Below are 72,089 nucleotides of genomic sequence, written 5' to 3'. Positions count from 1 at the left end.
TCTCTGGTTTAGCTTCTGCCTCAGAGAACTTCTCTGCCTCAGCATTTTCATCATCCAATGTCTATATCTCTGCAGCTTCAGAGGACCTTTCATAGGGTTTCACCTCAGTCTCAGCTCCAGAGGACTTCTCATATGGCTTTCGCTCATGGTCTTCAGACCATTGCTCAGACTCCTCCACTTTTAGAGAAAGCATCTCAGTCTCCAGTAGCTTTAAATGTTTCTGCAGCTTACTCTTGAGCTTAGCAGAGTTCACTGTCAGGATCCAGACTGGTATGCAGAGAGGACACTGGAGGTGGATCCTCTGTGTCAGTGAGGTGATAGCGTGGGCCGTACTAGGGGAACGGAATCTAAGAGGTTGCTGGTTTTCACCAGAGCCCGCCGCAAAGCGGGATGGACTTGCAGCGGCAGGTAGCCCCCAGGTCATTCCACCCGATAGCGACTCAACCTCACTGACAGCTGAGACAGGCGCGGTACACAAGGACAAGGTAAGAGCAAGGTCAGACGCAGCGGAAGGTCTGGGCAGGCAGCAATGGTTCATAGTCAGGGGCAATGGTCTGGATACACAGGCTTGGGATACACAAAACGCTTTCTCAGGGCACTAGGGCAACAAGATCCGTCAAGGACGGGAATGGGAAGTGGGTTTTTATATGTTTAGAACTGATTGGGCCAGGCACCAATTAGTGGTGCACTGGCCCTTTAAATCTCATAGAGCCGGCGTGCGCACGCCCTATAGAGCGGGGCCGCGCGCTGGGAGGGCAGTGAAGGAGGACGTGGTGGGTGAGAGACACGGGGCGCGATCCGAGAGTGGGCACGTCCCGCACCTCGGATCGCGTCCCCTCCGGGAACATGGAAGCAGCGCTCGCGGTCAGCGGTGCCGACCGGAGTGCTGCATACAGAAGCATGCCGCGAGTGCTCCAGGGAAGCAGCGGGACCCGGAGCGTGACATTCACCTTCTCACTTTCCAGCAATTCTGTCAAGTTTTTGACAGTATCCTCTAGGGACAGCAGTTGTTCTATCATCTGCTCATTGTCTTTATTCAGCTGTGCCATCTTAGACATAGACTTTTAGCTGAGCCTCTTGTTCAGAGAGCTGTGTTCCCAGTGAATCCAAGGTAGCTGCATGAGACTTAAGGTGCCAAATTTGAGTAGTGGAGCAAGGAGATGAAGGGGAGGGCACTACTGCATATATATCACTAGGGCAAAGGTTACGGTGCAGAGTTATATGTAGCTTCAGTGAAGTATATGACACCTGGGGGTGCACGCAATACAGCTGCAGAAAATGATAACAACACATAAAGAACGATAGCATGCACTCACCGCTGAGACTGTGTCTAGGCGTCCGCAGGTCCAGGATCCCAGGGGAGCATCGGAAGGATTACTGAAGCACTCAGACACTTAAGGTGCGTTTCATTCTGCGCCTCCAGGCTCTTCACCTTATGAGCCATTATTACTTTCTCCTTCTCCAGCTCTTCCATGGATACCAACCTAGCCTTGTGATCAGATGTAGAGCCAGATATGCCTCACACAGGACATTCACTTCTTCATCCTTGAATGAGACCTGCTTGGCCACTCTCAAATTCTCTCTCCTTGCTGGACACAAGATCCTGGGAGTGGGACAGTTCATCCTGCATAGCCACAAACTCATTTTTCTGCAGCTGAAGCTTTTGTTCCTGCTCTTTCAAGCCAACTCGTTCCAACTCTTCTCCTCCTTTAGGGGTTGTCGCCCCCTTTGCAAGGATCTTGGCCCCTTGGGCCTCAGGGTAGTCCTTGGACAGTCTCTCTGGACTGTTTCTCTGCTCTCTAGCAGGCTTCTCTTTCACTTCACCACCGTCTCTCCGCTCACTCGCCAAAACGTCAAGAGTTCTTGGGTCTGCAACAACAACATCTGGTCCAGTGGTTCGACCTTACTGGTCACTATCCATCTCTGGTCCAGACATCACATCTCCTTCACTCAGGACTCTGTCTCTTTGACAGTAAGCGCAGCACCCAGCTCCTCATGTACTCTCTTCAGTACTTCTGTATTATCCACAGACATCTCTGTAGTTCCTTTTCCGGTCACTTCTTCCAGATGACCACGCAATTCTAGTCCCACCTTGGGCTCATCTTCAGCTATTGGATGGAACCCATGTTCCTGTACCTGATCCGTTTTTGGTTTTACTGAAGATTCTGTTTCAGACAGAGACACACTTGTCACTTGAGTATCTGGATCATCCTGGACTTGACTCACGGTCTGTTCTTCAGCTCCCCTAGCAGCCTGGCAGACCCCTACCTGACATATATCTAGTGACTGCTGACAATCCCTATCCTCAGCCTCTGTTGAGTAACTCTCAACTAGTGTATGTTGCAAGTCAAGTGTTGTGGGCCTATCAGGTGTACCCACTCTAGTTACCTGACAGTCATCCCATAATTGCTGAAGCAATGGAAAATCTGTCCCCAGTACTACATCATACTCCAAGGAGGGCTCTATTGCAACCTTGTGACTCACAGTACCATAGGGGGTAGAAAAACAGACATTAACAATTTTACAACCCCAAATAACTGCCTGTATAGACACTATGACAGGGTCCGGCTTCACCAGACTTATTATACCTCTAGGCTCTAATAAAGCAATCATCTTTTTACCACCTACTACTAGCTCACACGGGTTTTCTTTTGTCCTGTCAGAGTTGGCAGCAGTATACATTACTTCAGAACACATAGGCATAAATTTTTGACAAAAAACATTATCACACTGCATAGGTTAAAAATTTACAGGACAGTTCACACAGCCAAGCAGTGACACACCACCCACCATTACCCCAGGACCCTTTGTGTTCGATTTATCTGGCACACTCTGCCCATTCCACAACTGCCAAAAATATGGGAAGTTTCTGCCCAGTATAATCTCAAGCTCGGCACACACCCCCATAACATGGCTCACTGTCCCATAAAAGGGTTCAAAGTCAATTAAAACAGTCTTACCAGATTCTGGTTGAATCTTCACAAACTGTATTATGTCTGGCATGACTCTGGATACAGCCTGGTGATAGTCCAGTTCCGCGTACAGCGGGATACCACCCACCATCAACTCACGGGTCCTCAAGTCCATCTTTTCTGACCTCCTGACCAGAGGACAATCAGGCATGAAGACGTCTTCTCGCTGAGCTACAGCCAATTTCATCAAGGTGCTTACCATGCATCCATCTTGGCGACAACCGGTTGCTGTCCACGTTGGTTGCTCCTAGCAACAGCATTTCAAAGTCGACCCATCTTTGCAAAACAAATAATCCCACATGGATTACTGCTGTTGCGCTGCGTAGGTGGCCCGTCCTCCTGTCTCCTTAGCTGAGAGAGCGCTCACTCCCTTGACGCGATCAGTTGCCCCTTGCAATGCTTTCCCCACAGGCTCAGTCCTGCTCTTATTCTCCAAAGCTGGGCTTGTCAGACTTGCAACATGCAGGGTGGGTTGCTCCTGGCAACAACTTTACTGCAATTCGACCATTGGTTGCTCTTAGAAAAGTGCTGCCCGCATCCTCCACCAATTATAAGGATTTTATCCTGGGGATAGCTCTGGGATCATCCTTGACACCACCACAGGATCCATTTGCACTTCAATCAGCAGGCAAACAACAGTATTTATGCAAGTCTGGCCCCTCGCCAGCTTTATTAGACAGGTTGCAGGATAAATAAAAACATAAGACAGGAACAAACTAAAACCCTAGACCGTCTAGTCACTAACTAAACAATCCAGCATGCCTTGACTATCAACTGGTGGGCTTTTCCCGGCCAGTTAAACTTATGCCTCCTGCAACCTTTTACTCACTGTTCACACACAGCATTTGCAACCTCTTGCTGTGTATCTCGTCCACACTTGGGGCTACTCACAGCTCGAGCTGTGTGTTCCTCACCAGGACCCCTGCCTCCCCCCCTACAGCCACCTTGCTATCTTCTGGGAAAAGCACCAACTATTCTGTCTGACTTCCTTTTAAACACACTTCCCTTTTCTGCTACCTCATTAATTAGGCCACAGGTGGAGGTTTCTCCAGGGTTAGCTAGGGAAATACACCCTTCCCCTGCCACAATGTCACCATAGATATATATATATATATATATATATATATATATATATATATATATATATATATCAAAGAACAGGAAGAAGCAGCACAACCACAAAAAATGCACGGATGATGGGTGCAAGCAGACAAAGGCCCTGGTCATGGGTCAACAAGGATATCCAGCAGAAAGAAGTCCAGCAGCACACCAATAATAGTGAAAAGCTCAATGTGGATTATTCACCAAGTGTCTTAGCAATTTTTCGGCTGCCCACTTGCAGCCTTTCTCAAGCATAGCAAATGTGATACAGACATAATGTTATGGTTGTTATGTTATGTGGTTCCAATTAATGAAACAAGCTAGCTTAATTATGAAGCAAAAGTCCAGCTCACCCTCTAACCTCGAAGCCGTCTGAGCGCATGGAAACCATGGTGCAGTGGAAAGCAGAATACATACAAGAAGAAATCAAGCGCTTGACAGGTGGAATAAAATCACAAATTTTAATAGATTATTTAAAAGGCACAGCTTACAGACAGGTACAGATGAAGCATAGCTCAGGCTTGGTGCGTTTTGTGGTGTCCCACTTTATCAAAAGCACGATTTGATAAAATGGGACACCACGAAACACGTCAATCCTGAGCTATGCTTTATCTGCACATGTCTGTAAGCTGTGCCTTTTAAAGAATCTAATAAAGTTTGTGATTTTATTCCACCTGCCAAGCACTGAAGATAGCTTAATTGGTGCATACAAAAAAAAAAAGATAAATTTATGTTCCATAAAGTGGTTTACATGGTTTAAATACAGTGCTTAATTAAATATTACTAAATTGTAACCAATATCAAGATCCACTGTGTAGTGGGTCTAAAAAATGTGTAAAACATAAGGGGACAAAGTGTCTGTGAAAATTGTGCAGTCAAATCATAACGAACATACATATACAAAGAGGGGCAGAGCATACATACTTGTACCCATATTGTTAATCTGCAGGATATTAAGCAATAATGGCGCCGGATGCCACTGTTGCATTCGTACAGATCGCGCCGACCAGTGTGTCATTGCCCTTGCATGCGCATGACTCACTCGAAGCCGGGACCAATCTCTGTTGAGCGTCATTGGTGTCATGGCAACAAACTCTCTAGTAGGCTTGCATCTGCGCAGAGAGAGGCTGGGAGTCCCAAACAGCAATATTAAGGATTGAAAACTAATTGGGCATGGCAAATATGAATAAGATGAGCTCCTAAGTCTCCGCTGCAGCAGAAGTAGCGGGCAACAGTATCACCCTCCCGCATGAACACGCAGGGGGGAACACCACTCAGGCCCCGCTGACTCTGTCAAAGATGTGGGACTGCGGGAAGCCAGATGAAACCTGCTAACAATCTGCCAGAACCAGACCGCAGAGATAACACATTAAAGGCAAAGGCATGCTACCGACAATAAAGAATATAAGTAAGTAAAGTAAGAAAGTAAATACTGCAGACATCTGTTCAGGTTTTCAGAATTGTACTATGCCACCTCCTCTTGTTCTTATTCTCTAAAAACAATTAGAACAGTATAAGCTTGTGAACAAAAGAAGAATATATACATATTGTAGAGAACAGCTTACATGGTGGGTTCGGCAATGACAGTATTCACACAAGCAGTTGGTTTCAAATGTCCAAGAGGATGTTTATTTAAGTGATTTTCAGCACAAAGAATAGTGCAAACAAAACAACAAAAAATGACCACATTGTCCAGATTAGATCCATCAGCCTCTGAAATTTAGCAGGGGCCCCATGTAACCCAAATGGCATCACAACATACTGAAACAGGCCTTCTGGAGTGGAGAATGAAGTCTTCTCTTTAGCCTCCTTAGATAACAGTATCTGCCAAAAACCCTTTGTAAGGTCAAGTGTTGTGCTGTACCTTGCTCTCCCAAGCCTCTGAATAAGTTAATTTACCCGGGGCATGGGGTATGCATCGAATTTTGAGAGCTCATTTAATTTTCTGAAATCATTACAGAATCTCCTTGTCCCATTGGGCTTTGAGATTAGCACAATGGGACTTGACCATTCACTGGTAGACTCCTCAATAACACCTAATTCTAGCATGCGCTTGACCTCAGAGGACACTGCCTCTCTACATCCTTCTGGAATCCTGTATGGCTTTAGGTTCATTTTACTGTGAAGCTCAGTTTTAATATGTTGTTTTATTAGGTGAGTGTTGTTTTTTGTAGGTTTTATTAGGTAAGTGTTGTTTTTTGTAGGTGAGAAAATTTGCATCTGTTTCCCTGCAGAAATTTCCTCACCTCCTGCTTCTGGTGCACTGGCAATGTCTCACCTATTGTTACTTGGGGGAATTGGTTGCACTACATTTTAAACCTTAATCTGGGAGGCCAACAAAGCCTCGCAATCTTTCCATGGCTTGATCAGGTTTATGAGGGTTTTCTCCTGTCTGGTTGATGGACCTTGTAGTTTATCTAACTCATCTTTTCTCCAATCTCATAGGGACCCTGCCACTTGGCTAGAAACTTACTTTTAATGGTGGGCACTAAAACGAGGACCCTGTTCCCAGGAATTGAAGGCCCTCATCCTGGCAGATCTGTGATAAATTTTGCTCTGGGCCTCTTGAGCTCTCTGCAGATGTTCTTTGACTATTGGCATCACCGTTGCTATCTGGTCCTACATCTGGGCCACATTATCAATAACACACTTATATGGGGTGGCCTCGGTCTCCCAGGTTACTTTGGCAACATCTAATAAGCCCCTTGGATGCCGGCCATAAACTAAATCAAAGGGTGAAAACCCTGTAGACGCCTGGGGGCTTGATAGAGAACATGAGGTAGGGTAATAGACAGTCCCAGTCCCGGCCATCCCTTTCTACTACCTTTTTCAGCATATGTTTTAGGGTTTTGTTGAACCTCTCTACTAACCTGTCCGTTTGAGGGTGGTACACTGATGTGAGTGATTTTAACCCCTTAAGGACTCAGCATTTTTCCGTTTTTGCATTTTCATTTTTTCCTCATCACCTTCTAAAAATCATAACGCTTTCAATTTTGCACATAAAATTCCATATGATGGCTTATTTTTTGCACCACTAATTCTACTTTGCAGTGACATTAGTAATTTTACCCAAAAATCCACGGCAAAAACGGAAAAAAATTCATTGTGCAACAAAATTGAAGAAAATATGTAATTTTGTAAATTTTGGAGGCTTCCGTTTCTACGCAGTGCATTTTTCGGCAAAAATGACACCTTATCTTTATTCTGTAGGTCCATATGGTTAAAATGATACCCTACTTATATAGGTTTGATTTTGTCATACTTCTGAAAAAAATCATATCTACATGGAGGAAAATGTATACGTTTAAAATTGTCATCTTCTGACCCCTATAACTTTTTTTATTTTTCCGCATACGGGGCAGTATGAGGGCTAATTTTTTGTGCTGTGTTCTGTTTTTATTGGTACAATTTTTGCATTGATCTGACTTTTTGATCGCTTTTGATTAATTTTTTTATGATATAAAAAGTGAGCAAAAATACGCTATTTTGGACTTTTTTGCGCAGACGCCATTGACCGTGCGGTTTAATTAACGATATATTTTTATAGTTTGGATATTTACGCACGCGGCGATACCATATTTGTTTATTTTTATTCACACTTTTTTTTATAGGAAAAGGGGGGTGGTTCAAACTTTTATTAGGGAAGGGGTTAAATGACCTTTATTAACTTTTTTTTCACTTTTTTTTTTTTGCAGTGTTATAGTTCCCATTGGGGCTATAACACTGCACACACTGAATGTTTACCCTGATCCCTGCAAAGCCACAGCTTTGCATGGATCAGTGTAATAGGGGGTTGATTGCTCAAGCCTGTAGCTCAGGCTTGGAGCAATCAAACGCCGATCGGATGCAACAGAGCAAGGTTAGGGGGCCTCCGTTCGCGTCCTAGCTGATCGGGACATCGCGATTTTATCGAGATAGTCCCGATCAGCCCGAATGAGCTGCCGGGAAGCTTTCACTTTCATTTTCGACGCGGCGATCAACTTTGATGGGTTAATAGCGCGAGGCACAACGATCTGTGCCGCGCGCTATAAGCCCAGGGTCCCGGCTATCGTTAGCAGCCTGGACCGACCCGGCGTGACCCCGTTTTAAACACCGGGACCAGGTGCAGTGCAGGTACAGGTACGCCCTGCGTCCTTAAGAGGTTAAACAACTTGCATAGTTTTTTCATGACCTTTGACATAAAGGGCATACCCTGGTCAGTAAGGATTTCTATTTTTAGTTTGGCATAGTCCCAGACATCCTGCTCCCTGAGGTCATAGTAGGCCTTTTGCAGTTCATCTGTCAGCGCTATTAACCCTTTAGACGCGGCATTCAAAGTTGAACACCGCGTCTAAAGTGAAACCAAAAGCATGCCGGTTAGCTCAGTGGGCATCCCAAACAGCTTGCAGGACAGCGGGAGGGCCCCTACCTGCCTCCTCACTGTCCGATCGCCGAATGACTGCTCAGTGCCTGAGATCCAGGCATGAGCAGTCAAGCGGCAGAATCATCGATCACTGGTTTCTTATGAGAAACCACTGATCAATGTAAAAGATTAGAGTGTGCAGTGTTATAGGTCCCTATGGGAGCTATAACACTGCAAAAAAAAGTGCAAAACAAAAGTGAATAAACATCATTTAACACGTCACACGGAGCTTCAGCCTATCACTGGCCGAGGCGGGACATCGCTGCGGCCAGTGATAGGCTGAAGCTCCGTGTGACGTGCCGGGCTAACCGGAAGTAAGAAGAATACAGCCCGGGGACCGAACACCTGTACCGGAGCTCCGGGGGCTCGTTGGCAGGTAAGATAAAGTGTGTTTTCTTTTATTTTGCAGCCCGGACGGGATAACATGAGAAAAGTGTGCACCAGAGTACTCCTTTAAAAGTTTGAATCCCCCCCTTTTCCCATAAAAAAAAAAAACATAGTGTAAATAAAAATAAACATATATGGTATCGCCGCGTGCAGAAATGTCCGAATTATAAAAATATATCGTTAATTAAACCGCACGGTCAATAGCGTGCGCGCAAAAAAATTCTATAAATTCAATAAGTCCTATCAATGCAAAAATGGCACCGTTAAAAACTTCAGATCACGGCACAAAAAATGAGCGCTCATACCGCCCCATACATGGAAAAATAAAAAAGTTACAGGGGTCAGAAGATGACAATTTTAAACGTATAAATTTTCCTGCATGAAGTTATGATTTTTTCCAGAAGTATGACAAAATCAAACCTATATAAGTAGGGTATCATTTTAACCGTATGGACCTACAGAATAAATATCAGGTGTCATTTTTACCGAAAAATGTACTACGTAGAAACGGAAGCCCTCAAGTTACAAAATGGCGTTTTGTTTTCAATTTTGTCTCACAATGATTTTTTTTTCCGTTTCACCGTAGATTTTTGGGCACAATGACTGACGTCATTACAAATTAGAATTGGTGGCACAAAAAATAAGCCATAATATGGATTTTTAGGTGCAAAATCGAAAGGTTTATGATTTTGATCATGGCCATATCGAGTAAAATCTCAGATGAATGTTTCCAGCACCTTGTAGAAGGTATGCCATGAAGCATAAAGATAGTTCTAAAGGCAAAAGGGGGTACAACTCAGTACTAGCAAGGTGTACCTAATAAAAAAAAATATGCAGGGCTTTCAGTGGTTCTAAAAATGCAATATGGCCAAAGCCATCTGTCCTTTTACAAATTAGATATATGACCCAGGAGTGCAGTATAAGATCTAGTTAGCAAGTTTACTGTACATCAGTTTTAGTGTAAATCCACAATAGATTGGGGGAATGGAGTGATCTGAGTGACTTTGGTCAGTAACAAAAAACGTGGTCTCAAAAGGCTCGAGGTGCTCAACCCCAAATGCAGTTGTGCATATATACTGGGGGAGCAGATCCTGCCCTTGTAGTCCGTTGCTAGGGGCGATCCTCAGCATAAAAATGCATACAATGGAGGATGCCTGCAGCGGACTACAAGTGCCACAATAGAATCCTACACCAGATAAACAGTGTGGATGTGTAACAATTAGAATAATACAATACAGGAATATGGGTGCACTACTGTGGTAGATGTATACAATGACATTGACTATCCCTCAACACTGATGTTAAAATTGAGACATTCGCCAGTGTATCCACACCAGAGCCCGCACACCAACGCCAAGGTTTCTCAGATGGCACGGGACCTAACACTAACCTACCTGTGCATGAAAAGCAAAAACCAGGGGCCAGTGGGCAATTACAGCAGCACTAGGCCGACATGCAGCCTGCTCCCAGTTCCCTCCAGCGTGACTGGGCACACATACAATGGGAGGAGGGAGAGAGGCTACAAGCCCCACCCAAGTTGGCTGATATAGGTGCATGGCCTCACAGGTGCAACCCTAATGCTGCCTGGAAAATGTTCAAGGTGCATTAGCATAGGGAGTTTACACACCTCCACGTATAAATTTTTGGTCAGTAGATCAAAAATATATCGAGATGTGACAGTCATGGATTGGTTCCAGAAACAGGATAGCGTATTTTTCTTATTTTCACGACCTACACATTTATGGGATCTTAAAGGGGTACTCCATTGAAAAATGTGGCTAATGAGCACGGTGGCAGTTTTGGAGTGGTGAGGAAGTCGCTCTGCTGATTCACTGGCACTAACCCGGCACTTAACGGCTGTTTTAGAACTAACTCTACAGCTAAAAGGAACCATTACCATGACCAACAGCAAAACTGAAAAAAACAGCCCAGCGAAATTAACATCCTTTTACTCACCGGCGAAGCAGAGCGGGCTCGCCAGAAAGAGACGCTTGGAAGGTCTGAACAGAGGATTTTATTTATTTATTTATTTTTTTAAATAGAAGTAATTTACAAATTTGTTTAACTTTCTGGCACCAGATGATTTAAAAAAAAAAAAAAAAAAAGTTTTTTGGGGAGTACCCCTTTAACTTACTGTTCAAGTCACCACCCCCTATACAACCAGAAGAATCCCAATTAATGTAGGATTAATCACCATCATCTGGACACTACATCATTAAGTTCCCAAGTGAAGTTAATACCTGTAACTGAAACTACTATTAGACAAATGCTGCTGGAATTACAAACTTCCTTTACAAATGTGGTAAGTCTGGGGTTATAGGGTAATAGGGGTGTTGCGGTTCTATATCATAAAGGGCGCTGTTAATCCCTTGTCACTCATGATGCCAGGTTAAGGGTTAAAACTCTGTATTGATGCTGGGCCTATCGCCACCCTTCCCAAGAGCGATAGGTGAGTGTGAATAAATAGATTGTCCACAGCAGTGCTGAACTTAAAACTTGCAGGAATCTTTACTGAAGATTTTTTGTATTTGCAGTAACGATAACAGTCCAGATAACAGAGTCTGTTTAAACAGCACAGCAGTGATTGACAGATGCTTAGGACCGGAAAGTTCCTTTTAGACTTAGAGGATTGTATTTGCATAGATCTGCCGGATTTATGGGTTGGATTAGGTCTGGAGCTACATGAGGTCTAGCATTGTCTTGCATTAGGAAGAACCCAGGGCCAACTGCACCAGCATATGGTCTCAAAGGGGGTCTGAGGATCTCATCTCGGTACCTAATGGCAGTCAGGCTACCTCTGGCAAGCACATGGAGGGCTGTGTGGCCCCCCCAAAGAAATACCACCCCACACCATTACTGACCCATCACCAAACCGGTCATGCTGGAGGATGTTGCAGGCAGCAGAACGTTCTCCACGGCATCTCCAGACTCTGTCACATCTGTCACTTGTGCTCAGTGTGAACCTGCATTAATCTGTGAAGAGCACAGGGCACCAGTGGCGAATTTGCCAATCTTGATGTTCTCTGGCAAATGCCAAACGTCCTGTAAGCTGTAAGCACAACCCCCACCTGTGGACGTCAAATCAACTGGTGCCAGAAAGTTAAACAGATTTGTAAATTCTTCATAAATTCTTGTAAAATCTTAATTCTTCCAGTACTTATTAGCTGCTTTATACTACAGAGGAAGTTGAGTTGTTCTTTCCAGTCTGACCACAGTGCTCTCTGCTGACACCTCTGTCAGGAACTGTCCAAAGCAGGAGAGGTTTGCTATGGAGATTTGCTCCTATTCTGGACAGTTCCTGACATGGACAGAGGTGTCAGCAGAGAGCACTGTGGTCAGACAGAAAAGAACAACTCAACTTCCTCTGTAGTATACAGCAGCTGATAAGTACCGTGAGGGTTAAGATTTTTAAATAGAAGTAATTTACAAATCTGTTTAATTTTCTGAAACCAGTTGATATGAAAAAAAAAATTGTTTTCCACCAGAGTACCCCTTTAATCATATAGGTCATCTCTGTGACAATGTATAACGGGCTGTTCTGAGTGCTTTTATCTCATTTGTGAAATCTGTAAGAAGCGATCCTGTCCGTAAGGGTCAATATTTCTGCTGAATGATTTCAGCACTAGACTATATGTCACAATGAATTGTTCTATTCTTCTGAGTGATAGGTTCATTTATCACATCAACTTCAGAATCTGTAGCCACATGTCAATTCATCATATAAAAGGGATAGGTCAGAGAAAGCAATAGCAATAATTTATTGATAGACTACGGTCTTATCTATGTACAAGCGCATGTGTAGATAACTGATTTAATCATCAGGCTTTCAACAAATAGAAAATATCCCAAATTTATAGATATTGCATTCTAAGGTCATTCTATGATTAAAGTATCCAGTTCATTGTCAAGGTAATCCAAGCTGAATAACAGTTATGGGCTGTCCAGATACTGCTACAGATCATAGCCAATGGTTTGTAGATTTATTACCCATTAATACTGATATAGGGTTTAATGTACTGTAACTCGGCCACACTGATCCTTACTGCTTCCCTGATGTAATCAACTTGTGTTACCGAATGAGGCACCTGGAATTATAAAGAAGTAGGGTGTGAAAGAGCTTTAAAACTGAATAAACAGTCATTTTACCTGATACACTGACAGAGGATATAGATTTTTACCAGCATTCTCCAATTACAGAGGTAATTATTATCACTCAAAATATTACATTAATTCCTTATTGTAATGTATTCTTGTTTGTGTAGCTTATGTAACATTAGACAATGAAACTTTTAAATCTTCCTATGTTCATCAATATTTGAAATGGCAAAGCCGTAGAACATACAATGCTGGTTTAACTTTTTCATGTTTTCAGTGTGTACTATAATCGTTATGCACAATAACCAGACCAATTCCCGTGCAAGGGTTATTCCTAGTATCAAACATTTTATCGTATGGTAAATTATATACCACTGGAACAAATAGCAATAGGGAAAATAACATTATTTAACCCCTTCCCGACCCATGACATACATATACGTCATGACCGGGAAGGTTTTCCCGACCTATGACATACATGTACGTCATGCAGATACTAGCCGCTACTCGCGGCATCCCGCTGTGCCCGGTAAGAGGGTGGCTATCACTGATAGCCAGCCATCTTGCCTCGGGACCTAGTGGGGGTTTTATCCCCCCCCCCCCCCCCCTCACAGCGATCGCTCCTATCAGCTAGTCAAATGTGACTTTTGCACAGAAAAATCATGAGCAGCGCACACACACTGCTCTGCTAAGAGACCCCAGTGTTCCTTACCTGTCCCCCCTTACCCGTCCCGAGCTGCCGACGCTGTGTCCACCGGCATGCTTTAGTTTCACTTTCACTTTTTTTTTTTTTTTTGTAAAGGAGCTGGTTTGTTGTACAAAAAAAAAAAAATATATGTTACGCCGAGCGCTCCGGGTCCCTGCTCCTCCCCGGAGCGCTCACAGAGTTTCTCTCTCTGCAGCGCCCCGGTCAGACCCGCTGACCGGGAGCTCTGCACTAACATTGCCGGCGGGGATGCGATTCGCATAGCGAGACGCGACCCCTCGCGAATCGCATCCCAAGTCACTCACCTGTCCCGGTCCCCGGGTGTCACGTCCTGGCGCGCACGCCAGCTCTCTAAGATTTAAAGGGCCAGTGCACCAATGATTGGTGCCTGGCCCAATCAGCCTAATTAGCTTCCACCTGCTCCCTGTCCATATTACCTCACTTCCCCTGCACTTCCTTGCCGGATCTTGTTGCCTTGTGCCAGTGAAAGCGTTTAATGTTGTCCAAAGCCTGTGTTCCAGATCTCCTGCTATCCTCATTGACTATGAACCTTGCCGCCTGCCCCGACCTTCTGCTACGTCTGACCTTGCCTCTGCCTAGTCCTTCTGTCCCACGCCTTCTCAGCAGTCAGCGAGGTTGAGCCGTTGCCGGTGGATACGACCTGGTTGCTACCGCCGCAGCAAGACCATCCCGCTTTGCGGCGGGCTCTGGTGAAAACCAGTGGCACCCCTAGAACCGGTCCACCCACACGGTCCACGCCAATCCCTCGCTGACACAGAGGATCCACATCCAGCTAGCCGAATCCTAACAATATATATATATATATATATATATATATATATATACATACATATATACCCACACAAACTTATATATACACATGTATATATACATATATATATATATGTGTATATATATGAATATTTATATATATATATATATATATATATATATACACACACACACGCACATATATATTCAAAATGTTTAAAAAAATGCTCATAATAATATAAGCCTTCTAATGTCGTAAAAAAGTAAAAGAATGTTTAACAAATGATGTGATTGAACAAAACATAAAGTAGACATGTTGTGGATGTGAATTAATAACTAAATTTATTTGGCCTGACTATTTATCTTACAAGTAGAGAGTTTCAAACATAGAGAAATGAAAATGTTTTCAATATTTTAGAGATTTTCACAAAATTTGCTTTGTGTATCAACCAAAATTTACCGCTAATATAAAGTACAATATGTCTCGAAAAAACTCTCTCTGAATCACTTTGCCGGTTAAAAGCAGTTCAAAGTTATTACCACTTAAAGAGACACATATCAGATTAGAAAAAACGGACTGGGTCATGAAGGCCAAAACTAGCTGGTCATGAAGGGGTTAAACCACGTTTTTTAACTGTCGATATACACTGCTCAAAAAAATAAAGGGAACACTAAGATAACACCCTAGATCTGAATGAATGAACTAATCGTATGAAATACTTTCGTCTTTACATAGTTGAATGTGCTGACAGCAAAATCACACAAACATGATCAATGGGAATCAAATTTATCAACCCATGGAGGTCTGGATATGGAGTCACACTGAAAAATCAAAGTGGAAAACCACACTTCAGGCTGATCCAACTGATATAATGGCCCTCATTTACTATTGCAAACCCGACATATTTTGTCGGGTTGTGCGTCAGATTCTGTCGCAGTGCTCCAGAAATTATCTGTGCCAGATTTTGCGTCAGAATTTGCGCCAGAATTTAAAAAACCCAGAATAACTCTCCATTTTGCTAAGAAAACCCGGAAAAAGAGGCGTGGCTGCCGGGAAAAGGGGAGTGTTCCCGACATTTTCACCAAAACCCAACATATTTATTAAGGTTTCCACATAAAATGTGGTGGATTTTAGCTGAGGAAAACCAGACAGATCAGAGCATGTGTAAAAAAAAGCAGAGTAGGAAAAGTGGAAAATGTAGGGAAAATACTGTGGAAAATAAATTGTAGGGAAATAAAACCCACAAAGAAACCTACACTTCACTCTTAGTAAATAAGGGCCAATGTCCTTAAAACAAGTCAAAATGAGGCTCAGTAGTGTGTGTGGCCTCCACGTGCCCGTATAACCTCCCTACAATGCCTGGGCATGCACCTGGACAGTCTGTGGTGCAACATGGCGTTGGTGGATGGAGCGATATATGATGTCCCCGATGTGCTCAATCGGATTCAGGTCTGGGGAACGGGCGGGCCAGTCCATAGCATCAAAGCCTTCAACTAGCAGGAACTGCGGACACACTCCAGCCCCATTGTCTTGCATTAGGAGGAACCCAGGGCCAACCGCATCAGCATATGGTCTCACAAGGGGTCTGAGGATCTCATCTCGGTACCTAATGGCAGTCAGGCGACCTCTGGCAAGCACATGGAGGGCTGTACAGCCCCCCCCAAAGAAATGCCACCCCACACTATTAATGACCCACCGCCAAACTGGTCATGCCAGACTCTGTCACGTCTGTCACGTGCTCAGTGTGAGGTCATTTTACAGGGCTCTGGCAGTGCTCCTCCAGTTCCTCCTTGCACAAAGGCAGAGGTAGCGGTCCTGCTGCTGGGTTACTGCCTTCCTACAGCCTCCTCCACGTCTCCCGATGTACTGGCCTGTGTCCTGGTAGCGCCTCCATGCTCTGGACACTATGCTGACAGACACAGCAAACCTTCTTGCCACAGATCGCATTGATGTGCAATTCTGGATGAGCTGCACTACCTGAGCCACTTGTGTGGGTTGTAGACTCCGTCTCATGCTACCACTAGAGTGAAGGCACTGCCAGCATTCAAAGGTAACCAAAACATCAGCCAGGAAGTATAGGAACTGAGAAGTGGTCGGTGGTCACCACCTGCAGAACAACTCCTTTATTGGGGGTGTCTTGCTAATTGCCTATAATTTCCACCTGTTTTCTGTTCCATTTGCACAACAGCATGTGTAATTGATTGTCAATCAGTGTTGCTTCCTGAGTGGACAATGTGATTTCACAGAAGTGGGATTGACTTGGAGTTACATTGTGTTGTTTAAGTGTTCCCTTTATTTATTTTTGAGCAGTGTATGTCAACCATATGACTCAGGACACCCACAGGCTAACAACCTCCTTTCTTTTCTAAAGTGTTTTATTTCTAGAAATTTCTGGGCATTTTGAACCTTTGATAGCCAGTAAAATGAAAAAAACCTACCATTATTCATACTTTATATTCTGAAGCTTCCCAACTAGAGCTTCCTAAAGAATTGAACATTTATATGGACCAAAGAAAAAAAAAAAGAAGGGTTCTCTTGTGATGGGCCACTCAACTTGCTGTATTGTGCATAAGCCACAACAACCATACAAGCCTTGTTTTGGATCAATATCTTACGAGGTACTGTCTCAAGGAACCTTACCTCCGATGTCAAGATATGTGTGCAATGGAAAAATAAGTCTGAATCAATGGTGTAACCTCCTAAACAAAAACACACTGCAATAGAGATAAGTGAACTAGATTAACCCCTTAAGGACGCAGGGTTTTTCCGTTTTTGCATTTTCCTTTTTTCCTCATCACCTTCTAAAAATCATAACGCTTTCAATTTTGCACATAAAATTCCATATGATGGCTTATTTTTTGCGACACCAATTCTAATTTACAGTGACATGAGTCATTTTACCAAAACATCCATGGCGAAACGGAAAAAATATTAATTGTGCGACAAAATTGAAGAAAAAATTTCATTTTGTAAATTTTGGGGGCTTCCGCTTCTACGCAGTGCATTTTTCGGTACAAATAACACCTTATCTTTATTCTATAGGTCCATATGGTTAAAATGATCCCCTACTTATATAGGTTGGATATTGTTGTACTTCGGAAAAAATCAGAACTACATGCAGGAAAATTTATACTTTAAATATTCTCATCTTCTAACCCCTATAACTTTTACATTTTTCCGCGTTCGGGCCGGTATGAGGACTCATTTTTTGCGCCGTGTTCTGAAGTTTTTATCGGTTTCATTTTTGTGTTAATCAGACTTTTTGATCGCTTTTCATAAATTTTTTCATGATATAAAAAGTTATCAAAAATACGCTATTTTGGAATTTGGAATTTTTTTGCGTGTACGCCATTGACCGTGCGGTTTAATTAATGATATATTTTTATAGTTCGGACATTTCCACACGCGGTGATACCACATTTGTTTATTTTTATTTACACAGTTTTTTTTATGGGAAAAGGGGGGTGATTCAAACTTTTATTAGGGAAGGGGTTAAATGACCTTTGTTAACTTTTTTTTTCACTTTTTTTTTGCAGTGTTATAGTTCCCATAGGGGGGCTATAACACTGCACACACTGATCTTTTACCCTGATCCCTGCAAAGCCATGGCTTTGCATGGATCAGCGAGATAGGGGCTCGATTGCTCAAGCCTCTAGCTCAGGCTTGGAGCAATCAAACGCCGATCGGACGCGACGGAGCAAGGTAAGGGGGTCTCCGCTCGCATCCTATCTGATCGGGATATCGCGATTTTATCACGATAGTCCTGATCAGCCCGACTGAGCTGCCGGGAAGCGTTTACTTTCATTTTTAGACGCAGCGACCAACTTTGATTGCCGTGTCTAAAAGGTTAATAGGGTTCCAAACGCTATTAGCCCAGGGTCCCGGCTATCGTTAGCAGCCGGGACCGACCCGGTGTGATGCGGGGTCACAGTGTTTTAAACACCTGGATCGGGCGAGGGGCGTACAGGTACGTCCTTCGTCCTGAAGGAGTTAATCACCTATAACCACCAACCTGAAGCCAAAGTTGCTTTTTTACTCAATCTATAAAAGAGGACACTATCTAACTACTTTCCTTGATTGAATAGCAAATGATTTTACTGTTATGATTACATAGAAGAAGCCTTCAAAATTATGTGCAATGATCATCACTAGGAATCCATAAGAAAAGATCCTACAGAAATTTATCAGGAAGCCCTTGTGTGGTGTACTGACACAAAAGAGCAAGATTTTCGTTTAACTTCATTATGCCAACAATTTATAATTTGCACGAAGATCATAAGAGTCTTGTTGATCCACCTGAAAGGCCAATATTATCTGGCACATATTCTATAAAGTGATATAGTAATTTGTTTCAATACATAGAACGTCACTTACATTGATAAGGAATTAAGTGAGTTTGAGTGTAATACGAATTCCAACATCCCTCATGACATGGACATTAAAGTCATATCCAAAGTACTAGAGAAGGATTCCATAATGCCACAGGAGCTAAATTATGTTATCATGGGAGGTGTAAGATTTATTTATTGCACATTTTTGGTAGTTATATTCCTAAATTATTTATTCAAACAATGGGTACAGCGATGGGGATGCAATTCACCCCGGAATCTCCAATTTATACATAGGAGCCTATAAACAGTCATTTATATACAGCGACCATCCCTGTAAAAACCTAAATCAAATTATAAAAACGGCAATCACTATTTTTATAGTAATGATAAGAAGAAGAATTCAAAGCTTTTGTTTTTAACCTCAATTCTAATGCATGGAATTTGATATTCTCCAGAAAATCATCTGAAATATCATTATTTGGATTTAGCGCCTGCTTCTGAAGATGGTAGAATTACTAAAACCTTCTTCCGTCAACTGTATTAGTCTACTCAATTAGAAGAGCAGTCATTATGCTCAGTGAAAAAGAATATCCCTAATGGGTAATTTCATAGAATAAGAAGAAAGGGTACAAATATAGAAGACTGCAAAGCCCAGAGTTTTATTATCAATTGGAGACTATGCAAGATAGGTTATCCTGAAGAAATTATTGAAGCAGCATACAAAAAAAGTCCTGGTCAATACCAAAGGGTGCATACCAAAAGAATTCAATGTACATTTTATTACAGGTTGTGCATGGAAAATTAAGAACATTTTCAAAGACCATTAGAACATCTTAATGAATGACCCTTTTCTGAAGGAAATAATTCCTATCGATCCACAAGTGACGTATCAAGGGGCACAAACTCTGAAAGGCATTTTAGCCCAGAGAAAACACCTGAAAAAATATGTAATAGATGTAAAGTTAAGTTGTGTAAATGTTGTGTTAATATTAGACACAAGTGATGTCAATTTACAGTTGTCTAAGGGAGTCCTTTAAAAAAAAAAAAAAGGTAACTTGCACCTCCACATATGTAATATGTTGTCTGAAGCCATATCCCTATCCACAGGATAAAAAAAAGCTATAAGAAGATAGCAAAACATTTTCAGATGTCAATATCCTCTGTTCAGAATGTAATTAAGAAATGGCAGTCTTCAGGAACAGTGGAAGTTAAAGCAAGATCTGGAAGAGTATCAGACAGAACAGCTCGCAGAATTGTGAGAAAAACAATTCAAAACCCACGTCTGACTGCACTATCCCTTCAGAAAGATCTGGCAGACACTGGAGTTGTGGTACACTATTCAACTATAAAAAGAGATACTTGTACAAATATGGTCTTCATGGAAGAGTCATCAGAAGAAAACCTCTTCTATGTCCTCAGCACAAAAATCAGTGTTTGAACTTTGCAAATGAACATATAGACAAGCCTGATTCATTTTGGAAACAAGTTCTGTGGACTGATGAGGTTTAAATTGAACTTTTTGGCTGGAATGAGCAAAGGTACGTTTGGAGAAGAAGGGGAACAGAATTTAATGAAAAGAACCTCTGTCCAACTATTAAGCATGGGGGTGGATCAATCATGCTTTGGGGTTGTATTGCAGCCAGTGGCACAGGGAACATCTCACGAGTAGAAGGAAAAATTGATTCAATAAAATTTCAGCAAATTTTGGATGCTAACTTGATGCCATCTGTGAAAAAGCTGAAGTTAAAGAGAAGATGGCTTCTACAAATGTATAATGATCCTAAACACACCTCGAAATCCATGGGGGATTACATCAAGAGGCATAAACTGAAGGTTTTGCCATGGCCTTCACAATTTCCTGACCTCAACATAATTTAAAATCTATGGATAGACCTTAAAAGAGCAGTGCGTGACAGACAGCCTAGAAATCTCAAAGAACTGGAAGACTTTTGTAAGGAAGAATGGGCAAAGAATTGAAAGAGTCAAACAAGAATTGAAAGAGTCTTGACTGGCTACAAAAAGCGTTTACAAGCTGTGATACTTGCCAAAGGGGGCAGTACAAGATATTAACTCTGCAGGGTGGCCAAACTTTTGCAGACGCCTTTTTTTTGTTTTCTGTTATTTTGAAATGATGTGTAAGTGTAAGTGTAAATGATGGAAATAAAATCTAACTTTTGTTGACATATTATAAGAATGTCTAATCTGTAATTTGATGCCTTTTGGAGATTTTTCCATCTTTCCTTGGCTTCTTCATGCACATTAATACAAATTTTTAACTGGGGTGCCCAAACTTTTGATCCTCACTGTAGTTCCCTCACATTAGGTGCAGTATAGTTCTTCCACATTAGGTGCAGTATAGTTCCCCCACATTAGGTGCAGTATAGCTCCCCCACATTAGGTGCAGTATAGTTCCCCCCCATAGACATTCAGCCTTCAGCCATATACAGTGTATGGCTGGAGGCTGTATGTCTGTGTACTGCCCCATTTCAGTGATCTGTCCACTGCTCTTCCGGTCAGGGGTCAAGATCTACTACTGTGGCCTATAGGCCTCCGAGGACCGGAGGAGTGGTGGTTGGAGCACCGAAGTAACATGCTGGTAACTTACCATGCCAGCATGCATCCTCCTCGATGCTCTGCTCCTCCGTTCCTATGGGCGCACGCCTGGGATGTCAGTGACGTCCCTGCGTATTCTACTTCCCGGCTGCCCCTGATTTTTTAAAGTTAACACAGGGCCGCAGAAAGGTGGGACATCCTTGTGTTCTGAAAAGATCTTTCAGGACACAGGGATGTCCCCAATGCAACGGGGCCCCCTGCGGGCTGCTCATTGGCAGATCCCCCCCCTGGATCCGCCACTTAGCAGCCCGCAGGGGGCCCCCTGGGGGATGGGGGCCCTGGGCAATTGCCCGGATTTCCCCGCCCTAATGCCGACCCTGCACACACGGCAAACAGTCACCAGACAGATCACCAATAGAGAGGATCTTTTGATCCACCAACAAGCACAAGCAGTTCAAGTTTCCTTGTCCACAACCCAGACACAGGCCCTTAGCAAAAGTAAATTTAGTGACACAGTGCTTATGTCCTGCCATTGGCAACCCTCATACATGTGTTACCTTTCTTGACAGGGCTACTAACTGGCATTTAAATACTCACTAACACACAGCAAGAGTTTTCCACAGGAATGCCAGTTTGCAACACTTCTTTGAATTTATGGTGATGCAGAAATCTACGGGTGTGCAGGATCTGCAGGCCCAGGTGCAACATCAGTGAGCAAATGTGCTGCAGGATACCATACTGAAGCCAGTAGAGAAATGGGACTTTACAGCAAGTTATTAAATTCTGTATGAGAATGATGTTAGTGTCAGTGATTTTCCAGTTTCAAAAAGAAAATTATTCAGCATGATATATGTAATAAAAAATAATAGAAATTATACTCACTCCACAGCTGCCATTCGATGTCTCCCCATTGCTTCCTGCTTTCTGTGACTTGTGGATCCTAAAGTAACAGCTGGCGAAAATCAAGGCAGGTAAGTATCATTTTTTTATATATACTATGTTGTGTCAATTTCTTTTTATGATTTAATATGATAAGACTGGGTTCTCATGCTGTGGCTGCCACATGTAGATGAAACTGCACTTAAATGTCTTGGCCCTGGATGCTTAATTTTAACCAGTAATACTAGAAAATTCAAGCAACCTTTAGTTTTGGTAACATGCAGCAGCCGTAACCTGAGAACTCACTATACAAAGATACATTTTGGACCTTTGAGTAGCCCACTGTTGATGCTGCTTACTTGGAAGTGGGCAGAATAGCAACATAAGCAGTCCAGTCATGTTTATAACTCAAATATTTGCTCTGATACTCATGCTTCATGCTATATGCAAAGTCAAAGTGATATTTTAACTATTTTTATACTTTAGTATATTATGATCTGTTCACATGACTACCTAGAGAGCATTTTACAGAATTCTATTAACAGTACATCTACTACTGACAAACATTGCCCTCTTCTGGTAAGAAGAAACATAACACTGCAGAGGAAATCATCATATTAGTGCAAGTGCAAATAGTTGTAACTTTACTGTAAAGGAACAAAACTAACTCACTTTATTTTATCCAATTCTTTATTTACATAATGATCACTGTATAACACTGAGTCTTCTACACATAATATCTTATGCAATATAAATGGGGAGCAGAGAATTATATATATATATACACACATATATACACACATATTTACACACACACACACCGCTATCCCAGTCAGTGTCACAGCACGACTGGCTGGGATTTGTAGTCACCAACACACATTATCTTATGCAATTTGTAAGAGGAGCAGATGATTATATAAATATATATATATATATATATATATATATATATATATATATATATATATATTAACCTCTGCTCCTCTTACATATTGCATAAGATGCATAAGACTACAAATCCAAGCCAGTCATGCAATATGTAAGAGGATCAGAGGATGAGGAGATCCAGAGAGGAAAGGGTTAGAGAGCAGCCTGCAGTGATTGGCTGACTGCCAGGCTCCCTCCCAGACTCAGTGACACACAGTGAGGGAGGAAGTACAGTCATGTAGAGTGAGGGCAGGAGAGGGACACGCCCCTGCCTGAGAGAAGATGAGAATTCAGATTGCAACTGATATAAGCTGTTTTTATTAGAAATGTAGGGGGATAAATGTAGATGTAGATGTACCTGATCAGGATGAGGTACTGAGTACTGCAGACAATCAAGGACACTGCAGACAATCAAGGTGTGACAGCAGTTTCACCCGCGCATGCAGGCTTCGTCAGACCACGTGGTCTGACGAAGCTTGCATGCGCGGGTGAAACTGCTGTCACACCTTGATTGTCTGCAGTGCCCTGCACACTCTCCCACAAGAGCTGCAAGGGTCTTGTCTGTATCTCATCATGAGAAAATAAATGAACTCTCTGCTTGCAAATAACGGGGTGAGTGCATCTTCATTCTACTTTGGTATATTGTCTGCGCTTTGTGCATTATTGGATAGCATCCCCCAGCACATATCAGCATGTACCATGTTTAAGTCTGTTTATACTCGGCTACCGACGAACTGCTATGCAATACCACTGGTGCTCAGCACTATATCTGCTCTATACTTATACTTAATTTACAAATCTGTTTAACTTTCTGGCACCAGTTGATTAGAAAAAAAAATTGTTTTCCACTGCAGTACCCTTTTAACCAATACACAAAGTGTGGTGTTTCTTTGTCAAACTCCTTCCTAAGAATTAATAACTTCCCTAGGAAAAAATGTTATTAAACAATTTCTCTCTCTTACCAGATTTTTCCACATCTCCTTATAGCACACTTTTTGGATTCACATCCACTTTAATCCCACATTTATTTTTCAAAAACAAAAAAATTTCTTCCCAGAATTTTTTGATCTTGCTGCATTCCCACCATAGATGTACTAATCCCGCATTCACTCCTCCAAATTTAGGACAGTCTGCATTCTCTCTGCACTTTATTAAAGGAGAACTGCAGCCAAACAACACTAATCCCATATCTGCTCTGAACCCCCGGTGATCTTTCGTACAGGGCCCTGGAACTGCTGCGGCTCTGCGCAGCTAATATTTGTGTCGTTGACCTCGCTAAAAGGTCGACAGACACACCCCCTCCATTCAGCTATATGGGGGAGGAGGGGATGCACAAAAGCTGCATGTCCACCTCTCCCATAGAGATATATGACACCTCTGTCTGAGTCATGAACTGTCCAGAGCAGGAGAAAATCCCCATAGCAAACCTATCTTGCTCTGGACAGTTCCTGACATGGAAATAGGTGTCAGTAGAGAGCACTGTGGTCGGAAGAAATAAAAAAAGAAAAGAACATCCTGTGGAGCATACAGTAGTACTGGAAGGATTATGATTTTTAAATAGGAATTTGTTAAACTTTCTGGCACCAGTTGATTTAAAAAAATTGTTTTTCAATGGACTACCCCTTTAACCCCTTAATGACCAGGACATAAATGTTCATTGTCACGATTCGGCAGGCTGGAGGTGGATCCTCTGTGCCAGAGAGGGATTGGCGTGGACCGTGTCGGTGGACCGGTTCTAAGTTGCTACTGGTATTCACCAGAGCCCGCCGCAAAGCGGGATGGTCTTGCAGCGGCGGTAACAACCAGGTCGTATCCACTGGCAACGGCTTAACCTCTCTGACTGCTGAGATAGGCGCGGTACAAGGGAGTAGACAAGAGCAAGGTCAGACGTAGCAGAAGGTCGGGGCAGGCGGCAAGGTTCGTAGTCAATGGTAATAGCAGGAGGTCAGGAACACAGTAATGGTAAACACAGAAGAAGCTTTCTCTTGGCACTAAGGCAACAAGATCCGGCAAGGAAGTGCAGGGGAAGTGAGGTAATATAGCCAGGGAGCAGGTGGAAACTAATTAGGGTGATTGGGCCAGGCACCAATCATTGGTGCACTGGCTCTTAAAATCTCAGAGAGCTGGCGCGCGCGCGCGCGCCCTAGAGAGCGGAGCCGCGCGCGCCAGAGCATGACAACCGGGGACCGGGACAGGTGAGTGACTTGGGATGCAATTCGCGAGCAGGCGCGTCCCGCTATGCGAATCGCATCCCCGCCGGCAATGTCAGTGCAGCGCTCCCGGGTCAGCGGGTCTGACCGGGGCGCTGCAGGGAGAGAAACGCCGCGAGCGCTTCGGGGAGGAGCAGGGACCCGGAGCGCTCGGCGTAACAGTACCCCCCCCTTAGGTCTCCCCCTCTTTTTGTCGGGATGTCGCTCCACATGGGACGAGGACATTGGGAGCGATTGTAGAGTCTCCTTCTGGGGGACAGTGAAGTTCTGGGTATACTCATGAACGGCAGACAGTTCCGAAGGAGTGGGAATGGGGAGGGGGGGGCAGAGGGTGAGGCTTGGCACGGGGCAGAGTGTCACCAGGACCGGGGCTATGAGGAGGCACGGCACAGTCCTGATAGGCCTTGGGGAGACCAGGCACAGGAGGAGACACTGAGGCTCAACAGACGGGGCTGGGAGCAGACGTGAGGCATTTCTTGCGGCAAGCAGGACCCCAATTCTTGATCTCCCCGGTGGTCCAGTCAAGGGTGGGAGAATGATGCTAGAGCCATGGCAGACCGAGGAGGACTTCAGAGGTGCAGTTGGGCAAAACCAAAAATTCTATTTTCTCGTGATGCAGTCCAATGTTCATAAGCAGGGGCTCTGTGCGGTAACGCACAGTGCAGTGCAACTTGACTCCGTTGACCGAAGAAATGTAGAGCGGCTTGATGAGACGGGTCACCGGGATGCAGTACCTATCAAGCAAAGAGGCCAGAATAACATTTCCAGAAGAACCAGAGTCCAAGACGGCCACGGCAGAGAAGGAGGAGTTGGCAGAAGGAGAAATCCGCACGGGCACAGTGAGACATGGAGAAGCAGACTCCGTACCAAGAGACGCCAGACCCACGTGAGCTGGGTGCGTGCGTGCGTTTTCCAGACGTGGAGGACGAATAGGGCAATCCACCAAGAAATGTTCGGTACTAGCGCAGTACAGACATAGATTTTTATCCCTACGGCGAGACCTCTCTTCAAGAGTCAGACGAGACCGATCCACTTGCATAGCCTCCTCGACGGGAGGCACAGGGGTAGATTGCAAAGGATACCGTGAGAGAGGTGCCCAGGGATTAAGGTCTTTTTCCTGGCGGAGTTCCTGGTGTCTTTTAGAAAAACGCATGTCAATGCGGGTGGCCAAATGGATAAGTTCATGCAGGTTGGCAGGAATTTCTCGTGCGGCCAGCACATCTTTGATGTTACTGGATAGGCCTTTTTTAAAGGTCGCGCAGAGAGCCTCGTTGTTCCAGGATAATTCAGAGGCGAGGGTACGAAATTGGATGGCGTATTCGCCTACAGAAGAACTACCCTGGACCAGGTTTAACAAGGCAGTTTCGGCAGAAGAAGCTCGGGCTGGTTCCTCGAAGACACTGCGAACCTCAGAGGAGTGTACAGTGGCGGTGACAGGATCATCGCAGTCCCAGAGCGGTGTGGCCCAAGACAAAGCCTTCCCAGACAGGAGACTAACCAAGAAAGCCACCTTCGACCGTTCTGTAGGAAATTGGTCCGACAACATCTCCAAATGTAGGGAACATTGTGACAGGAAACCACGACAGAGTCTAGAGTCCCCATCAAATTTGTCCGGCAGGGACAAGCGGAGGTTAGGAGCGGCCACTCGCTGCGGAGGAGGTGCAGGAGATGGTGGCTGCTGTTGCAGCTGCTGTAGCTGCGACTGAAGTTGCTGTAACATGGTGGACACTTGCGACAGCTGGTGACTTAGATGGGCGATCTGTCGGGATTGCTGGGCGACCACCGTGGTGAGGTCAGCGACAACTGGCAGGGGGACCTCAGCGGGATCCATGGCCAGATCTACTGTCACGATTCGGCAGGCTGGAGGTGGATCCTCTGTGCCAGAGAGGGATTGGCGTGGACCGTGTCGGTGGACCGGTTCTAAGTTGCTACTGGTATTCACCAGAGCCCGCCGCAAAGCGGGATGGTCTTGCAGCGGCGGTAACAACCAGGTCGTATCCACTGGCAACGGCTCAACCTCTCTGACTGCTGAGATAGGCGCGGTACAAGGGAGTAGACAAGAGCAAGGTCAGACGTAGCAGAAGGTCGGGGCAGGCGGCAAGGTTCGTAGTCAATGGTAATAGCAGGAGGTCAGGAACACAGTAATGGTAAACACAGAAGAAGCTTTCTCTAGGCACTAAGGCAACAAGATCCGGCAAGGAAGTGCAGGGGAAGTGAGGTAATATAGCCAGGGAGCAGGTGGAAACTAATTAGGGTGATTTGACCAGGCACCAATCATTGGTGCACTGGCCCTTTAAATCTGAGAGCTGGCTGCGCGCGCCCTAGAGAGCGGAGCCGCGCGCGCCAGAGCATGACAGCCGGGGACCGGGACAGGTGAGTGACTTGGGATGAGATTCGCGAGCGGGCGCGTCCCGCTATGCGAATCGCATCCCCGCCGGCAATGTCAGTGCAGTGCTCCCGGTCAGGGGGTCTGACCGGGGGCGCTACAGGGAGAGAAATGCCGCGAGCGCTTCGGGGAGGAGCAGGGACCCGGAGCGCTCGGCGTAACATTCATCCTGGTGTGGATTTTTTCCAGATTTTTTTCCAGAAAGATGACAAAATCAAACCTATAAAAGTAGGGTATCATTTTAACCATATGGACCTACAGAATAAAGATAATGTGTCATTTATCCCGAAAAATGTACTGCGTAGAAACGGAAGCCCCCAAAATTTACAAAATGGCTTTTTTCTTCAATTTTGTTGCACAATAATTTTTGGGGTAAAATGACTAATGTCATTACAAAGTAGAATTGGTGGCGCAAAAAATAAGCCATAATATGGATTTTTAGGTGGAAAATTGAAAGGGTTATGATTTTTAAAAGGTAAGGAGGAAAAAACGAAAGTGCAAAATCGGAAAAACCCTCCGTCCCCAAGGGGTTAAACTTACCGTTCTTCCCTGCCTTGTCTCAGTCAAGAGTCTCTGATATGAAAGCTTTAGACATTTCACGCAGGTCTTTCACTCCTTCATTCATGTTTTAATTTCTCGTCGTACCAAAATCAACATTCATTCGGTTTTCTATCCATCTTTTACACATAATCCAAAATTATGTGTAGTTAGATGTTTAAAGTATTATGAACTTAAAACAACTCTTGTTCTCAACTCCTCATTTCTTTCTGCAAATATAATCTTCCTGTTACATCTGCTACTCTAGCAAGATGGGTCAAACAAGCCAGGAGTATGGTAATTGACGTTTCCAAATTTGGTGCCCACTCCACTCGAGGAGCAATGTCCACTAAGACTATTCATGCAGGAGGCTCACTTGCCTATCTTCTCAAGGCGGCAGACTGGTCATCTGAATCCACGTTTAAAACTTTCTATTTTAGACCAGACACTCATGTTTCTATGTCTATTTTATAATATGTATACTATCATATTTTGTATTTATTATTGTATAGCTTTAAATTTGCACATATTGTTAGCCTTCTGTCGGACATAAAATTAAAGATTTTCCTAGTTTTAATGATGGAAAATATAGATTTGTCAGGAGGCGTGCAATATCCCTTCCTATACATTTATCCCTCCCTAATTATGTTATCTTTATATTTTTCAGCTTATTAATCGTTCTCATCTACACCCCAGTTGGTTGATCTCCGTTGCATTTCTTTCTTCTTGCAAGTTTCAAGTCTACTTTCAATCCTCAACTGTGTCTTCATCTGGATTTACAGATTATTCTTCTTTAATCGTTACTTTCATTCCAAAGCCAATGGACTATAGATGTTGATTCCATATATTACGGTTCATCGCATCTCAGAAAGAGGGAGAGATTACACCTACCAGACCTTTTATCACCTATCCTCTAACATGATTGGCTATTGACAGTTACCTGTACCGTTTGGTTTCACCTTAAAGTTTTCTTCTCTGTAACTTTCAATAACTACTGCGTTGCTGTGCGAGTCAGTAAAGAAAGATATTGCACATATTGCTCGCCTCCTGTCGTTAATAAAATCTATATTTTCCGTCATAAAAACTAGGAACATCTTCAATTATTCCCATTGTATGAAGCTAATACACATCCAAAACTGTGACAAAACCTGCTAAATCAGGGTGAAAAAAAATGTCACCAATTTGAGGGTAAGCTTTTAGATTTTCACAAATGTAGAAATAACTTAAAGGGGTTGACATACCCCTCTGCTCACTCCCGGTCCAGCATTTCACTGCTCCATAGTCCTCAGCAGAGGTGCCCCAATAAAATCAACCAGGAAAAAAGAACGTATTACCCTCCCTACAATGTGATGTAAGAAGTGAATGTTTCGGCACATGCACCACTAGGAACCTAAGCACAATATAGACTCCTCTAGCGCAGACACCAGGTGTCTCAGCTAGAGGATGCGCGCGTGTTGCGTGAAACAGTCTGTCCCGTGTATACCCCTGTCCTCACTGTCTCTGCCTGCGGACGTCCTATATGCACCAACTTCTATAGAAATGACTTTGCTGCTGTATGGTGCCGTCATGTTTATATTCTTTTCAAGTATACCCTCCATACAATACCTATACAGTACATGGCAGTTATAAAGCATAATATGCTAAATATGAGGAGACTTCTGTCCTGCAGGGTAAGATGCTTGAAGATTTATTGACGTGTCAAAATAAATTACAGAACATTGTATGAATTTTTTTTTTTTTATTATAGTTCAGATTTTAGCCGTCTGCTTGTATGAAAACCAATGCATATTGTTAAGTAGAAAACAATCCCTCCTCAAACAATAATCTAAGTAGCTGCAGCGTGCTTGCTTCCTGCTCCTATAGCAGCTGACAGAGAGGGAGACAGAGACTTGTCTAGCCCACGGCTCCTCCGCTATGAAATCCCGCTTTCACGTACTGACAGTACATCACAATACTATGAGCACATATTATTCAGATTTCTCAGATATGCTTGACATGCTTATCTATTTTTCTTGGTATTTGTTCAATCCAATCTGACAGGTTTCACAATCTTCACTATATACATATTTTATATATATATATATATATATATATATATATATATATATATATATATATATATATATATATACACACATACATACACACACACACACTACTCAAAAAACTAAAGGGAACACTAAGATAACACGTCCAAGATCTGAAAAGAAAACATATTTATCTTTCTCACTCCTTCCCCCTTATCCCAGAGCTGGTCCTGTTAGACATTGTGTGCGGTGTTTCGGGTCAATGACTGCCAATCAACAGCTTAAATGGTGACCACCTGCAGCTGCTGACTGGCTGAGCTGGTAATGCATTCGCTAACCCACAATACAGCAAGCACTGCGCAACGTGACCATCTCCTGGAGAAAGATAGCAGCAGCACGAAAGGAAAGTATATATATTTATTTTATGTTTTTAAGAAGACTCACACAGGATGTCAGTTAGAGCCCCCTTGTTTGGGTACTATGCTTTTGAGATGGCATAAAGAGCCTCAGGCACTTGCCTCTGTCAGTCATCATGAGGTATTTATACCACATAGTCTCCATGAGATGTTGGCCTCAAACACCTACCGTAGGGCATTTGCTTCAACCTCTATTAGGGTTACTAGTACCAGAAGAACAAATCTTTTCACCTAGTGTATTTGGTACAGTCTCTGCCTCATAGCCGTACTGGGATTGTGAGTTCCACACCATCCTCACCTAAAGGGTTGGTGGAGTGAGCTACAGATGCTTAGAGTAGGTCTAGCTGGCAGTACTCCACCTAATACATTTTACTCCCAGAATTAAGCAATTTCTGAACAGGTTAAAGAATTTTCCAAGCTGGCTTTTAGGGCATCTTTGGTGAAAGAAGATGAAATGGGCATCCCAGATATTCAGGTGTTCGTTGCACCCTGACACAGGACCTGCTCTCCTTTTTATCACTAAGGATCTATTCACACGGCAGGATTTCGGAACATCCGCACAATTCCGCGTCCACATTCATTTGGGTGGCTTCTGGCTTGTGAAGATTTTGAGGGAATAAGTACAGATTCCGCATGCGGAAAATCCGAAGTGTGAATGGAAGTGTTCAATCCCATACAAGTCTATTGTGCTTTAATTTGAGGCGGAATCCACATGTGGAAATTCTGCCATGTGAATAGACCCTAAGTCCTCAGTCCAAAAGGACAATGACCACCAGACCGTTAAAAAAAAAAAATAAATTAGACCGCAAAAATAAATAAAATAATCTGCAGCTTATGCTTACAAAGCCCCACTGGCATTGAAATTAGCATTGCCAATGGCTTCCAGTAGAGCAGAGTGATGAGCCAGCCCTTCAAATAAGTCACTGTCAGGAGGGCTTGTTGGCTTACTTCTGCTGCCGTAGGGATCTCGCCCCAAGCAACTTATTTGGCCACAACTTTATCCAGAAAGAGAAGAACAGATATAGGGCTAGAAAATACTAGTCAAACAGAACAGATACAAGTGACGCCCCGACATACGATAATTTCAACATGTGATGGCCTCTCTTGGCTTACCAAAACATCACAGGGTTACCATTTGAGTCTGCAAGGGAGGATAAAAACATACTGTTTTGTGGATACCCCAACAAAGCTAGACATACTTCTCTATGTTTGATCAGCGCTTTACAAACATATAAAAATTCTCAGCCCCGAACAGGGGAGAAACTAGCGATGTAAAATTTTATAAACGTATGCATAAACTCATATCTGCTCTACTGCATGTATATCCACAGCTATGATGCATACATATACTCAAATTCAGCTCTACTACATGCATATACAAATATCTGGCCCTGCTGCTTCCATATACACCTATCCAGCCCTGCAGCATGCATAAACACCTATCCAGCTCTGTTGCATGCATACACACATATCCAGCTCTGCTGAATGCATATACAAATATCTGGCCCTGCTGCTTCCATATACACCTATCCGGCCCTGCTGCTTCCATATACACCTATCCAGCTCTGCTGCATGCATATACACATATCCGGCTCTGCTGCATGCATACACACATATCCAGCTCTGCTGCACGCATACACACATATCCAGCTCTGCTGCACGCATATACACATACTGAGCTCTGCTGCATGCCTATACAAATTTCTGGTTATGCTACATGCATACACACACAGATCAGGCTCTGCTGCATGCATGCATATACACATATCCAGCTCTGCTTCATGTATATACACACATCCAGCTCTGCTTCACGCATATACACACATCCAGCTCTGCTTCATGCATATACACATATCCAGCTCTGCTTCATGCATATACACATATCCAGCCCTGCTTCATGCATATACCCAGCCCTGCTTCATGCATATACACATATCCAGCTCTGCTGCATGCATATACACATATCCAGCCCTGCTTCATGCATATACCCAGCCCTGCTGCATGCATATTCACATATCCAGCTCTGCTGCATGCATGTACACATATCCAGCTCTGCTGCATGCATGTACACATATCCAGCTCTGCTTCATGTATATATACACATCCAGCTCTGCTTCATGCATATACACACATCCAGCTCTGCTTCATGCATATACACACATCCAGCTCTGCTTCATGCATATACACACATCCAGCTCTGCTTCATGCATATACACATATCCAGCCCTGCTTCATGCATATACCCAGCCCTGCTTCATGCATATACATATCCAGCCCTGCTTCATGCATATACACATATCCAGCCCTGCTTCATGTATATACCTAGCCCTGCTGCATGCATAAACACATATCCAGCTCTGCTGCATGCATATACACATATCCAGCTCTGCTGCATGCATATACACATATCCAGCTCTGCTGCTTGCATATACACATATCCAGCTCTGCTGCATGCATACACATATCCAGCTCTGCTGCATGCATATACACACATCCAGCTCTGCTTCATGCATATACACATATCCAGCTCTGCTTCATGCATATACACATATCCAGCCCTGCTTCGTGCATATACCCAGCCCTGCTTCATGCATATACACATATCCAGCTCTGCTGCATGCATATACACACATCCAGCTCTGCTGCATGCATATACACACATCCAGCTCTGCTGCATGCATGTACACACATCCAGCTCTGCTGCATGCATGTACACACATCCAGCTCTGCTGCATGCATGTACACACATCCAGCTCTGCTGCATGCATGTACACACATCCAGCTCTGCTGCATGCATGTACACACATCCAGCTCTGCTGCATGCATGCATGTACACACATCCAGCTCTGCTGCATGCATATACACACATCCAGCTCTGCTGCATGCATATACACACATCCAGCTCTGCTTCATGCATGTACACACATCCAGCTCTGCTTCATGCATGTACACATATCCAGCTCTGCTTCATGCATGTACACATATCCAGCTCTGCTTCATGCATGTACACATATCCAGCTCTGCTTCATGCATGTACACATATCCAGCTCTGCTTCATGCATGTACACATATCCAGCTCTGCTTCATGCATGTACACATATCCAGCTCTGCTGCATGCATATACACATATCCAGCTCTGCTTCATGCATATACACATATCCAGCTCTGCTGCATGCATATACACATATCCAGCTTTCATGCATGTACACATATCCAGCGCTGCTTCATGCATATACACACATCCAGCTCTGCTTCATGCATATACACATATCCAGCTCTGCTGCATGCATATACACATATCCAGCTTTCATGCATGTACACATATCCACCTCTGCTTCATGCATGTACACATATCTAGCTCTGCTTCATGCATATACACATATCCAGCTTTCATGCATGTACACATATCCACCTCTGCTGCATGCATGTACACATATCCAGCGCTGCTTCATGCATATACACACATCCAGCTCTGCTTCATGCATATACACATATCCAGCTCTGCTGCATGCATATACACATATCCAGCTTTCATGCATGTACACATATCCACCTGCTTCATGCATGTACACATATCTAGCTCTGCTTCATGCATGTACACATATCCAGCTCTGCTTCATGCATGTACACATATCCAGCTCTGCTTCATGCATGTACACATATCCAGCTCTGCTGCATGCATATACACATATCCAGCTCTGCTTCATGCATATACACATATCCAGCTCTGCTTCATGCATATACACATATCCAGCTCTGCTGCATGCATATACACATATCCAGCTCTTCCTCATGCATATACACACATCCAGCTCTGCTTCATGCATATACACACATCCAGCTCTGCTTCATGCATATACACATATCCAGCTCTGCTGCATGCATATACACATATCCAGCTTTCATGCATGTACACATATCCACCTCTGCTGCATGCATGTACACATATCCAGCGCTGCTGCATGCATGTACACATATCCAGCTCTGCTGCATGCATGTACACATATCCAGCTCTGCTGCATGCATATACACATATCCAGCTCTGCTGCATGCATATACACATATCCAGCTCTGCTGCATGCATATACACATATCCAGCCCTGCTTCATGCATGTACACATATCCAGCTCTGCTGCATGCATGTACACATAGCCAGCTCTGCTTCATGCATGTACACATATCCAGCTCTGCTTCATGCATGTACACATATCCAGCTCTGCTTCATGCATATACACATATCCAGCTCTGCTTCATGCATATACACATATCCAGCTCTGCTTCATGCATATACACATATCCAGCTCTGCTTCATGCATATACACATATCCAGCCCTGCTTCATGCATATACACATATCCAGCCCTGCTTCATGCATATACACATATCCAGCCCTGCTTCATGCATATACACATATCCAGCCCTGCTTCATGCATATACACATATCCAGCCCTGCTTCATGCATATACACATATCCAGCCCTGCTTCATGCATATACACATATCCAGCCCTGCTTCATGCATATACACATATCCAGCCCTGCTTCATGCATATACACATATCCAGCTCTGCTTCATGCATATACACATATCCAGCTCTGCTGCATGCATATACACATATCCAGCTCTGCTTCATGCATACACACATATCCAGCTCTGCTGCATGCATACACCCATATCCAGCTCTGCTTCATGCATATACACATATCCAGCTCTGCTACAGGCATATACACATATCCAGCTCTGCTACAGGCATATACACATATCCAGCTCTGCTGCATGCATACACCCATATCCAGCTCTGCTTCATGCATATACACATATCCAGCTCTGCTACAGGCATATACACATATCCAGCTCTGCTACAGGCATATACACATATCCAGCCCTGCTGCATGCATATACACATATCCAGCTCTGCTTCATGCATATACACATATCCAGCTCTGCTTCATGCATATACACATATCCAGCCCTGCTTCATGCATATACACATATCCAGCCCTGCTTCATGCATATACACATATCCAGCTCTGCTTCATGCATATACACATATCCAGCTCTGCTGCATGCATACACACATATCCAGCTCTGCTTCATGCATATACACATATCCAGCTCTGCTGCAGGCATATACACATATCCAGCTCTGATGCATGCATATACACATATCCAGCTCTGATGCATGCATATACACATATCCAGCCCTGCTTCATGCATATACACATATCCGGCTCTGCTTCATGCATACACACATATCCAGCTCTGCTGCATGCATATACACATAGCCAGCTCTGCTTCATGCATGTACACATATCCAGCTCTGCTTCATGCATAAACACATATCCAGCTTTCATGCATATACACACATTCATGTCTGTTGCTTACAGATTACACACAAACCTCTTACTGCACATACACAACTCACATGCTGCTTTCTTACAAATCCTTTAGACACACAATTACACCATCTTTCACAGCACCACTTGTTCCTATGAGAATCGCTCCTTCCACTCATGCTATCGTCGGACACCTCACATGTGACTGATCACGTGGTCATGACATCACCAAAGGTCCTTTAGCATCTACTTCAAGGACCCCCTTTGACCTCCCTGTACGTTCCGCCTCCACACTCAGCCCGCCTGACGTCACTGTCACGGGTCATGTGACAAGGATCACATGACACTGTTCAGCCAGGAAGTGAAGCTGATTGTGGAACAGAAGCATTATGGACAGATACGAGAGAGCGGCTCTGAATGCGGCCAACATCCCCCCGGCGGAGTTCAACACAGCACGGTAGAGTTTAAACATGGGCAACTTTATTGACAGTCAGCCTCGTACTGGCAGGGGAATTAATGGAGAATAGTAGGATATGAGCAGGAATGATTGATGATGATGATGAGTGTGTGATGGGGGGGCGCTATCTGGGCTTGCTGGGAGTTGTGGTTTTGCATCAGCTGGAGGCACCCTGGTTGGGAAACACTGGTATAATAGACTGTAATTGATGAATTCTGCGACCAGTGGTCTCCAACCTGCAGACCTCCAGATGTTGCAAAACTACAACTCCCAGCATGCCCGGACAGCCGTTGGCTGTCTGGGCATGCTGGGAGTTGTAGTTTTGCAACATCTGGAGCTCCGCAGGTTGAAGACCACTGTTCTATACAGAAGTGCTCTTCAACCAAGCATACTGGGAGTTGTAGTTTTACATCAGCCTTCAGCTGTCAAGGCATGATGAGAGTTGTAGTTTTACATCAGCTGGAGAGTCCCAGGTTGGAGATCACTGGCCTATACTAAGCCAACAGCCGTCTGGGCATGCTGGGAGTTGTAGTTTTGCAAAAGATGGAAAGCCACCGGTGGAAGACCACTGGTGTACAGCCTTCAAGGCATGATGGGAGTGGTAGTTTTGCATCACTGGCCTATACTAAGATGGGAGTTGTGGTTTTGCAACAGATGGAGAGCTGCTGGTTGAAGACTACTAGTATACAAGTCTTTAGCTGTCAAGGCATGATGGGCGTTGTAGTTTTGAAGACCTTTGCTGTACAGGCTTCGGCAGTCAAGGCATGATGGGAGTTGTAGTTTTGAAGACCCTTGCTGTACAGGCTTCGGCAGTCAAGGCATGATGGGAGTTGTAGTTTTGAAGACCCTTGCTGTACAGGCTTCGGCAGTCAAGGCATGATGGGAGTTGTAGTTTTGAAGACCCTTGCTGTACAGGCTTCGGCAGTCAAGGCATGATGGGAGTTGTAGTTTTGAAGACCCTTGCTGTACAGGCTTTGGGAGTAAAACCCCAGTCCTTTCTTTAGATCAGATGTGGAGAGACGCCGTTCACACTGTCTATGGAGGCAACAATAAGACCCCCGGCTTGTGCAGAACTTGCCGGACATCGTAGGGTTACTCCAGCATGGACCATGTCTTCCCAGTCTCCCATTCTGAAGAACGGGCAGGAGTTCAGCTTTGCTCAGATCTTGAGGTGGCTCCCCTTTATGTCCCCTATATACCCTGTGTATGCTTTGTTATGGCAGTGCCAATACTAGCCAAGCCCAGCGTCTATCTGCAGCGGCACCGTACAATCAGTGCTGACTGCTGGGACCCCACAATTCTCATGATCGCTGGTATCTCAGGGATTGGGCATTACCACTTATTACTCTGTAGTCATCTCTAGGTCTCACCTGATCTTATGCAGAGAACAGCATTGTGGGAGAGAAGGTCACCCTTGTCCTGTAGGTTTGGCGCCAAAATAACCTTTAGGATTACGGGGGGGGGGGGGGGGGGGAATGTATTGTCGTCTGTGTAAATCAAGTTATTTTTCCTGCCATTTGCCTCTGTTCCCCAAATGTATCAAAATAGCATGCACTCTCTCTTCATAAACAGCTAAATGGCTTTGTTCTAAGTAAGTTTTGATTAACCCTTTAAGGACCTGGGGTTTTTCCGTTTTTGCACTTTTTTTTTTTCCTCCTTACCTTCTAAAAATCGTAACCCTTTTAATTTTGCACCTAAAAATCCGTATGAGGGCTTATATTTTGCACCACCATTTCTACTTTGTAAAGACATCAGTCATTTTACCCAAAAATCTACGGCGAAACCAGACAAAAGAAATAATTGTGCGACAAAATTGAGTTTTAACACAGTACATTTTTTGGTAAAAATTACACCCCTTTATTCTGTAGGTCCATACGATTAAAATGATACCCTATATATATAGGTTTGATTTTGTCGTACTTTTTTACTATTTTTCCTTTTTGATCCCTTTTTTTATTCATTTTTTTCATGATCTAAAAAGTGACCAAAAATACGCTACTTTGGAATTTTTTGGCGCGTACACCATTGACCGTACAGTTTAATTAACAATATATTTTTATAGTTCGACATTTACGCACGCGGCAATACCACATATATTTATTTTTATTTACACAGGTTCTTTTTTTTTTATTATTGGAAAGGGGGGTGATTCAGACTTTTATTACAGGAGGGGTTAAATTATCTTAACTCTTTCCCCCCCCCACTTTTTTAATGCAGTGTTATAGCCCCCCAAGCCCCATAGGGGGCTATAACACTGCACACACTGGGGGACATGTATCATTATTTGTGTATGGTAGAAGCAGTTTACCCCTTTTCCCAAATTCTAAATTATGCGCAGAAGCGCTAAATTTATCAATCAAGCGCAATGAGCTTCATAAATTGCGGGTAAATATAGTGATCTCCTAAATCCACTCTTTGGAAAATAGAATCGATGATTTAGAGCATCTTGCTACGTTAAGTCCAAGATGGGTTATATTTGCGCCAAAAAAACTGCTCGTGCGGCAAAATGTTTGGTGTAAAGGAAAAGTACGCAGTTAATAAATCCATGTGTACTATAGATGTCACTCCAAGGTACCCTGATTCAGCCACATCTGGAGGACATGCTCTACCAAAACGTGCGCAAAAAAATTGCACAAAAAAAGGGCTTGCGCAAAATTTTGCTCAAAAAAAATACACAGAACAGGGGTAAAATCTTTGATACATGTCACCCACTGATCTTGTACATTGATCATTGTTATCCCATAGGATAACATTGATCAATGATTCTGATGCTTGATTGCTCATGCCTGGATCTCAGGCACGGAGCAGTCGTTCGGCAATCGGACGTGCAGGAGGCAGGTAGGGACCCTCCTGATGTGTTTTAGCGGATCGGGACATTGCGGTTTCACCGCAGTGGTCCCGATCAGCCCAGGACCACTGTTAGAGGCCGGGCCCGACCCGCTATGACGCACTGTCACGCCGTGACCTCGCATTATAGAAAGGGAGCGGACTCAAGGCGGTACAGGTACGCTCTGGGTTCTTAAGGGGTTAAGTAAATGTAGTCTGCGCTGGAATAGGATTGTGCAAAAATTTGTGACAACTTTAAAGTGTCCCATTTGATACCTCAGCTGTCACTGCAAAAGGCAAATTGCCGTTTGTTCAAAAATTTGCAATGAATGTACATCACAAAGCTGTAAATTCTCCCCTGAATGTTATTTTTTTTTCTCAATAAATCTGGTATCCATTCATACCTTCCACAAGAAATAATCTTATCCATCATGAATTATTAAAAACCTAAGCCATGACGCCGGTGTGAACAGAGCCCTACCAGCAATGCATATGTCTTTAGTGGATTGTTTAGGCAATAAGCCTGAATGGCTGTTAACTGTGACTGGCACCGATATCTGTTATGGTCTAAACAATATAACCAGTGAAAGCCAGTGTGTCATTTGTAGAAACCAGTTTTACCTGGGGTCAGGAAAACATAAATACAGTAAATGCGAGGAGCTATTGTTGTATGTCTACATTATGTGGAGACACATATTAGTCTTGTTTAATATTTGCATTCATCAAAGGAATGGATGTCAGGAAAAAAAACATCTACTTGCAATTACGGTAAGGCCTGTTTGCAGTATGGAAATTCTGAGCAAAATCCATTTACAGCAGCGGGACGCTGCTGCAAGTGGATTTTGCTCAGAATTTCCATACTGCGAACAGGCCTTACCGTAATTGCAAGTAGATGTTTTTTTCAGTGGGATTCTGGTACATAGTTTAAATATTGAAAAATAGTGGAACTTCCGACAAGGCATTTGATTCCTTAGTATATAAGTTGGTCAGCACTGGAGATGAGCGAACTTACAGAAAATTTGATTCGTCACGAACTTCTCGGCTCGGCAGTTAATGACTTTTCTTGCATAAATTAGTTCAGCTTTCAGGTGCTCCGGTGGGCTGGAAAAGGTGGATACAGTCCTAGGAAAGAGTCTTCTAGGACTGTTTCCACCTTTTCCAGCCCACCGGAGCACCTGAAAGCTGAACTCATTTATGCAGGATAAGTCATCAACTGCCAAGCCGAGAAGTTCGTGATGAATCGAATTTACTGTAAGTTCGCTCATCTCTAGTCAGCACTTGATTCCAGCAGATGTTCAATCTTCTGTCGGAAGCTACCGGAGAAGTCCCGGGATTACGTGGTTGTTATTGGAGCTTTAAAGGACATCTACAGCAAAAGCCAACTTATCCCCTATCCACAGGATAAGGGATAAGTGTCTGATCGCGGGGGGGTCTGGCCGCTGGGACCCCCCGCATTGCTGCTGTATGTGAGCAGTAGAGATGAGCGAACTTACAGTAAATTCGATTCGTCATGAACTTCTCGGCTCGGCAGTTGATGACTTTTCCTGTGTAAATTAGTTCAGCCTTCAGGTGCTCCGGTGGGCTGGAAAAGGTGGATACATTCCTAGGAAAGAGTCTCCTAGGACTGTATCCACCTTTTCCAGCCCACCGGAGCACCGGAAAGCTGAACTAATTTATGCAGGAAAAGTCATCAACTGCCGAGCCGAGAAGTTTGTGACGAATCGAATTTACTGTAAGTTCGCTCATCTCTAGTGAGCAGTTAATGCGCGTAGTGTCGACCTCTCTGAGGTCACCATACAGTTCTATGGGAGAAGAGGGGAGGCACAAACGCTTCCTCCCCACCTCTCCCATAGGGATTCATGGAGGAGATCTCCTGCACGGCAGAGCCATGGAGGAAATCCCAGCGGGCGGACCCCCCCGCGATCAGACACTTATTCTCTATCCTGTGGATAGGGGATAAGTTGTCTTTTGATACAGATGTCCTTTAAGTGCCAATTCCAGAGTTGGCTTCTACAAGCAGAATTCCTAGTGGAATCCCCACAGTGTGAACCCGTCCTAAAGAGTTGCTGTACCTGTATTGACAGTCCTTTCCTGCAGTGAACTGCCAGAATATGCTAATCATCTAAAGGGTAGCTTGAACGCTTTGCAGTCTGGAAGGTAAGGTTCTTATTAGGGTATGTTTACACTGAAGAATTGATGAGGAATCATTTTGGTCAGGAAATTCAGCAAATCTGCCATCTTCTGCTTGGCGCTGAAATGGAGTGGAATTTTTTGCAAAATTTAAGAAGAAAATCAGGAGGAGCATTAGGAAATGCTGTGGAGGGGGTGCAGCCACTTAGGGGTTTGATCTGTGTGAAAATTCTGCATCACTTTCGTGCCAAACTCAGTTTGTCAGGAAAACTAAAGTCACGTTGGCTTTTATGGGCTTTTACCAGCAGATTCTGATAGAATGAATATGTTCAGTCTTCTGCTAGAATATGGTTTCACGTCAGAATTTCATCAGTGTGAACAGAGCAGCAGAAAGACCCTTATTCATGGCAGAATTGGAGCTGAATACCGGTGCAGACTTACGTGAGTTAATTCCTCATTAAAGGAAAACTGTGGTCAAACATTTTTCATTTCCCCTGTGCCCGGGCTGCAAAAACTAAAAAAAAACAGGCTTAAACTCACCTTCCTACATTCCTCCATTGTGCCAATATCTGCATCCCAGTCCTCTGGTGCTGGTCTTCTTCCTGTTTCCTGGGGACAGTGAGTCATACTGCGCTCAGTGTATTGCCGCCCGCAGCGATGATAAGCTTAGCGCACTCTGGTGTGGAAATAAAAAATACATAAAAAAAAAAAAAACTTGCCCAAGGGACTAAAACAGAGCCCAATCTACTTGTCCAAGCCAATTTTCGCTTTTTCACTCTTGTTTTTTTTTTCCTCCTCGCCCTATAATAACTCTTATTTTCCATCTACAGACTCCTATATAAGGGCTTGTTTTTTTTTTTGCAAAACCAACTGCGCTTTTTAACCCCTGTAGCGTTTTTTTTTTTTTTTTTTATATTTTTCGTATACCAGGCTGTATGAGGGCTCTTATTTTATTTTATGTATTTATTTATTTATTTTTATTTTTTTTGCCATAATCTGTTTTTTGTATCTGTATCCTTTTGGTATTGCTCTAACTTTTTAATTGCATTTAACTTTTTACTTTATTTTTAACTTTTTTTTTTTTTTTTTTACCGTATGGGATATATATAATGTTATGTTTTAATAGTTTGTACAATTACGCACGCAGCGATACTAAATATGTTTATCTTTATTATGTTTACATGTTTTTATATAGGAAAAGGGGGCAATTTGAACTTTTAATATGGAAGGGTTAATGTGTCATTTAAACTTTTATTAAACTTTTTTTTTGTTTTTGTTTTTTTACACTTTATTAGTCCCTTAGAGGACTTTTAGGAGGCATCATTAGATTCCTCATACAGATCAATGGAGTTCTATTGAACTCTCCGGCTTCCTCTATAGTGGATCGCCCGAAGGGGATTGATACACCCCACTAGCCCGCATGGGAGCATTCACATGTCCCTTTAGACGCCGATGTCAGCTTTGACAGCAGCGATCTAAAGGGTTAATAGACAGCCATGGTGATCGTCGCGTGCTGGCTATTAGCGGCAGCCCCCAGCTACTGAAAACAGCCGCGGGTTGCAGAGTATGGAGCAGGCACGAGCCAGGAGCACACTCCATACATCCCCCGCCCCCACTGAGCGCCGCCATGCTTGTTGCGGGATTTCAGGTCTGGCTCTGCTTTTCCAGCCCTGCTTGCCCGAAGCAGGCCTAAGGGCCTGAAAAATCCCACCGCAAGAAATTCCTTTATCTTATTTGAAAGTTGCCACCTCCCTAGGTGACTTATCAACGTACCACAAGGACAATTTAGAAGACTCGAGAAACTATACAAAGGAGAATACATTTGAAATAGAAGCTAAAGAACTATCTTAATACTTTCTACAGAAAAATAACCCTGAACACATCTTAACAGTAGCTTTGGAAAAAATCAGGAATCAAGATAGAAAAACGTACTTCAAAGACCGAAAAGAGGTAACGGCCAACACAAACGAACAAACAATGAAAATCATACTACCTTTTAAAGGGGTACTCCGCCCCTGGCATCTTATACCCTATCCAAAGGATAGGGGATAAGATGTTAGATCGCTGCGGTCCCGCTGCTGGGGACCCCGGGGATCGCCGCTGCGGCACCCCGCCATCATTACAGCACAGAGCGAGTTCGCTCTGTGCTGTAATGACGGGCGATACAGGGGCGGGCTGTGATGTCACGAGGGGTGGAGCCATGACATAACGACGCTCCGTCCCCTGTATTGCCCGTCATTACCTGCAGAGCAATTTCGCTCTGCGCAGTAATGATAGCGGGGTGCTGCAGCAGCGATCCCTGGGGTCCCCAGCAGCGGGACCCCGGCAATCTGACATCTTATCCCCTATCCTTTGGATAGGGGATAAGATGTCTAGGGGCGGAGTACCCCTTTAATGAACAGTTTAAGAAGATTGAATACATCATCAATAAGCACTGGCCACTTTTAAAACAAGATAAAACCTTGGCCCCACTGCTGACTGAAAAAGACAATATTATATACACTAAAGCACCAAATCTAGGCCTAAAAATAGCCCCGACAACGAAACAACCTAACCTAACCAATACAAAAAATACACCAAAAACATGGCTGTCCCTGAAAGGTTTTTTCAGATGTGGTAAATGTAGCAATTGCAAGCAGACGAAATTTCCGAAAAAAACTGAAAAAATCATCTCCACAACAAATTTGCTTCAACACAGCATAGAATTGATTACCTGTGACAGTCCGTCCGTAATCTACATCATTATATGCCCTTGTAAAAAACAATATATATAGGACGTACGAAAAGGAGTTTAAAAACGAGAATCAAAGAACACGTGTATAACATTAAAACTGGATTCACCAACCATTCGTTATCTGCGCACTTTAAAGAATACCACAACCAAGATCCAACATGTTTAACCTTTGCTGCTATTCAAACTGTAAAAAAAGATTGGCGCGGCGGGAACCACATCACAAAAATGTCCCGCATAGAAAGCCGTAACACAGGAGTTCCAAACACTTGCACCTTATGGCCTAAATTCTGAATTAGAAATCTTCGGTTTTATCAGCTGATTCTATGATTCTATTTGTCTGATTTTTCATATATGTTGTAATGATATTTCAGTTTTACCTTTTTATACAACACAGGGATGTAGAATTTCTATCGCCCGACGCCCGGGACAAGCAGTTTTGGGCGCCGGGCAGGTAAATTTGTCCGGCCCTTAGCCCGGCTTCGGGGAAGCAGGGCCGGACCTGACAAGTGCGGCGGCGATCTGCAGTCTGTATGGAGCGGGCTGCCGACTCCTGCCCTCTCCACCCTCTGCAGCCTGTGTCCTCGGAAGCAGAGCAGGGGAGATGAGAAGCTGTGTATTTGTCTTCTCTCCCCTGCTCTGCAGACGTGCGGGGGGAGATGAGGGGACGTGGCTTCTTGCTCCCCGTGCAGACCTGCGTCCTGTGCCTTCACTCCCCCCAGCTGTAGCTTCGGAGAGCTGAGGGGAGGAGGCGCGTCTGCACGGGGAGATGCATGCGGCGCTCACAGGGGAGTATGGAGCGGGCTCCGGATTCCTGCCCGCTCCTTACTCTGCAGCCCCCGGCTGTTCTCAGTAGCCGGGGGCCGCCGCTAATAGCCAGCATGTGGTGATCGCCGTGGCTGGCTATTAACCCTTTAGATCGCCGCTGGCTATTAACCCTTTAGATCGCCCCCCCCCCGCAACGCGATCGCAGGGGGGCGATCCACTATAGAGGTAGCCGGAGGACTTACCTCTGTTCCCTGCTGTCCTGGCTCTGTCATTGATAGAGCCTAGTCCAGCCAGGATCTATCAATGGATCACAGAGCACACAGATTAATAGAGTTCAATAGAATCAATTCATCTGTCTGAGGAATCTAATGATTCCTCCTATAAGTCTAATAAAGTGTAAAAAAAATAAAAGTTTGAAAGACACATTAACCCAGTGGTCTTCAAACTGTGCCCCTCCAGTTGTTACAAAACTACAATTCCCAGCATGCCAGGACAGCCGTTGGCTGTCCGGGCATGCTGGGAGTTGTAGTTTTGCAACATCTGGAGGGCCACAGTTTGAAGACCGCTGCATTAACCCCTTCCATGTTAAAAGTTCAAATCCCCCCCCCCCCTTTTCCTATATAAAAACATGCAAACATAATAAAAATAAACGTATTTGGTATCGCTTCGTGCGTAATTGTACAACCTATTAAAATATAACATTATGTATCCCGTACGGTAAAGGTAAAAAAATACCAAACCACAGATTTGCAATTTTTATAATATCCCATAAAAAAAAGTTAAAAAGCGATTTAAAAAGTCAGATCAATGCCAAAATGGTACCGATACAAAAAACAGATTATGGCGCAAAACATGAGCCCTCATACAGCCTGGTATGCGGAAAAAAAATAAAGCTACAGGGGTTAAAAAATGGCATTTAAAAAAATTTGAAAACGTTCAGAATTAGTAAAACATGACGTAAACGATACAAATTTGGTATTACTGTAATCAGGCGCCTAAACTATAAAACTAACATGTTATCTCAACCACAAGGTAAATGGCGCAGAAAAAAAAACCACCAAATCTGCTCAATTATCTTTTACTATTTCAATTTCACTTCCCCAAATATGTATATATTTTTTTTGGTTCAGAGAATGTTATTGAAAAATTCAAAGGGATCATTATAGTAGGTAGTTATGGCTATTATAGGGCGAGGAGGAAAAAATGAGAGTGTAAAAGCGAAAATTGGCCCCGACAAGTGGATCGTCATGAGGGACAAGTAGATTTTGCTCCATTTTAGTCCCGTGGACAAGTAGTTTTTTTTATAAAATTTCCACACCCCTGCAACACCTCTGTCTATGAGTCTTAGAATTCTGTATTCCCCCCCCCCTCAACATATATATCTATCTATCTATCTATCATCTATCTATCATCTATCTATCATCTATCTATCTATCATCTATCATCTATCATCTATCCTTCTTCTACATTTTTAGCATATTTTATTCTTTATTACCCAGTAACTTATTCCATTGCTCTCTGTTTAGAGTACATTATCTCCTATCAAGTATACCTCTACTACATTTTAGCGTTAACCATTTCAATACATATCCATACCTACACCCATACTACGTCATGATCAAGATTTCAAACACGTAATTGCACCACTTAAATTTATACATTTTAATCAGACTATTATTACTATACATTCATAACACCTTCATAATTTTATTAACTCCACATGCCATTATTATACACCTACATCTGCCAACATTTCCACATATTTTATCACAGATAGCTTATCCCCCATATACCTGTATCATAAGATCTGTTATTAATAATTAATTATACATTCATATTTCTTTACTATGTGATCCCACATCTAATGAATGAATAAGGACCGATGCCCGGCCGCATCGGTCCTTTTTCAGGCGTGACGTCACGCCAGGCTGCAGCTGGCCACTAGGAGGGAGACCCCTAGTGGCCGGTTTTCAAATGTAAATTAAACAATTTTAATTAAAAATAATAATAATAAAAGTATATTAGAGATATGTTGTAGTACATAAGTACTACAACATATCAAAAAATAAAGTTGGTGACAGTGCCCAAAACTGCTGAGCCGTACCTCTGTTTTTTTCGCAACGGTGGGCCCCAAACTGGGGGTCTCCAGAGGTTGCAAGTTCACATAAGTGGATTTGCCTCTAACCACCAATGAACTTTTGAACTAAGAGTGTGTTGTCATTTTATCACATTACTGTGTGTTTCATTTTATATACCGTATTTATCGGCGTATAACACGCACTTTTTAGGCTAAAATTTTTAGCCTAAAGTCTATGTGCGTGTTATACGCCGATAAGCCGCTGTAGTTCAATGATTTAAAGCGGGCGCTTTAAATCAATGAACTGCAGCGGCTTTGCAGGTGCAGAGACAGCTAGCGCTGCCGGCTTCTCTGCCCCTGCCTGCCCTGAGGTCTAGAGCCCTGCTGCCAGCCCTTCTCTCCCCCTGGCTATCGGCGCTACTGCGCCGGCACCGATAGTCAGGGGGAGAGAACGGGCAGCGGCGCAGATAGCCAGCGGGAGAGAAGCGGCGGCAGCAGGGCTCTAGACCCCAGGGCAGGCAGGGGCAGAGAAGCCGGCAGCGATGGCCTCTCTCCCCCTGCCTTTCCTGGGGGTGTATCGTGGTGCACACACGCACCCTCATTTTACCATGGATATTTGGGTAAAAAACTTTTTTTACCCAAATATCCTTGGTAAAATGAAGGTGCGTGTTATAGGCCAGTGCGGATATATTTCTTTTTTTGAATGATTTTTACTAGGGATTGACCAATATCGTTTTTTTAGGGCGATACCGATAATCTGTGGAGGTTGGGGTCGATAGCCGATAACTTATACCGATATTCCGGTATAAGTTAACAGCTATTTATCCCCCCTCGTCACCGCTGCAGTGCATTGATTTAAAGCGGGCGCTTTAAATCAATGCACTGCAGTGGCTTTTGCGGTGCCATAGGCCGCCGCCGCCACCCGCTTATCTCCCCCTACCTGTCAGGGTGGTCCGGGCCATCCATCCATCGTTCCTGTAGTGTCCGGGGGCGTTCCGGGTGGAGGGTGAACTGGTCCGGGCTGTTCTTCTTCTCCGGCGGTCATCTTCTCCACTCCGGGCAGGCTCCGGCATAGTATGCTGCATAGACGCCGCTGCACAGTGACGCCCGTGCGCAGCGACGCACCTGACGTAGTGGCGTCTATGCAGCGTACTAGGCCGGAACCTGCCCGGAGTGGAGAAGAAGACCGTGGGAGAAGGACAGCCCGGACCGGTTCACTCTTCACCCGGAACGCCCCCGGACACTACAGGAAGGATGGATGGCCCGCACCACCCCCATTACGGGTAAGTTTAATTTTAAATTTTTTTATTGACTCGGAGGGTGGGGGAGGGGCCCGACCGGTATAGCGGTATGGGCAAAAATCCATACCGGTATACCGCCCAGCACTACGGTAGGGGGTGCGACGCGGTGCGGGGGGTGGTCGCAGTGCGGTGGGTCGGGGGGGGGGGGGCGGTCGCGGTGGGGGTGGTGCGGGGGGCGGGGCATTATCGGCTTATCGGCAAGGTAATTACCGATAATCCCCAAAATCGTGATTATCGGCCATACCGATAATCGGTCGATCCCTAATTTTTACCTTTTAATTATAACAGGTGGGGAGGAGTGCAAGGGCCCTGCACTCTTACTCCACATTTCTGTTTAAATTGACTAAACAATTGTTTTTATTTGATTAATAAATGTGTTGTACCCTGGACATGTAGTACATCGATTTAATTTATACATCTGTTGCAGTAGTTCTTTCAGAAACACTTGATACATTTTGCAACATAGTATACACACTGCATGCATCTACACAATGCATCTACCTCTATTTTTCCATACTTGATCACCAGCCTTGCATTCTCTGAGTCATAGTAACTATCTATATTCGCATCTATTACATTGTATCTATTTATCTATTCAACTCCCTGCATCATCTTCCATTCCAGTTGTTTCACACCCTTTATTCCCCAGTCCTTGAGATCTCATCCACTACTATCACTACTTTTTCTTTCAATTTCAAGGTTGTCTGAGGATACCACCAGGATAGAGATCTCAGACAATACATACCAAGAAGATTGAGTACCTCCAACTCAGCTTTTGCATTTAACTTTTTACTTGGATATTATAAAATTGCAATTCAGTTTTTTTTTTTTTTTTTTTTTTTACCATATGGAATATATATAATGTTATGTCTTAATAGTTTGTACAATTACGCACGCAGCGATACTAAATATGTTTATTTTTATGTTTTTATATAGGAAAAGAGGGCTATTTGAACTTTTAATATGGAAGGGGTTAATGTGTGTCATTTAAACTTTTATTAAACTTTTTTTTGTTGTTTTTTTTTTTTACACTTTATTAGTCCCTTAGAGGACTTTTAGGAGGAATCATTAGATTCCTCATACAGATCAATGGAGTTCTATTGAACTATAGTGGATCGCCCGAAGGGGATTGATCCACCCCACTAGCCAGCCAGGGAGCATTCACATGTCCCTTTTAGACGCTGATGTCAGCTTTGACAGCAGCGATCTAAAGGGTTAATGGACAACCATGGTGATCGCTGCGTGCTGGCTATTAGCGGCAGCCCCCAGCTACTGAAAACAGCCAGGGGTTGCTGAGTATGGAGCAGGCACGAGCCAGGAGCACGCTCCATACATCCCCACTGAGCGCCGCCATGCTTGTTGCGGGATTTCAGGTCTGGCTCTGCTTTTCCGGCCCTGCTTGCCCGAAGCAGGGCTAAGGGCCTGAAAAATTCACCTGCCCAGCGCCCGGAACTGCATGTTCCGGTCGTCGGGTGATACAGATTCCACATCCCTGGCACTGTCATATAAAGAGCTTGGGCCCAGCCTTATCCCTGCTGCCCGGGCTCCTTACGCTGAGCGCACTGTCATGTATCGGCGGAGATCCTGAGCGCAGTATGAGTCACCATGCCCCGGAAGCAGAGCAGCACCGGAGGAACGGGACACGTTTTCGGTGCAATGGGGGAATGTAGGAAGGTGAAAGTTTGTTTTACAGTTTTTTGCAGCCCGGGCACTGAAGGGGAAATGAAAAATGTGTTACCACAGCTGTCCTTTAATTCCGGGGATAAGCTCTTAAATAACAGAGTTTCCCTTTAAGACTGCCAGCCATAACCTGTCATTTTGATGCAGATTCTGATGGCAAAACTAGGAGTACATTAAAGAGGTTATCCAACATAAGGTGATTTTAGTACGTACCTGCCAGACCGTAATGAACATGCTAAGGAAGGATCTATGCTGGTCTTCGGTTCAATGGCTATGTTGTGAGATTACATAAAGCTGTGGCTTTCTTTTTGTGAACTTAGTATTTCCTGTTGGAGTTTTCTTTTTTTCTACAAATCCCATAATTCCACTTTCCTCGCTCCCAAACATCAGCCACCCCACCCATTGAACCACAAACAATCTGAATTCCATGCAAAAGACCAGTGCTTTCTATCCAGGGTGCTCCACCTATTAAAGCAGAACAGGCTCCCTTTCATCACCTGACTAGTGAGGTAGTGTCTCGGCCGCATTGCATCCTGGGAATACCTGAGACAGGAGTCATTTTGTATTATGTTAAAAATGAACATCCAGAGCAAAGATCACGTAAGAATCCAAGACCACCATCAGAGACCGGTACAGACTATATTATGAACTACACTAACTTTACAGCACCTATAGCATAGTCAAATAAAAGATATTCCTGGAATACCCCTTTAAAAAAAAGTTGTAGAATCTTTCACATGTTCTATGGGACTTTTTATAAATTCACATTTTTAAACTTTTTTTTAGTGGCTATAACATGCAATCTTGCGGTTGTATACAGTGTTCAGTGCTGTGCCATATGGTATGTATAAACATTATTTGCACAAATGTACTTCAGTGACCAGCTGGCGTAGTATATTTTGCCCAGACACTGGGAAACCAAACACTTTCACAGCAGGTTTCGCATTGCACAAAAATCTGTGCTAATGATAACGTTCTTTAATATTGTCACTGTAGTTCATTAACCCTTTCCCGGACCATGACATACCTGTACATCATGGGTTGGGTGAGGGGAATATGGCGCAGCCCTGTGCGTCGGACATTGGAGATTGTTACGGTGTCCGTCATTTAAATGGTTAAATACTGTGATTCACAGCATTTAAACATAAAATGACGGTAATCCCTGGTGTCTAGTGGTCTTATCGTCTCCTCACAATGTAATTGCGAGGTGACGATTGGCTGCTGGGGAAGCCCAGGCCTTACCTATGCTCCTTGGGCTTCCCTGGGTAAGTGATAGCGAAAAGTTGCATTAGGCAGGCCTTAGCATTCACGCACCTATAACATAGGTCAATGTAATGCAATAGCTTTTGATTTATGTATGCCATCTACTACGTTGATTTATGTAAGCCATCTACTAATGACTTATGATGGGCCCCTAGGGGGACCAAAAATGTGTAATGTGTAAAGTGTAAGGGGGGAAATTTATCATTATGTGTCTATTGTAGACACAGTTCTACCCCTTTACACTTGTTCTGTTGCTTTGAGGTCGGATTCCATTTTTTGTCCATCAGCAAAAAATGCCAGAAAAACTGTCCCAGCTTTTTCCTGCGTTTTGTCAGTTTTTCTTGCATTTTTTTTCTAGTGTTTTTGCTGGTGTTTGGAAACCAAAAAATGGACTAAACCTTTTTTTTTTTTCTTTGAAATTTAGATACGTGAATGCGGAGGACTATGTCAGATTTGGTGGATTGCGACGATGAGCAGCATTTTTTTTTGTTTTAAATGTCAATAAAAGGGTTAACGAGGGCTGTGGGGGAGTGTTTTTTTAAATAAAAATTTTTTTTCAATGTGTTGTGTTTTTTATAATTGAATTTTCAGGCTTAGTAGTAGAAGGCACTTGTTGACAAAATCCATAACTAAGCTCAGGCTTAGCGTTAGCCCCCAAAACAGCTAGCGCTAACCCCCAATTATTACCCCGGTACCCACCGCCACAGGGGTGCCGGGAAGAGCTGGTACCAACAGGCTCGGAGCTTCAAATATGGCACTCCTGTGTAACAGGCTAGCGTTGTTTAGGCTGGGCAGGGCCAGTAACAATGGTTCTCGCCCACCCTGGTAACATCAGGCTGTTGCTGCTTGGTTCGTATCTGGCTGATACTGAAAAAATAAGGGAACCACACACTCTTTATTTTTTAAAATTTATTTAATTAAAAAAAAGAAACGCATAGGGTTCCCCCTATTTTCAGTATTAGCCAGATACCAACCAAGCAGCAACAGCCTGACGTTACCAGGGTGGGCGAGGACCATTGTTACTGGCCCTCCTCAGCCTAAATAACGCCAGCCTGTTACCGCTTAGGCCCAGGAGCACCATTTTTGACACTCCAGGCCTGTTGGCATCGGCTCTTACCGGCACCCCTGTGGCGGTGGGTACTGGGGTAATAATTGGGGGTTAGCACTAGCTGATTTTGGTGCTAACGCTAAGCCTTGGCATAGTAATGGATTCCGTCTATAAGATGGCTTCCAATACTAAGCCTGAAAATTAAATAATAAAAAACACGGACACATTGAAAAAATATGTTATTTAAAAAAAAAAATCCCCCACAGCCCTCGTTAACCATTTTATTGAAAAAAAAAAATGCTGGTCATTGTCGCAGTCCACCGAATTTGACGTAGTCCTCTGCATTCACATATCTGAAATGAGAAGAAAAGAAAAACAAGAAATATGGGTTAGTACATTTTTTGTGCTCTCCCCTGGGAAGAGCGCACATAAGGCAGCGTGTTCCTAAACAGCGTCCAATTGTTGCTAAACTAAAACTCCCATCATGGGGGGGCTGTAGTTAAGCAACAGCTGGAGGCACAGTGGTTGCAAAACACTGAGAGTTTGTTACTTAACTCAGTGTTTCCCAACCCGTACGCCTCCAGCTGTTGCAAAACTACAACTCCCAGCATGAACGGTTTGTCAGTGCATGCTGGGAGTTATAGTTTTGCAACACCTGGGGGCACACAGGTAGGGAAACACTGAGTTAGGAAACGGACAACGTTTCCCAACCAGTATGTCTCCAGTTGTTGCAAAACTACAACTCCCAGCATGCCCAGGAAGCCGAAGGGCATGCTGAGAGTTGTAGTTTTGCAACAACTGGAGAACAGTTTGGAGACCACTGTGTGGTGGTGTCCAAACTGTAGCCCTCCAGATTAGGGATCGAGGGGGGGCGGTGCGGGGGGCTGTTGCGTGTCGGTGGGGGGGGCGGTTACGGTGCGGTGGGTCGGGGGGGGGAGGCAGTCGCGGTGCGGCGCGTCGGGGGGGGGAGCGGTGGCGGTGATAGGTCTCAGGACCCCCGGACAGGCAGGGGGAGAGAAGCGGGTGGCGGCGGCGGCGGCCTATGGCACCGCAAAAGCCACTGCAGTGCATTGATTCAAAGCGCCCGCTTTAAATCAATGATCTGCAGCGGTGTCGCGGGGGATAAATAGCCGATAACTTATACCGGAATATCGGTATAAGTTATCAGCTATAGGCCCCAACCTCCACAGATTATCGGTATCGCCCTAAAAAAAACGATATCGGTCGATCCCTACTCCAGATGTTTCAAAACTACAACTCTCAGCATGCCCAGACTGTCAAGGCATGCTGGGAATTGTAGTTCGGCAACATCTGAAGGGCCAGATGTTACAGAACTACAACTCCCAGCATGCCTGGACACTGGGCATGCTGGGAGTTGTAGTTTTGCAACATCTGGAAGAGCACAGATTGGAGACCACTGCACAGTGGTCTCCAAACTGCGGCCCTCCAGATGTTGCAAAACTACAACTCCCAGCATGCCCAGACAGCCAAAAGCTGTCTGGGCATGCTGGGAGTTGTAGTTTTGAAACTACCAGAAGCAGCAGTGAAGAGCTTCACTGCTGCTTCTGATGCCGCCGCCTCCTCCACTTACCCGCAACCACCAACCCGTGTGCCTCCAGCTGTTGAGAGCCTGCCGCTGGTCCCCACTGTCGCGACGGTACTTGGTAAGTGCCGCGGTCACTGTCGCAGCTCTCGGCGTCATCTTCCCCTGCTTTGCTCAGACTTCCAGTGGCGGGCAGCGCAGGGGAAATGAAGTTTACCCCCCAGTCAGCTCATTCACTGTGATTGGTCCACAGGGACCAATCAGTGATCGCTGACCAGGACCATTGACAGATGGTCCTGGAGGGTGTTGCAGAAGTTGTCCCCTGCTGGAAACAGCGGGGCTTCTGCCAGTTAACCCGTGCGATGCCGCGCATCGCCGGGTTAATTGAATGCCGTTTATAAACGCGGATCGCAGCAGATCTCCAGAATGATTTGCTGCGATCCGCATTTATTTACTGTAAAAGCTGGTGGTACATGCGGCTACATCGCGCTGCCACCGGCTCCTATATACAGTACACTGTCATAATTCATAATCCCCACCGGGAGACGGGAGCTCTGATTGGTGGATAGCTATTGACCAATTAGAGCTCTCCTCTCCCAGCGGCGGCGATTATGAATTATGACAGCTGTATATAGAAGCCAGTGGCAGCACGATGTAGCCGCATGTACCGCCGACTTTTACAGTAAATAAATGCGGATCGCAGCGGGTCTCTGGAGAATGGCCCGTTGCAATCTGCACCTCAGCCCCTGGACTACAACTCCCATCATGGGCAGAGTCTGTCCATGATGGGAGTAGTAGTTCTAAATGTCCCGCAGCCGGGGGATGTGCTAGTGCCATCCCTCAGCAGCACCGCGGTACTACAACTACTCCCATCATGGGACAGACTTAGTCCCATGATGGGAGTAGTGGTCCAAGGGAAGGGGGGTCGATCGAAGCAGATCATTCTCCAGAGACCTGCTGCGATCCGCATTTCTTAACTATACAAGCCGGCGGTACATGCATCTACACTGCGCTACACGCCGACTCCTATATACAGTTCTTATAATTCATAATCCCCGACAGGAGCTCTGACTGGTTAATAGCAGAGCTCTCCCGGCGGCGGGGATTATGAATTATGACAGTGTATACAGGAGCGGGGGGCAGGGCAGTGTAGCCGCATGTACCGCCGGCTTTTACAGTTCATCAATGCGAATCGCAGTGGTTCTCTGGATAATGACCTGCTGCGATCTGCACCTCAACCCCTGGACTACAACTCCCATCATGGGCAGAGTATGTCCATGATGGGAGTAGTAGTCCTTACTGTGCCAAAATAGACACTTTTGGTACGTGTCCTCCGAGGTGGTGTATATTTGTGCAAGAAAATGCAGTTTGCGCATTTTTTTGGCGCAAATTTTTTTTAAACGCAGTTAGTAAATTGATTCTACAGTAGAAAATGCTCTATGGTAAACTTAACCGTAGAAAAGGTGATTAAGATCAAAACAGCTCTATATAGAATGATAAATTCCCCCATGTGTGTATGTATGTATGTATTTGTGTGTGTGTGTGTGTGTGTGTGTATATGTGTGTGTATATATATATATATATATATATATATATATATATATATATATATATAATATATATATATATATCAGCAAAGAAGATAGTCCGGCACAGAACTGTAGTATGCAGGTAAAAACTCAGAATTTTATTTCAGCAGGACGCAGTACACAGAAGCCTGACGCGTTTCGCACCGGAGTGCTTAGTCGTAGGTAACAAACAACCACAATGAACGTCTTAAAATACACAAAATAGCGGTCACATGACCATACACATCATAAAATCGTTCACATACAAAACATGGCGCTGGAGCATCGAGTTGGGAAACACCAATTTTTTGGAACATGTTCACACCTAGGTGCGCCCAAGGCATTTGTTGTTACAATAGGATTATTCTAAAGAACAATGTAAACATTTACATCTTTGATTCCTGACTTGAGTCGAGGAAAACCAAATACAAGTACTCATCTGCAAGAACAGTAATATAGGTATCATGTTTTTAATTTAGAATATTTATTATTAGTGTATATTAATTCACAATTAGATATTAATTTATATATATATCATACTTTATAATGTTGATAGTACATTTGCACATGACTATCTATTTGGGGTCTAAGGGCAAGTGAGAGCTAAATCTAATCGACTGGGGAGAAAGACATGGATCTATATGGACCCAGCCGAGATACCAAGGCACAAGCAGTGTTTAAAGAATTTACAATTCCCTTGGTTAATGTAGCTCCTCCGGACATGCTATCCACTATGAGGCAGCTGGAGAACCTGATGATTCGGGAAACCAAAACATGGTGGAACTACAAGACGCTCACCACTTATCTCGAGAAAGACATTGTCCCGAGAGGTCTAAGACTCAAGAAAAGACCTATAAAAACATACTCACAACAGTTTATTACTAAGTGGGACTCTGCCCTATTGGAATGCTCGGCCAAACTTATGGCATACATAGCCGAGGAGGAAGCAGCAGAGCTCAATAATATGCAAAAAGAACTGGAGAGTCTCAGGAACCAATTAGTCAAGTTTAAAGATCACAAAGACTTTGCCGCAATGGAGCAAATGATCTTAGAAAAACTTGACAATACGGAGAGTGGCATTATGGATATGAAAAAAGGCAAGTTCCAGAGGGATGTGATAGATTACAACAAAGACCAGGTATTTACCTGGCACCTCAATAAGGAGGAAGATCCGAGCACACCCCGTTCTATCCTGCGCAATCCACGCTCCAGGTCCAAACATAGGAACTACTCCAGGTCCAGACGTGCAAGAAAAGTGAGCTTCTCTGATCCGGAAAGCTCCCAAGAAGAAGGAGCTAACATTCCAGCCCAACAAAAGAAGGCAACTACTACAAATGTCCCAAAAAAGGACCAGGGAGCGGTACCAAAAAACCGCACTGGAGGGAAGGAGAAGAAAATCACAGCAGAAATAATAAAAAAACCAGGAGAAGCGGCCGGAGACATGGACGCAAGAAGATACCCATTGCGTTCACTCCTGACACCTCGCTGAGCCCTGTCATGAACTTGTCTGCATGCATCTTATCCTCCGCCCAGATAGACCTCCTAAGTAAAGGTTTGAATTTTGTACCCACTTGTAAGTTCAACCTCTTTGATACAATATTAGATGTCAATAAGCTTGCCCGGGGACTTACCTTAAAGAGACATTTTTTTAATATGGACTGTGATCTTGATGTGGGGGAGGGAACGTCTGGGAATTCTAGTGAGGATGTAGATGCAATAGCAGACAGCTCTGACTATAGAGCGAATACTGTTTGTAGTAGTTTCCAAGACCAAAACCTTCTACTGCATTTATCTAGCATGTATCTGGAAAGTGGGATTGATGATGATACTCTTGAGAAATCATACCGCTCTGCCAACCCTGGTTTCTATCCTGTGGCTTCCCGTGTGGAAGCCCTGGATAGATTCCAGGAGTTGGTAGAGCGGGATCTAGTGAAATTAAGAGATAGGACCTCTTCTGTTAAAATCTATGATAACCTTAATAAATGTGAACGTAAAGCATTGAAAGAAATTATGGATAACAAATCCATTGTTATACGTAATGCCGATAAAGGCGGTAATGTTATTGTCCTAGATGCAGGTCTCTATAAGAAACTTAATACAGAAGTTCTATCAGACACGGATACTTACCTGAAACTTAGAGGTGACCCCACTAAATCCTTCCAAACAGACCTTAAAAAAACGCTTAAGGAGGGTGTAGCTTTGGGAGCTATAAATGAAAAATTGGAAGAATATCTCTTTGTAGCTAATCCCATCACACCGGTGTTTCACTCACTCCCCAAGGTACACAAAGGGGTTTTTCCACCTCCCCTAAGACCCATTGTCGCTGGCATTGGGTCCCTTGTGGAGCGCCTTGGGGAGTGGGTGGACCACTATCTCCAACCCTTAACAAAAATTACCCCCACTTTTATCCAGGATACGAAACATGTCATTAATATCCTGGACAAAATACAATGGAATCAGGAGTTGTCATGGGCAACATGCGATGTTATTGGTCTATATCCATCCATCCCTTGGAATAAGGGACTGGAGGCGTTATCTATACATATGGAAAGATTTAGTACGTACTCCCCTGGTCTGAGGGAATTTATCACCATCGCCACGGAATTTTTGCTTAGGCATAATTATTTCGTGTTCGATGGTGATTTCTACCTTCAGACCAGGGGAGCTTCAATGGGGGCGAAATACTCCCCCTCCTTTGCGAACATTTTTATGTTCCAGTGGGAACAGATGTTCATCTTTAATATTGACAACCCCTTTAGCAGCCACATATATTGGATCGGACGATTCATAGATGATCTCCTCATAATTTGGGGAGGGTCAGAGGAACAGTTTAAACAATTTGTACATTATGTAGGCAGAAATGATCTTAACCTCAGTTTCACCTACCATTTCGATAAAAAGGAGATTAATTTCCTGGACATCACAGTGGTAGGTGAAGGAGACCATATAGAAATACTCCCGTTCAGAAAGGAGACAGCTACTAATTCGATACTGTTGGCCTCATCCTGCCACCCTAAACATGTCTTGAATAATATCCCCTTTGGGGAACTGTGTAGAACAAAACGGAATTGCTCAAGTGACAGCAAATTTAGAGTGGCAGCATCAGAACTACACAAAAGGTTTAAGAACAGAGGGTACAGTGAGCACACCATTGATTTAGCTCAGGAGAAAGTGAATGGCATTACCAGAAAGGAGTTAGTCACCTACTCTAGGAGAAAGCAACCAAGGAAAGGAGGATATAACACGGAGGGGATAGTGGGTAAAAACAAAAGTGTCACCAAACCATATTTCGTAACACCATATAGCGTAAATTTTGGACAAATTAAGGCTATCATCAGAAAATACATACCAGTATTGGAATCTGATCCGATACTAAAAGAAATAGTGTCGGAAGGTATAGAAATAGTATCTAAAAAAGGCCCCTCAATAGGCTCAAAAATTTCGCCCAGTCTGTTCCAGAGTAACAAATTGTCTAGTAGCAAATATAATTGGTTAAAAACTGTGGGAAATAGGAAATGTGGACATACAAGATGTCTCACGTGTGACCATATGGTAAACACTGACACGGTGACATCTTGTTCCACAGGCAACCTATATAAACTACGGGATTTCACAAACTGTAATACTAAGTCTATCGTCTATGTAGCCACCTGCACCATCTGCAAGATACAGTATGTAGGTTGTTCTAGTAATTCTCTAAAAATGAGATTTAGAAAACATGTCTCAGATGCTAAAAGCAATATTACAGGTATGTCGATGCTATCCCGTCATTTTAGGGAGGTACATGGAGGAGATGTGACGGGCCTACGGGTATCGGGAGTAGAAAGGGTTACTTTGGGTCCGAGGGGGGGAGATCTTAGGAATAAACTTTTTAACAGGGAGGCATATTGGATATTCCTCCTTAGCACGAGGCATCCCCTCGGTCTTAACAAGAGATTAGATTTAGCTCTCACTTGCCCTTAGACCCCAAATAGATAGTCATGTGCAAATGTACTATCAACATTATAAAGTATGATATATATATAAATTAATATCTAATTGTGAATTAATATACACTAATAATAAATATTCTAAATTAAAAACATGATACCTATATTACTGTTCTTGCAGATGAGTACTTGTATTTGGTTTTCCTCGACTCAAGTCAGGAATCAAAGATGTAAATGTTTACATTGTTCTTTAGAATAATCCTATTGTAACAACAAATGCCTTGGGCGCACCTAGGTGTGAACATGTTCCAAAAAATTGGTGTTTCCCAACTCGATGCTCCAGCGCCATGTTTTGTATGTGAACGATTTTATGATGTGTATGGTCATGTGACCGCTATTTTGTGTATTTTAAGACGTTCATTGTGGTTGTTTGTTACCTACGACTAAGCACTCCGGTGCGAAACGCGTCAGGCTTCTGTGTACTGCGCCCTGCTGAAATAAAATTCTGAGTTTTTACCTGCATACTACAGTTCTGTGCCGGACTATCTTCTTTGCTGTCAATTGTGTGAGCCGGAGGCGGAACCGGCGTGTCCGTAGCACGAACTCAGGAGCAGCTGCGGGTGTGGTGAGCGGCAATCCATTTTGTGCATATATATATGTATAGTAATTATAAAAATATGAAAAAACTCCCCTCTCTTCCCCCCCCCCCTTTTTTTTTTAAATAAAATGCTATAAAAAAAATAAATATAATAAACATAATAAACATATCTAGTAGGGATCGACCGATTATCGGTATGGCCGATATTATCAGCCGATAATCACGATTTTGGGCATTATCGGTATCGGCAATTATCTTGCCGATAATGCCGCCCCCACCGCACCGCGACCGCCACCCCCTTGACCCGCCGCACCGCACCCCCGACCCACCGCACCGCACCCCCGACCAACCGCACCGCGTCGCACCCCCCACCGTGATGCTAGGCGGTATACCGGTATGGATTTTTTCCCATACCGCTATACCGGTCGGGCCCCTCCCCCACCCTCCGAGTCAATAAAAAAATTAAACTTACCCGTAATGGGGGTGGTCCGGGCCATCCATCGATCGTTCCTGTAGTGTCCGGGGGCGTTCCGGGTGGAGGGTGGTCCGGTCTGGGCTGTTCTTCTTCTCCGCTCCGGCCTAGTACGCTGCATAGACCCCGCTACGCCGTGACGGCAGGTGCGTCGCTGCGCACGGGCGTCACTGCGCAGCGGCGTCTATGCAGCGTACTAGGCCGCAGCCTGCCCGGAGTGGAAAAGATGACCGCCGGAGAAGAAGAATAGCCCGGACCGGATCACCCTCCAGCCGGAATCCCGCCGGACACTACAGGAACGATGGATGGATGGCCCGGACCACCCTGACAGGTAAGGGGAGAGAAGCGGGTGGTGGCGGCGGCGGCGTCCTATGGCCCCGCAAAAGCCACTGCAGATCATTGGTTTAAAGCGCCCGCTTTAAATCAATGATCTGCAGCGGTGTCGCAGGGGGTTAAATAGCCGATAACTTATACCGATATTCCGGTATAAGTTATCGGCTATCGGCCCTAACCTTCACCGATTATCGGTATCGGCCCTAAAAACCGATATCGGTCGATCCCTAATATCTAGTATTGCCACGTACATAATTATCCAAACTATTAAGGGGGTATTCCAGGAATTTTTTTTATTTAACTATGCTACAGGCTGTAAAGTTAGTATAGTTCATAATATAGTGTCTGTACCTGTGTGTGATGGTTTTCTCACAATTCTTATGTGATTTTAAACCCCAATATTTATTTTTAACAGCATACAAAATGACTCAGGTTTTCACTAGTCAGGTGTGCAAATTAAGCCTGTCCTGCTTCAATAAGTGGAGCGACCGCTGGGTGGGAGAGAGATCATTTCAGCAACAGCTGGAGGCACCCTGGTTAGGAAACACTGGTCTTTTGAATGGAATGCAGCACATTTCTGTTTCAATGGGTGGGGTGGCTGATGTGTGGGAGAGAGGAAAGTGACCTCAAACTTTCAAACAAGGAAGCTTGGGATTTGTAGTTCAAGAAACCAAACTCCAACAGTGAATACCAGTTCACAAAAAAATAAGCTTGCCACAGTGTTATGGTAATTTCACAGCATTGCCATTTAGCCCCAAGACAAGCGCAGATCCTTCCTATGCATGTCCATTACTGCCTGCCAGGTACATACTAAAATCACCTTATGGTGGAGAACCCCTTTAAATTCTTACATTCCTGCTCTTGCATGGTCAAAAGTGTAATAAAAAAAAAATAAATTCAGAAGCAAAAATTGCTGATTTTTGGTCAAATCACATCCCAAAATAATGAATAAAAAGTGAATAAAGGAGTACTTTAGTGGAATATAATTCATCCCCCTATTCGAAGAATACGCGATATATTCTAGATCACCGGGAGTCTGACCACTGGGACTCCCAGCGATCTCTTGTACGGGACCGCGGCAGTCTGCAGGAAGGGAGCATTCCATCCACCTTATGATGTGGCGGCCGATGCCCCCCTCCATATATCCCATAGAGATACATGGAGGGGGCTTGTCTGCCGCGGTATCCTGCGGGGGTCGGCACTGCACTTCCTGCAGATAAGGGGATAACTTATATTCCACTACATTACTCCTTTAAATAGCCAGAACTACACCAAAGTGGTACTGTTAAACTACAACTCATAGCACAAAAAATAAACCCTAACACAGCTCTGTAAGTGATAACATAATAAATGTTAAAGGGGTCAGTACGTGGCAATGAAGAGTTGTTGTTGGTTAGGTTTTTCTTTTTCAAGTTTCCATAAAAAGAAACAAAAATTTGGTATTTTGCTATTCTTGGAGTTGTACGGACCCATAGATAATAGCCTGCATGTCAGTTTTACCATATTGTGAACTTCGGAAATTATTTCCCCACAAAATTGCCCAATTCCATACCGTATTTTTCGTCCTATAGGACGCATCGGCATATAAGACGCACCCAATTTTTAGGGGCAAAATCTAAAAAAATAAAGATTTTGAACCCAATAGTGGTCTTCAACCTGCGGGCCTCCAGATGTTGCAAAACTACAACTCCCAGCATGCCCGGACAGCCGTTGGCTGTCCGGGCATGCTGGGAGTTGTAGTTTTGCAACATCTGGAGGTCCGCAGATTGAAGACCACTGCAGGAGATGGTAATACTCACGTGTCACCGCTGCCCTGGATGTCGCTCCATCACTGTCGCCGTCGCTCTGGAACGTCTCTGCTGCCGGCCGGGTATCCTCGCTCTCCGTCGCCGCCATCACGTCGTTACGCACGCCGACGCACGTACGCAACGACATGATGACGAGGAAGGAGAGCGCCGGCCATACAGGGGATCCCTGAACAGAGAAGACACCGAGGAGGCAGGTAAGGTCCCCCCCGGTGTCCTGTAAGCACTAACCCGGCTATTCAGTCGGGCTGTTCGGGACCGCCGCGGTGAAATCGCGACGGTCCCAAACAGCCCGACTGAACAGCCGGGTTAGTGTTACTTTCCCTTCAGACGCGGCGGTCAGCTTTGATCGCCGCGTCTGAAGGGTTAATACAGGGCATCACCGCGATCGGTGATGTCCTGTATTATCCGCGGGTCCCGGCCGTTGATGGCCGCAGGGACCGCCGCGATAGGGGTGTATTCGCCGTATAAGACGCACCGACTTTTTTCCCCCCAGTTTTGGGGAAGAAAAAGTGCGTCTTATACGGCGAACAATACGGTAATTTTTATTTTATACATATAATTTTTCCCTGGCTTCATAATACGTTTTATGATCAAATCAAGTGCGCCAATAAAAAGTATAACTTATCCCACAAAACAATAGGCCCTAATACAGCTTTGTCAGTGGAAAAGAAAAGACGTGGGCCAAAAATCTCAAATTTCCAGGTCATGAAGGGGTTACTCTAGTCACTGTATCCATTTGTCCATATGTCTGTGGATCAATAGATTTCTATGAGTATGTATTCTTTCTGATCCCCTTGATGAATTATTTGGAAGCTGGCATGTGGAAAGGACTGGTGGGGGATTTTATTAGATTTTTTTTGGAATTCTTATGACTGATATTCCTATGTGACGTGATTATAACTATTAACTCTACTTGCTTTTACTTTGCAGAAATGACAGTTCCTTAGTGTCCACCCTGAAGACTCTCCTATTCTTCACCATCTTAATGATTATGCTACCAATTGGCCTCTACTTTTCCTCTAAGGTGTATGTGTTTGAAGGTCAGTATGTTCATTATGTTTGTACAAAAATCCTTTTTTTGTTGTGTATGACCGTTACCTGTGGACTGTAAATCGATGCTCGTTCTGCATTAAGATGCGTAGACAAGGCTGAAATATACTGTATTTCTGTCAATAAGATATATTCTTTATTTTTGCTTGGTTAACTATGCAGCATTTTTAACTCTTTCTAGGCACAAATTCAGTGTTCATCTCATTCTGGGGGTGACACTGAAGCTAGCCATACACTTTAGGGTGCATTCACCCCGTGCTTTATGTATACTGTGACCGTGTACGGTTTTACATTATAAAATCGTATAGAACCGTGTTTGTCGCTGTGTCCATAGATTGAGAAACCGTACTAAAAAAAAGTGAATAAAGTTTGGCGCGGTTGCGGCTCTGTTGACTTTTTTTTGCAAAACAAAAAACAGTCCTACTTTTTCTACTTTTTAAAACGGTATATTTAACATATACGGTATTTTATAGCATTGTATATAGAGATGAGCGAACTTACAGTAAATTCGATTCGTCATGAACTTCTCGGCTCGGCAGTTGATTACTTTTCCTGCATAAATTAGTTCAGCTTTCAGGTGCTCCCGTGGGCTGCAAAAGGTAGATACAGTCCTAGGAGACTCTTTCCTAGGAATGTATCCACCTTTTCCAGCCCACCGGAGCACCTGAAGGCTGAACTAATTTATGCAGGATAAGTCATCAACTGCCGAGCCGAGAAGTTCGTAACGAATTGAATTTACTGTAAGTTCGCTCATCTCTAATTGTATACCATATGCACAAACCCTGGTGTGAATGAACTCTCAGATTAGTTTTTCCCAACCAGTGTTCCTCCATCTGTTGCAAAACTACAACTCCCAGCATGCCTGGACAGTCAGTCAGTGGGATTGTTTTACAGGGGGAGAAACCTGTATGGTTTCTATTCCGTTTTTTTGACAGGTAAAGACGGTGCATGAAGTATTTTTTTCCCCGTCAAAAAAAATAAAAAATAAAAAAAAATTAATAGAAACTGATATAATAAACTTACAATTAAAGTTAATCGGAAATGGTTGAGCCTTTAATGTCATCCGTTTGCATCCTTTTTCCAATATGTTTTTGATCCATTATTACTTGTGAGCATTCTCAAAAGAGGTGTGAGCAACCAAACAATAAATAGTAGCCAGACAAAAATAAAAACTGGCAAGAAAGGATATAAATGGATTAAAAACTAATACAAAAGGATGCCACTTAACCCCTTAAGGACTCAGGATTTTTCCGCTCTTGCACTTTAGTTTTTTCCTCCTTACCTTTAAAAAAATCCCATTTCTTAAAATTTTGCACCTGAAAATCCATATGATGGCTTACTTCTTGCACCACCAATTCTACTTTGTAATCACATCAGTTATTTTACCCAAAAATGTACGACAAAGCGGGAAAAAAAATTATTGTGCAACAAAATTGAAGAAAAAACGCAATTTTGTCATTTTTGGGGACTTCCGTTTCTACGCAGTAAATTTGACGGTAAAAATTACACCTTATCTTTATTCTGTAGGTCTATACGATAAAATGATACCCTACTTTTATAGGTTTGATTTTGTCGTACTTCTGGAAAAAATCAGAACTACCGTATTTATCGGCGTATAACATGCACTTTTTAGGCTAAATTTTTTTGCCTAAAGTCTACCTGCGTGTTATACGCCGATAAGCCGCTGCAGTTCAATGATTTAAAGCGTTAAATCAATGAACTGCAGCGGCTTTGCAGGTGCAGAGACCGCCAGCGCTGCCGGCTTCTCTGCCCCTGCCTGTCCTGGGGACTAGAACCCTGCTGCCGGCCCTTCTCTCCCCCTGGCTATCTGTGCCGCTGCCCGTTCTCTCCCCCTGGCTATCGGTGCCGATGCCGATAGCCGGGGGGAGAGAAGCGGCGCCGGCAATGGGGGCAGCGGCGCCGACAGCCAGGGGGAGAGAAAGGGGCAGCTGCACCCATTGCCGGCGCCGCTGCTGCTTCCAGCCTCCGGTGTGCGTCCCCTGTGTCGTTGCTATGCGCTGCACGGCGCGGTTCAATGACGAGTGACGCATGGGACGCACACCGGAGGCCTGAAGCAGCGCGGACCCGACCCCGGCAACAGGTAATTATACAACCGAGGATGGGGGAGGCAACGGGGCAGCGGTGCCGGCAATGGGTGCCGCTGCCGTTACAGTTTTGTTTTTTTTTAAATGGGAAAAAGGGGGGCGATTCAAACTTTTATTAGGGAAGGGGTTAAATGGTCTTTATAAAAAAAAAAAAAAAAAAACACTTTTTTTTGCAATGTTATAGCTCCCATAGGGGGCTATAACACTGCACACACTGATCTTTTACATTGATCCTTGTTATCCCATAGGATAACATTGATCAATGATTCTGCCGCTTGAATGCTCATGTCTGGATCTCCTGGCACTGAGCAGACATTTGGCAATCGGACATGCATGAGGCATGTAGGGGCCCCCCTTGTTTGTGCCAGCTGTTCAGGAGTCTGCGATTTTGCCACGGCGGTCCCGAACAGCCGACTGAGCTAGCCGGGACTAGTTTACTTTCAACTTTGAACGCTGGGTCTTAATGGTTGCCGCGCATTATTAGCCATGTGTCCTGGCCTCTAACAACCGTGGCCCGGTGTTATAGAAAGGGAGCGGACTCGGGGCGTACAGGTACACCCTGAGTCCTTAAGTGGTTAAATGACATCCCTTTGCTTTAGTTTGCATCCGTTTGTTAATATTGTCCGTTTAGCAGCAATGATGAGAGAACAGCGGGACGGGAGAGAACAGCCATGTGAACTTAGACTTTTTGTTGGCAAATCCTGATGATTTCACCAGGCACCAGACAACCTTTAATGTATATGGGAACCTCCTGCCTCTTCCCCATCAGATGTTGTCAGCAAGGACTGGACTTGGATTTCAGCATTACTAGTTCATTTCATCATCAGGGTCTGGCAGTGGCTTACCTTCTCTACACACTGAAAACCCATGCTTACTCTCTGCATGGGACATTTCTGGTCCTCCAGAATAATGCATTTTATGTATCCCCATTTTATGTGATAGTAAACTTGTTGTGGATTATATATGTACAATGTTTGTGCCACCTCAATGCCTTTTGCTCTTTACTCATAGGTGCATATGGGATGTCTAACAAGGATAGTTACTTCTATGCTGCCATTGTGGCTGTGATCGCTGTACATGTAGTTTTGGCCATGTTTGTGTATGTGGCCTGGAATGAAGGTTCTCAGCAATGGCGTGAAGGAAAACAAGACTAAGGCCTTCAGACACTGCTCAGGATACGGACTCTTTATGTGCAGGGACCTTTCCACACTTGTGATAATGATTTAAGTTTTAGGATTTTTATTTTAATTTTTTTATGTTACAATTTCTCCGTTCCATACTGTGTTGCTATAGGTCTGGATAAAATAGTCCCATCTTTTTCGAAAATCACACACAGAGAGACTTCAGTGGCCCATCCTGCATCCCTTATATATTTAATTATGTGCAAAATGTTGTTTACTTTTAATAACCAATAAAAGGGAAAAAAAAGTGCTACGATTCTTGGAGGTTTTGTTTTGCTTTTGTGCATTTACACATTTAAAAATCGAACACCTGATATAATAAGAATTTTTTTCTAGATTTTTTCTGGTGGTATTTGCATAGTAAAGTAACTTATTAGCAGGAGAGATCGTGGGGTCCCCAGCGGCGGGACCCCTGCCGTCAGACATCTTATCCCCTATCCAAAGGATGGAGGATAAGATGTCAAGGGGCGGAGTACCCCTTTAACAACATACATCAAAGTGATCCTTTTGATAATACAATATTGGTTCCTGGATAACCATTATGGTCCTCATTTACTAAGAGTGTTGTGTAGGTTTCTTTGTGGGTTTTAATTCCCTACAATTTATTTTCCACGGTATTTACTAAGGTTTCCCTACATTTTCCACTTTTCCATACATTTAGCTTTTTTTTTTTGTACACATGCTCTGATCTGTCGGGTTTTCCTCAGCTAAAATTCACCACATTTTCTGTGGAAACCTTAGTAAATATGTTGGGTTTTTGTGAAGATGTCGGGAACACTCCCCATTTCTGAGACCATGCCCCTTTCCCCTGCGGCCACGCCCTTTTTCAGGTTTTCACAATGCGGCAGAATCTGGCCCACAACCCGACAAAACAGGTCGGGTTTGCAATAGTAAATGAGGGCCTATATGTTGAAACCATTGTATGTTGAGTCAATAAGTCTATTGAAAACTATTAATTTGTTTGGAAGCCCCCGAAATATCAAAACTAAATAGATATGTGTAAAATAGATGTGACCTAAAACAAAAGTCACATAATGTAAATACAGACTTGTCTGCAGATCCATGACATAATTGAGAAGATGTACACCAGGGCCTTAGAGCTTATCCAGAACACTATCTTGCTGACACCACCTGTGTTCCAACATGACTCCTAGTGCTTACCCTTCCTTCCCACCTGACACTAGGCACTGCATGGTCCCCAGTTTATTGCAGACAATGTTGCCACCATATCTGATCTAATTTGGCACAGCTTGCTCACCCTTTTTTCCTCCATTAAAATGGGCATTGCAGAGCCCTTGGTTTTTGGAGCCCTTAGTGTGTGTGCATCACTTGTTCAGTGCAGCCTTTACATTCTATGTTACACACTCGCAGTGTTTTACCCAGAAGCTGCTGTCGTTTATTTTTTATTTTTCTCATGTCTGTTGTTTGTACAGGCTTCCTTAAATGCAGCCACACTCTGTCTTTGCACTGGCACAATGGTACTTTATTGGCAGTGCCTGTGCTGGCCCCGGCCCCCTTTTTGAACACATTCCGGGGGACCCAGCACAGCCTGCCGGTACACAAACAGTTCATGTAAAGCAGCTGAGAGAGTGCTGCTCAACACTGGCCGCTCAGTGAGCGGGTGGGAGCCAGATTATTTGCACCACATAAGCTACAGTTAAAAGGGGTATGCCAGGTGGGGGGGGGGGGGGACTTTATTTTTTTCTTACTTTTATTTTTTTTAAATCAACTGGTGTCGGAAAGTTATTCAGATGTGTGAATTACTTCTATTTTAAAATCTTAATCCTTTCAGTACTTATCAGCTGCTGTATACTAAAGAGGAAGTTCTTTTCTTTTTGAATTTATTTTCTGTCGGACAGAGGTGTCGGCAGAGAGCACTGTGGTCAATGTCAGAAACTGTCCAGAACAGGAGCAAATCCCCATGGCAAACCTATCCTGCTCTGGACAGTTCCTGACATAGACAGAAGTGTCAGCAGAGAGCACTGTGGTCAGACCGTAAAGAACTTTACAACTTCGTCTGTAGTATACAGCATCAAATAAGTACTGGAAGGATTAAGATATTTAAATAGAAGTAATTTACAAATCTATTTAACTTTCTGGTACCAGTTGATTTAAAAAAAAATTGCTTTCCATCGGAGTACCCCTTTAAGACAGTTTTACAGTGAGAGGTCTGTAGACCCATGTAATTACCTGCTCTGTTAACTCCTTCCAATGCCAGCATCCCTGGCAGGTGGTAGTTCTACAGTGCCGGCTGGGATGACTGATCACACTGATGCCAGGAGGAATTGTAAGTCGATGCTGTATTTTAATGACGTTGAATACATCTTATGTTAAGGCCATTGTAAGTCATGGGTCAATCTAATACAATTGTCTTGAGAGCTTCAATCTCATAACATAAAGAGTTGATGGAATTCCTGCAGCAAAATGCATAAATGAATGAATGTGGCCCACGCAAAAGCTCGACGGGCTAGGCAAAATAATAGGATACAAATATAATGCTAATGAGTAGAAGTAAGACCTGGAAGTATTGGAGTTAAAGATCAAACATACGTGAAGACAACTGACAGGTCCCCCAATATAAATGGAATACAATGAAATAAAGTGACTGACTGTATATCGGTGGTCTCCAAACTGTGAACCTTCTGCTGTGTCAGAACTACATCTCCCAACATATCCTGGCATCCTGTAGTTTTGCAACATTTGGAGTTCCACAGTTTAGACACCACCGCTGTACATTATATACGGCCAAATCCAAATTTGTTACATAATGTATGCTGACCCCCAGATGAAGCTGCTGGTAAAGCGAAATGCACATTGCATGTGGTGACTTTTCTTCTGAGTTATTGTGAGCCTGAATGTGGCCGGATTTCAGGTTAATGCGTTATGTCACTCACTATATTTATTCCTTCGCCATGCATACTTAGTGTTGTGCAACATAGGTCTAGCATTTAAAGGGGTACTCTGCTGCGAGCCGGCACCGGGGGCCTGTGATGTCACGGCCCTGGCCCCTTGTGATGTCACACCCCACCCCCTCAATGCAAGTCTATGGGAGAGGGCGTGGCGGCCGCCACGCCCCCTCCCATAGACTTGCATTGAGGGGGCGGGGTGTGACGTCTCGAGCCCCCGGCACCGACTGTAAGCTTTCGGAACATTTTGTTGACTGCTATAATGTAACACTTTTGGATTTGGCCGTATATACTATACAGCCAATTACAGTGACGACCCGACATACGATCATTTCAACATACGATGGCCTTCCAGAGGCCATCGCATTTTGAAGGCAGCATCAACATACGATGCTTTTGTATGACGGCTATCCGGCAGTGCAGACTGCTTCAGCTGCCACCGGATAGCCGTTTACGGTGCCCCGTGTGGTCCGCTGACGATCTCTTACCTGTCCTCGGGGCTTCGGAGCGTCCACTTCGGGATCCCCTGCATCGTCAGCGCTCTCCATCGGCGTCATCACGTTGCTGCGCACGCCGTCCCGTCATCCAATAGGAGCGTCGGGGACGCGCCAACAGCGATGGAAGGCGACATCCAGGGCAGCGGTGACGGTCCGGAGCGGCGGGGACACGTGAGTATAACCTCCAATACCAGTGGTCTACAACCTGCGGACCTCCAGATGTTGCAAAACTACAACTCCCAGCATGCCCGGACAGCCGTTGGCTGTCCGGGCATGCTGGGTGTTGTAGTTGTGCAACATCTGGAGGTCCGCAGGTTGTAGACCACTGTCCTATACTTTACATTGCACGGATCCCTCAACAAACGATGGTCCATTTGGAACGGATTACCATCGTATGTTGAGGGACCACTGTATTTCAGTGTATTCCATTTATAGTGGACGACGTGTCAGTTGTCTATAGGTAGGTATATTTGATCTCTAACCACAATACTTTCAATACTCATTAGCATTTACTTTGAATCATATTGGGGGAGATTTATCAAAACCTGTGCAGAGGAAAACTTGCCCAGTTGCCCATAGCAACCAATCAGATCGCTTCTTTCATTTTTATGAAGGCCTGTGAAAAATGAAAGAAGCGATCTGATTGGTTGCTATGGGCAACTGGGCAAGTTTTCCTCTGCACAGGTTTTGATAAATCTCCCCCATTATGTTGCATAGCCCTTTGTTGCTTTTGTGTCACCCACATTCATTCATTCATTCATCTATACATTTATTACCTGATGTATATTTTGTTTTTTGTTTTTTTCTTTTTCTGAATTTTCTACACACTTGGGAGATTTATACAAACCTGTCCAGAGGAAAAGTTGCTGAGTTGCCCATAGCAACCAATCAGATCGCTTCTTTCATTTTTCACAGGCCTTTTCAGAAATGAAAGAAGCCATCTGGTTGCTATGGGCAACTTCTCCTTTAGACCGGTTTTGATAAATCTCCCCCTTGGTCCTTTATGCCTTTATTTTTCTTGAGGGTGGGGTCAAACGTGCCATATTTGGCTGCTTATTTGCTGCTGCGATTTTTTTCCTTCCAATTCATGTGAATAGGTAGAAAAATCATCTGCAGAACATACGCAGCAAAATGCGGCACAATGCGACCCCACCCTAAATGTGTCAATTTTTCGTAGGACTTGCACCTTATTGGAAACATTGGTTGGTTCATGCTTTCTGTTTTATTACTTACGCACGCCTGCTGTTGTCTTCTATAGAGGGTGTGCATGATACACTGCTCAAATAAAGGGAACACTTAAACAACACAATGTAACTCCAAATCAATCACACTTCTGTGAAATCACACTGTCCACTCAGGAAGCAACACTGATTGATAATCAATTTCACATGCTGTTGTGCAAATGGAACAGACAACAGGTGGAAATTATAGGCAATTAGCAAGACACCCCCAATAAAGGAGTGGTTCTGCAAGTGGTGACCACAGACCACTACTTAGTTACTATGCTTCCTGGTTGATGTTTTGGTCACTTTTGAATGCTGGTGGTGCTTTCACTCTAGTGGTAGCATGAGAAAGAGTATACAACCCACACAAGTGGCTCAGGCAGTGCAGATCATGCAGCATGGCACATCAATGCGAGCTGTGGCACGAAGGTTTGCTGTGTCTGTCAGCGTAGTGTCCAGAGCATGGAGGCACTACCAGGAGACAGGCCAGTACATCAGGAAACATGGAGGAGGCCGTAGGCAGCAACAACCCAGCAGCAGGACTGCTGCCCCCGCCTTTG

At 44.1% G+C, this 72,089-nt stretch overlaps 1 protein-coding gene across 1 annotated transcript; it reads left to right on the top strand.

The window, feature by feature from the left end:
- The first annotated feature begins 36,335 nt into the window (after positions 1-36,335).
- On the top strand, positions 36,336-67,153 carry VMA21 (vacuolar ATPase assembly factor VMA21). The gene is made up of 3 exons (XM_056540089.1): positions 36,336-36,492; positions 63,498-63,607; positions 66,734-67,153. The coding sequence occupies exons 1-3, from the start codon at positions 36,425-36,427 to the stop codon at positions 66,874-66,876; spliced, it is 321 nt and encodes a 106-aa protein (XP_056396064.1). The 5' UTR covers positions 36,336-36,424; the 3' UTR covers positions 66,877-67,153.
- The last annotated feature ends 4,936 nt before the right edge of the window (positions 67,154-72,089 follow it).

Source organism: Hyla sarda, chromosome 9, assembly GCF_029499605.1.
Source record: "Hyla sarda isolate aHylSar1 chromosome 9, aHylSar1.hap1, whole genome shotgun sequence".
NCBI lineage: Eukaryota > Metazoa > Chordata > Amphibia > Anura > Hylidae > Hyla > Hyla sarda.
The sequence above is the reverse complement of the archived record's forward strand: the minus strand, read 5'-3'. Positions and strand labels throughout refer to the sequence as shown.

Bases quoted from the DNA above. Each gene is read 5' to 3' on its own strand.
- VMA21 (XM_056540089.1), top strand. From the start codon at position 36,425: ATGGACAGATACGAGAGAGCGGCTCTGAATGCGGCCAACATCCCCCCG. The intron at 36,493-63,497 runs GTAGAGTTTAAA...TTTACTTTGCAG, and splicing joins GCGGAGTTCAACACAGCACG to AAATGACAGTTCCTTAGTGT. The intron at 63,608-66,733 runs GTCAGTATGTTC...CTTTACTCATAG, and splicing joins TAAGGTGTATGTGTTTGAAG to GTGCATATGGGATGTCTAAC.